This window comes from Piliocolobus tephrosceles, chromosome 11, assembly GCF_002776525.5.
Source record: "Piliocolobus tephrosceles isolate RC106 chromosome 11, ASM277652v3, whole genome shotgun sequence".
NCBI classification, from domain to species: Eukaryota; Metazoa; Chordata; class Mammalia; order Primates; family Cercopithecidae; genus Piliocolobus; species Piliocolobus tephrosceles.
The window spans coordinates 38,602,115-38,674,203 of record NC_045444.1 but is presented as its reverse complement, the minus strand read 5'-3'; positions in this window follow the sequence as shown (position 1 = coordinate 38,674,203).

Below are 72,089 nucleotides of genomic sequence, written 5' to 3'. Positions count from 1 at the left end.
GACCCCAGTGTGTGTTATTCCCCCACGTGTTCTCATTATTTAGCTCCCACTTAAAAGTGAGAACATGCAGTATATATCATATTTTTTATCTGTGTATCCATTGATGGGCATTTAGGTTAATTCTATATTTCAGCTATTGTGAACAGTGTTGCAATAAACATGGGAGTACAGATGTCTCTCTGAAATTTGATTCCTTCTTTTTTTTTTTTTTTTGGATATATAACCAGTAGTGGGATTGCTAAATCGTATGGTAGTTCTATTTTTAGTTTTTTGAGGAAACTTCATACTGTTTTGTATAGTTGCTGTACTAATTTACATTTTCATCAACAGTATATGAGGGTGAAATATTTGTAATCATAAAACCAACAGTATATGTGATGAAGTATTTGTAATTATAAAACCATAGTAAATTAGACTTAAGCACATCCTCGCCAGTATCCCTTCTTCCCTGTCTTTTCGATAAAAGTCATTCTAACTGGGTTGAGATGATATTTCATTGTGGTTTTTATTTGTATTTATCGCTTTAGCAAAGAGCCTGGCTGTAATGTGATGTTTATCATTTATTGATATGCATATGTTCAAACATCCTTGCTTCTCTGGGATGAATCCCACTTGATCATGGTGAATGATGTTTTTAATGTGTCATTCTATTAGGTTTACTTGTAGTTTGTTGAAGATTTTCACATCCATGTTCATTAGAGATATCGGCCTGTAGTTTTCTTTTGTTGTGACTTCATCTGGTTTTGGTGTCAGAGTAATGCTGGCCTCATAGAAGAAGTTTGAAAGTATTTTCTTGAGTAGAATAGACACGATTATTGTTTTCATCTGCTTGGTCTGTCATAACAAAGTTTCATAGACTGGATGACTTAAACAATAGATACTTATTTTCTCAAAGTTCTGAAAACTCGAAATCCAAGAGGAGGGTGCCAGAACAGTGGATTTCTACTTGAGCAGAATTGTTATTAATTCTTTAAATGTTTTGTAGAATTCACCAGTAAAGCCATTAGGTCCAGAGCTTCTCTTTGATAGGAGACTTTTCATTACAGTTTCAATCTCATTACACATTGTTGGTCTGTTTAGTTTTTCTGTTTCTTCATAGTTTACTCTTGGTAGATTGTTTGGGTCCAGGAATTTATACATTTCCTCTAGGTTTTCTAATTTATTGGTGTGTTGTTATTCACAATAGTCTCTGGTGATTCTTTGTATTTCTGAGCTCTCAGATGTTATGCCTCCTTTTTCATTTCTACTTTTATTTGGGTATTCTCTTTTTTTCTTAGTCTAGCTAACAGCTTGCTGATTTTATCACTGTCATAAAACCAACTTTTAATTTTGTTGATCTTCTGTATTTTTTTAGTCTTGATTTTCTTTCTTTCTGCTCTGATCTTTATTGTTTCTTTCCTCTACTAATTCAGGACTTGGTTTATTAAATTTACATGTTAGTTCTATTTGATTTATAGTGACCCAGATAAATTACTGCTATGGACTGAATTTTGTACCCCAAAATTCTTATGTTGAAGCCCTAACTCTCAATGTAACTGTATTTGGAGATCCTATAAGGAGGTAACTAAGGTCAATAAAGTCACACGGGTGGAACCCTAATATGATAGAATTAACATATCATATTGCCTGTCCTTATAAGAAGAAATACCAATGAACTTGCTATGTCCCTCCACCTCCTTCTCTTTCACAGCATGCTCCATGCACATGCTCACCAAGAAGAGGTCATGTGAGCACACAGTGAGACGACAGAAATCTACAAGGCAGAAATAGAGACCTCACCAGAAATCCACTGCTCTGACACCCTGCTCTTGGACATCAAGTTTCTAAAACCGTGAGAAAATAAACGTCTGTTGTTTAAGCCACCCAGTCTATGAAATTTTGTTACGACAGACCAGGTAGATGAAAACAACAATCATGTCAATATTAGAGTCTTTAAACCAGCATACTTGAGAACAAAAGTGGGTAGCAAATTATATGAACAATCTCTATTCATCTTAAATGGCTGACCTCATAAAGGCATAGCTTGGTTGACTGCAGAACCCAGCATGATTTGCACCAAAATGTCCTGAAGAGTTACTCTGAAGATGTCCTTAGTAATGCCAAAAATTACTTGATAAACTTTAATAGTAATTTATGATTTTAAAACATACTAGCAAGTATTAGGAATAGAATAAAGCTCCCTAAACATGATAAATAATTACACATACTGGAGAATAGTTTAGACATACACTCTTCAAATTCCAGGAAAAGGCAGGAGTATCTATTATCATTCCTACTGCTCAACAAAGTAAAGGACGCTATAAAGGAACACTCTCCTCCTCAGCTTGTGTGTCAAACTTCATCATTTGGACACTGAGCCAAATCTGCTTGTTTCTCAATCTTTCAAAGCATTTTTTTTGTGTTTTTTTTGTTTTGTTTTGTTTTTTGTTTTTTTTTTTTTTTGAGATGGAGTCTCACTCTGTCACCCAGGCTGGAGTGCAGTGGCACAATCTTGGCTCGCTGCAACCTCCTCCTCCCAGGTTCAAGCGATTCTCCTGCCTCAGCCTCCCAAGTAGCTGGGACTACAGGTGCCCACCACCACGTCCAGCTAATGTTTGTATTTTCAGTACAGACTGAAACCCCTCTTCAGTAGAGGTGTTTCATCATGTTGGCCAGGCTGGTCTCAAACTCCTAACCTTGTGGTCCACTCACCTCAGCCTCCCAAAGTGCTGGGATTACAGGCGTGAGCCACCACATGTGGCCCAAAGTCTTTCTTAAGTCACTATTATCAGCAGAGAATCTCACAATGTCCCCATAGAAACAATTCTATAAATTTCAGTTTTTATTTCTCTATGCATGAGTTCAAGTTAGATTTTTCCAAAGAGAGACAGATACCATACTATTGTCATCTAGGGGTTATCAATGCCTCTTTTTACATATGAAATAAAGGTATAGATAAGATAATCTACATAAATGTGTAATTTAAAATTACAAAAATATAAACTCAAATTGCTATAATATAAAGTCTTAATTATATTTTAAAAATGAAGTAACTTATAATAAAATATGCCTTAATATAAAAAATTTTAGACAAAACTACATTATAAGATATAATGAAGTACAGTCCACACACATACACACACACACACACCCCTCCCACAGACACCAAAATCTAAGGATGCTCAAGTTCCTTACATAAAATGGCAAAATAGTATTTACATATAACTATGCACATCCTCCCATATACTTTAAATAATCTCTATATTATTTATAATACCTAATACAATGTGAATGCTACATAAATAGTTGTTACACAGCATTGTTTTTTACTCTGTTACTTTTTATCATTGTATTGTGTTTCTTTTTTTTCCAAATATTTTCCATTGAATCCATGGATGCAGAGCTGATGAGTAGGGAGGGCCAACAATAAGCTGATATTTACCTGTATGTATAGAACTGCAGAGAATGGCACTGCCTCAAAGAAAGTCTGATATTGGTATTTGACATTAGCATTTCTTTCAATCATGTGACTTACCAAAATAATAAACAATTATTGGTAAGGTGATGCTTCAAAGTATAAACTTGCCTTGATTTATTCAGCAGGTTTATCACTGGAAAATTCAATAGATAAAACACCATGAAAAAAAACATACTGATATGTAAACAATTTTTTGCATTTAGACTCGGTTATTTATATACAGGTTTTTCTATATACCTCAATGTCTGGTCAGAAAATCAAAATTCATAGGAGTCTCGGGAAAAGTCTTCATCGTGTGGAAATATCTCATGCATTGTAGATAATACAGCACCCTCGATAGCTGCCAGTAGTATTCTCCACATACACACAATCACTGTGAGAACCTAGAAATGCCTCACAGTTTTTTTAATGCCCTCATGAATTACTAAACACTCCCTTAAGAGTCGTAGCATATCTTCTCATAAACCACTATCAACACCACCATTTCTCCATCCTCTGGACTCTTTCCATCAAACCTAACCCAAACCTCTCTGCTCTCCTATTTACAAAGCAAAAACTCCCATACAGCAATGGCATTAAATAGACATTTTTAGAAAAGGGGGAGAATATAACATTTATGTTTCTATCACTGAGTCTGATTTATCCAAACAAATGTGCTTTGTTATAATAATATAAATGTAGAACACTATTCAGTGATCAAAAGAGAAAACTGAGGGTTTTTTTTAAATCTCATTTCAGAGTCTTTGTCATCTTGGACCTTTCACACTAAGCAAAGTGCACATAGTAGGTGTGTTATCTTAGGATGTTACTGTCTTGTCAACATATACTTTCACAGGGTTTTTGTCTGTCCTGTTTTTCTGTTTTTCTAAGTAGATAAAGGTTCTATAATATAGCTTTCTTTATTAAGTTGTGAGCATTCCACTTTTTAAATTCATATTTCTCCTTTAGTTGAAGTTCATATAAAAACATCCCTCTTGTATTGCACAAAAGTAAACATCTTTATCAACTCTTCCAGTGAGTTGACATTCCGTGATATGTTTGATTCCCTTTACTATTTTAATCATTAAATTGTACTTCATGTTCATATCTTGTGAGTGTCAACAGATCACTGGTTTAATGAAGTGTAATAAATGAGTTCTTGATTATTGTTCTCATTAATCATTGCAGTTCCACAAAGAAGATCAGTGAAGTACACAGATATAATGTGGTGCCCTAGAGTACAGAGTAAAGTGTGGATGCCAAGCACAGAAAATATAATTTTTAAAACTCAGGAAAAATAAGCCCTAGAGCATCACATATTAGAATCATATTGACATTTGGAATTTTTTTAACCCAGTCTGCACCACAAGGTGTAATTTGGTTTTTAAAAATGCCTATAACAAAAAATAGTTCTTCAAGGTGTAATTTCATGATCAAAATAGATTATTGCCCCCACACAGCAGTGTTTCAAGACCTTGCAGGTGTTTTAACTGACAGCCACTGATGCTTCAAACTGTGGCCATGCACTGCACTGCTATTTCTGCAAGACATAGTGATGGCTACTTGTGTTGGTATAATGCAAGCCTAAAGTACCTCCAAAATACAAAGGAATAGCTTTTGTTAACAGTCATTTACATGTTCTACTGTCACTACTAAATAACCAGTGACAAAGAGATTTTCGTCTACCTTTCTAAAATGTATTTTATTTCAAATGTCCTTGCAGAAGAGCAAAACGCAAGTTCTTTCATTCCAAGCACTTGACAAGAACACTGGAAATATTAAGAAAATTGTACTTGGTTCTTCTGAATAGTAAATCAATTGCTTTATCTTATCTTTTTCTATAATATTCACAATGCTATTTTGGTATATATTTTAAAAGGATCATTATTAACCTTTTATATCCCTGAGAAAACCAAAGGTTAGAAAGTTATTATTTAATTATAATCAAAAGGCTAGAACATGGTTAAAAAAAAATAGGATGTAATTTCTGATATTTGGACTCCTAGTTAAATGCTCTTCACATTTCACCTTCACAGATTCTTTACTGTGAGTACAAAGGATAATATGATCCTCCTCTTGCAACTGTAATTCTCTTTTTGTGTCAAAACCTGAAACTCTGGGAGGGTAGTGTATGTGGACAGAGTCCATGGCTGAGGATACAGGGAATCATTACAGTTCTTTTTTTTGACCCCTATCTTTAAGAACTTTAGAAAATTCTTTATAAAAATACTTTGTCGTTATTTCACATAAACTCTTTAATGGCACAGCATGAAAGTCCATATAGCATACAATATATGACAGATGGACAAAGCACTCATCCTTTGTTGGTGGTCAGGTCCCAACTTGTTCCTTGTGAGTGTTTTGTGGTCCTGGGACTAGGCACATCAGTTCCATAAAACCTGTCAATGGGATTTGTCCACTGATGAATTAGGCTTCACTTACATAGACCCACTGCCCCAGCACTAATGAATAAAGTTATGTAGCGCTTAGATCTTAGATATGTCCAGTAGTAGCCCTGTTGATGTGACACAACCAATAAAGTAATGGCAGAATGGATGGCCAGATATCTCTCCTCTCTCTGCTCCTCATTCCCCACCTCTCTGACTCTCCATCTTAGCTACAGAGGCATAGAATAAAGGCCAAGATAAAGTGAATATCCCTGAAAGTGTCATTATACATGAGAAATGAAACCTGGCTAAAAAATAAATCCTAAAAGAAAAATGAATTCAATAAATTACTCATTAGTCTTTTGGTTTATTGACCTTTAATGAATTGATCTAGAAGCCCCTGCTCCCAAAACTACAGTCACATACCTTGAGAATTGGGTATGAGCTCTGGGAAAGCTCATACCCAACGTGACTTCACAGACCGAAGTCACATACCTTGAGAATTGGGTATGAGCTCTGGGAAAATTGCTAAAGCTGTGGGTAAAGATGCTGCCACTTCCTTTGGTATCTCAAGCAATAAGGACCATGTATGCATCAAGTCATCAGTGGCCATCTTGCCACCTGATGGAGGGAGATACTGAGAATGTAGCCAACACAGAGGAAAATAGAGCCAAGGTATGGACAGAAACAAAACCCTAGCTATATAGTTGAAAACACATAGCAAGCTATTCCTGAAGACTGATGTCTCTAGACATTTCAGTATTATGAGACAATATATTCTCTTTTTGGTATTAAGCCCTTTTAAGTTTCTATCACCTGTAACCAAGGGTAGACCAAAAGATTATGGCACAGCGCTGAGAATATTTTTAAATACTATGGAAATATAAGAAATTTTTATTGTTGCCAAATAAATGCAAAAACTTCCTCCAAAATGTTACATTTGATCTGATTCAAGTCCAGTGACTCCTTCAATCTTGGATATATCTTTAATTCAATTCTCACTGTCTTATAATTGATAAGTCAGTATGACCATTATACAAGATTTAAAGAAAAGTTAAAGGCAAACAACATAGATTTATTCAAACTTAACTACAAAGCCCATGGAAGAAATGAAAAGGTGTTATGAAAGTAGTGTATTTGTGACACTAAGAAACACTATTCTGACTGCCAAATGGAAAAACATTAAATCCATTATGAAAATTATTCCATTTATTGTGCCTAAGAAGTACTGTTGTGTATGTCCATGAATAGAGTTTGATTTCAGAGACTTTGTGTTAATCAGCATACAAATTTAATGATGACTACTCTTTAATAACAAAAAACACATTTACCTCAAAGAATAGGTAGTATTATTTAATAGCTCTTTCTCTGAAAATGATTGTATTCATAGTCCCCCCAAAACTGTTCTTTCACATATAACTCATCAATCAGGAACTATGCCATCATCCTGAATCGTATTTAAAGATAATTTTCACAGGAAAACTCAATATCATTAATTTCATTCCTTTGAATAATCTTTTTACATTCTAACTCTACTTCAAAAATTTTGATCCATGAGAAAGCTATTTTCAGGTTATGCTCATTTCATTTAAGATGAATGACAGTATTTATTTCAGTTTCTCATTGTGTATTCAAGTCTCTATTAAACAAGGGAAATAAAGATTCTCTTTTTGCTTAGATCAATTTTTTTGGTCCTAGCATTAAGAGGCTTATTTACATGAGCAAAAGCAATTTCTAAACATTACAAATATTGAATCTGATTTTCCTTCCTTCTCCACCATTAGAGATAGTAGGCTGGCAAAAATACCAGGGAGATGCTGCTGGCTGCGGGTTCCCATGGAGAGAAGGAGTGCAATTACAGAAGGGTGTCGGGGCAGAGTTTCCACTGGTGAACACAGCACACACACAGAGGGTGGTACATGGAGTACTTTGGCCAAAACTTCTCTAATCTGGGATGAGGCTATGGAATACTGTCTCCCCACTAAACACACTGGAATCCCAAATCTGAAAATTCAGCTAGGAAAGCAGCTCCTCAAAACCTGCTACATCTACAAGGAAACTCAGCCTAAATATTGGCCACAGGAGAGAAAACAGGTGGGAAGGCAGGGTGAAAATTTGTATCAAAGAACGAAAATGTTTTTCTCAAAACCCTGGAACATCAATTAATTGCCACTTGAAGGGCAGGACTCAGACTTCAAGAGTGAACTTGTAGCACATTTTACGAATTGCAACTGTGGCTGAGTTTTAGTAATGTTTCCCTCCTGAAATGTACTTAGCCATGTATATTTGAATCCTACCTATCTGTCCTGGCCCAATTCCAATTCCACCTCCTCCAGTGAGATTCCTCTAACTTTTCCAGCTTGAAGTCAGTGATTCTCTTCTGAAATGGGATAGTTCTTAACCTGTTTCCTCTTGCATGAATCCTCTTTTACTCACTTATATTATTGCTTTAAAGCAATGTTCATGTCTTATCTTCCCTTACAAATTATGAACTCCAAAAATGATTCTCTGCCTAATCTAATTTTTTATCTTGGCAAGGTACCTTGTACAATATAAAGCATTCAATAAATACTTGTGACATGAATGGTGTAGAGGAATGGGTGGAGAAAATGTTAAAGACCAAGAGTCAGTCAACTTTTCCTTAAAGAGCCAGAGAATAAATATTTTAGACTTTGTGAGTCAAGAGAAAAAATTGAGAATATTATATAGGCATTTATGTAGCCTTTTAATGTGTAACTATTTTAAAAAGTAAAAGCCACTATTAACTTTCAGGTTGTTTGCACAAAAACGGGCAGCAGGTGAGATTTGACAAACAGGCTGTAACTTGCCAAGCCCAGGGTTATGCCATTTTTTCAATGCACTCATTAGGAAGGCCTGTTTTCAACAGATAATTTTTAATTACTCGATTTGCCCTTGAAATAATGTGTGGCATTTAATTGGGGCACATAATAATTGTTTTTGGCTACCAAGAGCCAAACCCGATTGTTCTACTTATTTCTGAGGCCCATTTAAAACACCTTGAGCTCAAAGCTTCTCTCCATATGTTCCTTATTTTACTGTATATTACAATGCTTTGTAAGGTTGAAGGTATCAGATACCTAAGGATAAAAATTGTGTGATCTCTGAGAATCCCAAATAGTGGACAGAAAGTCATGTTCAATGATAGAGAAGTGGCAAAGGGAAAGTAGAATCAGGAAGCAGCATCTAATCAAGTTTTCACCTCCACATGTAGAGTGGTACAATTCGCAACAAGGCTAACCAGTAGAAAGAGCCAGGCTATGCACTAGAGTGCATTACCCGACAGTCAGAGAAATTCATCACTAAAAATATAACTTAAAAAGGACAACTGTAGACTCTCACTTCTGGCCATGATGGCATAACTGGTGGCAGACCTGTCCTCTAGTAACAACTAGAAAACTTGGCAAAATATATGAAGTAATGATTTGTAGGCATTGGGTGGTAGGCAAAGAAGACTATGGTTCCTGGGGGAATAGAGGCAAATGTGGTAGGCCATGCAATCACTTCAGTTTCACCAAATACACATTAAGGACTACAGTGGAGTGAGGAGGAACCCGAGAAAAAGATGAAAATATTTTGAATTGAGGAAACAAAGATCAGAATTCAGGGACGCTATGGGAGATGAAATGTGTGAGGCAGAAATCAGAAAGGAGAAATTAAAAGAACTCCAAAAATCTATAACAGAGTACTCTTGAATGTCCTCCTCAATACTAAAGGGCACATTCATGAGGTAAAAACTCCATGAGGCTTAGCAAATAACAATTACAAGGCGCTATAAGCTTAATAATTCCCAAAGCTTACATAGGGCTGGGAGGTAGTGCCAGAAAAAGCAGCAAGCCTTGAAGAGCTTTCTAGCATGGCAGCTGGCACAGCACTGGGAAATGGCTACATGGGGTATGCAGGAGACAGTATGAGATGGCCTTGCTGAGATTTCCCCAGAGCTCCCAGAGCCAAGAGGGCAGCCAGATGATTTTCTGTGTCCAAAGGTGGTGGAAGGATTTTATACATAAATACAAGAGCACGTGCTGAAGAAGTTTTAGGACCAAAGGATGGATGAGAATACGCATACCTAAGAAGATGCCCAAGGGCCAGATGATGATGCTGTGAACTAGGTCCACCACACCCCTCCACACATATCCTGGTATCTATGCTTTCAAACAGAAATCTGGGAAAGGTGAGAAACTGATTCAAGGAAACAATTAATTGAGCAAGATTTTAAGTTGTAGTCATGGGATAGTTACAGGGGGAAAGGCACTTCTTGCCAATCTGTGTTTCACTACATTATCATGATGATTACCATGACTGAGATGATGGTAGTGCCTAAACAAAACTGCTGTTACCCTGCTTAGTATTTGGCTCTTCCTGATCTCAATTTTTATATTTGACTCCACCGATTCTCACTGATGTGTTTCAGCTTTGTAAATCCCATTTCCAGCTCCCATATCTGGCTTTCCCTCCATACAAGTGCCTATGCTTGAAACCTTCCTTCTCTATCAAAATATGCCTCTCCTCTGCTCTCTGGGGATTGTGCTGTCTGCTTTGCAATTTTTTAATTCTTCCAAAGGAATCTATTCAAAAGGATATGTGCCTGCCAATACATTAATGTCGTATCTCTCATAGGTAAGGTATTAGCACAAACACTTCCTAAAGAATATGAATGACAGTCAACTGTTGCAAAAATTTAAAAAAAGATGCAGCTTATCATCCAATCCAGGACACTTTTTAGAGGGTGCTATGGCTTGAATGTGTCCCCTCCAAAATTCATGTTGTCAGTGTGATAGTATTAAAAGGTGGGCCTTTAATGGCTGATTAGGTCATGGGGGCTTCTCCTTTGTTCATGGGATTAAGGTCCCTATAAACGAGGCTTCACACCACTTTAGGCTAGCTGGCTAGCTTGCTCTTCAGCTCTTCAATCATGTGAGGATGAAGGAAAGTAGCCCTCACCAGACAACTAAACCTGCCAGCACCTTGCCTTGGACTTTCCAGCCTCCCAAGCTGTGAAAACACAATTTCTGTTCTTTATCAATTACCTAGTCTCAGGTATTTTGTAATAGCAGCACAAATGGACTAAAGCAGAGGGAAAGTGGTGTTAATAATTTCTCTGGGACAAAAGTCATAAATTGGGTCTGATCTAGATGAACCTGAGTGTATGATCACACATAAAACACTCCACTGCTACAATAAAAAAATACCAATTTTCCAAAAATATATTAAGTACACTTGTATTGTATAATGTGCCTAGTTAATGGAAAGTAATCCAAGAGGGAAAGAAACAGATAAAAGGACTGAGAGGAGAGTAAAACAGAGCTGTGTAAAAACATGAACAGTTCAAAAGGGAGATCACCAAGTCAAGAAGAGTATTGCAAAAGGCCATCTCCTGCTTATATAGCCCTCATCATTTCCCCTCTTCCATTTTCAGAAACTGACCTCTGAAATGACCTCTGCTACAAAATGATCTTTTCTATAGATGTATGCATTACTGATTCCCACCTCAGATCCAGTTTCTTACACATCCACATAGCCTCAGTTCCTTGGAATTCATTCATGACCCAAGTGAAGTTTATCTTCACTTACCTATATATTTTTAAATATCATATTATAGATATTTTGAACATACCCACTTAAATTATCCCTCCAATTTGATTATTAAAAAAAAGTCCACATCACATTATATCATTTTTTCTTTAATTACTTTAGTTTGAAGGCCTAAGGTCTCTTTTTTATAACAATAACATTATACCTTATAAAAATGGCAACCTTTAAGACTGCCTTAATGTTATCAAATATCCAAACTAGTCAAATATCCCCCATACAACGTTTTGGGTTTTCTCTTGTTATTATTGGTGTCTGTTAGTTATTAATTATTGCTTTGCTCAAATAAATTCCATTTAATACATTCCAGTGATGTGCTTAATTTTATTTTAAAACTTATAATTTATTGGTTGAGGACACGAAATCACTTGACCTGTAGATTTTCCCAATTTTTATATTTTGCTGCTTGTACCTTCATATTATAATCTAACCTGTTTCTCTGTCCTGTATATTTCTCATAAACTGACAGTTAGAATTAGAGGATTAATCAGATTGAGATTGAATTTTTTCAGAAATAGAGTTTTATAGGTTATCTTAGGTATTGTCCTAGCACCGTATCAGGAAACAAATAATGGCTGATTGTCCCTCTTTGTGATATTTAGATTCTTGACTGAATTCACATATTGCTAAGCCTAATCCATCCATTATAAAGTTTCCCAACAGTTTCTCACCTCATAATTTTATTATCTGTTGATAATGATTGCCTAGATCCATTAGTTCATCAGTAGTGGGAAAATAATAATATTTTAATTCTATCACTCTTTCTACATTTATTAGCTAGAATTATTCTATTAAAAAAGAATTTTCCCTTGGGCAGTTTGTCCAGGAAAGGTATAAAACTTTCCAGTTTTCAGAATAACTCACTGGTTCCCTAGCATCCTCCAAAAGTGACTAACTTTTTTTAGTATACATATTCACGTATTTTAACATATTTGATGTGTTTCAATTTATTGAAGTTTTTATTCTTTTTGGTGATAAAATTTTTTAGCCCATAAAAAGCCCATCATGTTATGCCCTAATACTTTTGACCCAAGCTTCACAGTTTTTGAAAAGTTCTTTGAATTCTTGTATAAGATTTTTTAGGCTTATCTCGTACGTTCTCTATTTCCAATCTGGAACCAGCTATTTCTCCAAAGATCTGTAGTTTCTTTCAGTGGGAAATAGTGTTTAGAGATTACCAGTGGCCTCAAGGAGTACTCACTGCCACTGTTTCTAAGTTTTTCAGTAGCTAGAACCACATGAAGCTGAATTTTTTTAAGTGAAAATGCATCATGAGTTTATACTGGTATTTCCAATCCAAATTTGCAATTATAGAATTTTTTACTTTATTTTTTACTTGTTTATCTTCTTTTCAATAAAAATTTGGGCTACTAATGATGATAAGTTTACTTATTTGCATTAGCTTATTATTATAATTACAAAGTAACAATGGCAATATTTTTACTAAAAATAGGATAAATTAAAACAGTCAAAGATGTATTTACAGTGACTTTGCTCTTGGTACATATACCACTACAGATGTACAGACATATTACTTAGTTTTAAAAGTATTTGAAGTAACTCCTCTTTGCTAACTAAATTATCAAGTCAATACATAGTTACATTCAATTATTTATTTGCTTTATATTTTCAGACTTTTTAAAATGTTGTTTTAATTTTATATTATAATTATAACAAAACTTTTTCAGGATTCTGGAGTCAAATCTATTTATATAATCATTCATTTGCATTACCTTTGTTTCATATTCCTTTAACTTTTATTTACATTTTTTATTTATTTGATAAATAAATTTAAAGATGACAAAAGAAGGCATCATTCATACACGTTCACACCAAAACCAATGTACTCCCCAATCCAGTATTCTCTTAGCCAGATCCCTCCAATCTCCCCATATACATGTTTTCTTCATTTTTGGGTATACATTTTTTGACATAAGCAACAGACAGTTGAGCATGTGCGCATGCATACGCACACACACACATACATACTTTTCCCATTTTAGGTAAAAGGTATTTTGAACACATTGTTCTGATCATTACTTTTGTTTATTTAGCAGTTTCCTTCAGATTCATCCCATGTTGATATAGACATATAATTCACTTTTTTTTATGGCTTCTTAATACCCCTTCTGTGTGGGCACACCACAAAATATGCTGCAATGAAGAGAATTGGGTTTGCTTTCTCTGCCATTGCTAATTTGTCTCTAATGTTCTTTTCAATGTAACAACTAACTCAACTAACTCAACCTTCCTCAGGAACCAAAACCTAATACTTAACATATCTGACATTCCTACTAAGTCTCCCAGCCCTTTGAACACTTCATTTTGTTTATATGACAACATTACTGTCACAAACACCCATTCTCCATTACAACTATTATCCTAGAACTTATTCCTCTGTAAACTTTAGAGATTATTTAATTCAACTACTTTATTTTCCAGATGAGGAGACCAGTCCCACAGGGATCATCTGATTGTAATCAAGGTCACACAGCAGGGATGGCTCATCGAAGACCAGGTGACTTACCGTGAAGTTAAGAAAGCACAAGCTTTAACCTCATTTGCCACTTCTAAGACCCAGGAAAAAACTCCTAGCAATGTGTTCATGTTATCAGATGTCCTTGTGAACTTTTTAGAAATAACTTATTTTAACTCAAATCGATTAGGACCACTGTCTCCGTTCACTCTGATTTCCCTCCATCATGTTTGGGTCAAGTGGCATCGGAGTGACAGTGGGCATCTTTGAAATCTAGCTAAGATAATATTTATTAGGCTAGGAATATACTGCTCCTAATCTGAATGGATATGAAATATGCCTTCCCTTGTCACATTTAAATGTATTCATTAAATGAGATAAACTAAAAATTAAAGGAATATGAAATTGTAAAATGATACAAATGAATGATTAAAGCAATAGAAATTATTCAGACACTAAGAAGGGCATTATTTTCAAAAATTTCAGGTTCTATCAAAAGAGGTAATTCATTAGAAAAAATATATAATCTTTAAATTAATTTAAAACAATTCAAGAGTAATTGATAAATGAATGAAGAAGAATATATCTCATGAATACATTAGAAAAATACATTTCTTGCTGACTGAACATGAAATACTGACACTGACCAAGGTAATATAAAACAATAAAACACTGTTACAAGGACATTGATGAAAAACCTGCTCTAATGAGTGTCATCAATTCAAAAAGTATTTAAAATTAGTCACTGCCCAAAATCTTTAAACACCCTAAAATGTTGCAACTCATATGGAAGAAATTTGAACATACTTCTCCAACTTGGCAATTTATTAACGTTACATGATCTTAACAATAACAAATTAAGAGGCTAAAAGAAAATTTTCTAACTCTAAAAACCAATCTTGATCTATTGTAGGAGTTCTTTTCATAACAGATTGCATGATTAACGCTTAATGAGACAAAAGGAAAAGTTTAACAACAAACTTGAGTAGCACTTGTCATTCTTGAAGGTAATCCTTATAAGAATAATAGAAGTAAGGAGAAGTACTCTGTGCTAGACACTATGGGATTTATAAGGATAAATAAGACAAGTTTCTGCTGCTGATTTAGAATGTACTATGACAAACAAAAAACATTTGTGGAAAACAAACTTACTGAAAAAACAAAAAAAAAACAAGAGCAATTCACATCCATTCAGGAAGTCAAAATTTTTTTTAATATTTAATGTAGATGCTCGTTTTTGAAGGATGAAAATGACTTCAATAGATAAGGATGAAAGATAGGGCATTCTAAGCAGAACTAGTAAGATGACAACAAAAATGGAAGCAAAAAATTACAGACTGTGCCAAGAAATCCTGTATGGCCAATCTATAAACTGTACATTAGAAAGACATATTGGAGAAAGAGTAGGTCAGGATCAGATAGGACATGAACACTTGAACTTTATTTGGCATTTCTGTGAGCAGAAAAGTACATGTTATATTTTTGATGATGCAGGGTGCAGCACAGAGAATACATTTGGGGAGAAAGACACTCGTGGCAGGGAAAGGAGTTAGAAGGCCTTTACAATATTTCTAAACAGGGATAATGAAGTTTAACCTATGGTTGCAGATCAAAGCATAAATTTATGATGCACTGTGAGGTAGAAGCCAATAGAACTTTGAGAAAGAAAAAAACCTTTTATCTGACAAATGCAAGCCCCTTTAAATTATCAGGCCCAGAAAGACATGTAATATGTAGGTAGTCACATCTCACTCCCCCTTAAGCTAAATAACAACCTCTTGAAGCCACTTGCTCTGTGGGTTCTAGACTGATGCCAAGTACACATAAAATACCATGCATCCTCCAGTTCAACAATGTATAGCCAATCACTAACCAATGTTATTTCTGCAAACCAATGAGAATTCTTGATGAACAACTTTTGTAATCACCCCTCTCCTAATTTGTCCCTTTTTCTTTTAAAACAAGCGTTTCTTCCCCAAGGCCCCTTGGAATTGTGTCCCAGGAGGAAGTCCTCAACCTTTGTGCTTCAATCAACTTTGTTTAAACTACGTTCTGACTCATTTATTTTAGGCTGACAACTTGACAATGTATTGGGTATTAGAGGTGTACTAGGAGTAAATAGTCCAGGTTTTCAAATCTAGATGCAGATTTCCAGGAGCAAAATAAAAAGTTTAAGCATTCCCTGTGTTCTTTTTCCTTTTTAAAGTAATATAATAGCAAATTGTATGTTTCTTCCTCCCACTGTCTTTTTCAAAATTCTACTATTCATGCTCTACATTATCTTGGGGAAATACAAAATATTAAGGAAAATGAAGGGCTTTCTATCACTGATTGCATCAAAAAGCTACTGAATAGAACATAATCTTATTTGTTGATTTTCATAGGAATTTTGTGCTAATTTCATCTTAAATCTCTTGAACTGAAACTTTGCTGTCTTTTCTCAATTTTTATGTCCTTGTTTTTCCATGCACATATTAAATTGCTTGATTGCAATAACTTTCATCTGATTATAACAACACAAAGTTGAATGCAACATATTAAAAACTGCAGAGTGCCCTGGTCATAACTCTACTCTAGATTTCCCCTAAATTGGATGTGCAAACACTGTTTTCAAGCAGACAGGACAACATGGGATGAAGTCATAGGCCTAGTGGACTGCCACTATTCAGATAACAATAACAATGATGTAGCTAAAGTTCACACCATACGTGATTCAATTAATCAACCAATCCATCACTATGCTAGTCCTCATAATCAGTAAGAGAGTATTTTGAAAAATAATTTTTACCTTCCAGGAACTTTCTGTCCCTTTGAGATGAGAAGAAAAACAATCTTACTGTTTCAGATAAGCATTTGATTAAACACCACAGTAAGAGGTTCAAACTTAGTTAAATAGCTAATCATTTAGAAAAGAAGTCATGTACACTGATTGGAGGAAAGGGGAAATCTTTAAATCCAAAGACATAGTTGGTTCTTGAAAGATCATTCTGCTTAGCACTAGCAGAGAAAAGAGAAAAAAGCACAAGAGCATTGGAGGGACACAAATTTGCAGCACTGGCTTGAGCCCAGTATACACACAAAACAGAACCAGTGCTGATTGGGGTGAAAAGAAGGCAACTATTAAGAAAGAGAAGGAAAAAAGATTGCCCAAACAGAAGGACTTTATCATGGAAGTCTTGTTAGACACAATTCTATGGGTGAGGAAAGTTATTGAAATTAATGACTAAGAAAGTAAGATAATCCAAGTGGAACTTTTAGGAAGATGAGCTGACAGGTGTGTTGACAATCATTTGAATACTAGAGAGACACTAGAAGCAGGAAGGCAGTTAGGAAGCTACTCTAATAAGAGGTAGGGACAGCAAAATGATTGGGATAAATATGAAATGCAAATGAAAAGAAGGGAAAACTAAGTCCCCAAAAGAGATTCTGTGACTCTATGAGCTATTAGGACTGCTACGACTATTCGAAAATAGAGAATAAAAAAATTAAGGCAAATTTTTGGCTGCAGCTAAATGCTGAATTAAAATAGGTTATTTTCCTCACTCTTGAAGTACTGTTTTATTCATTTTTTCATTTGGTTTGAGCATACCTTGTTGGTTAGCCGTACCAAACAAGAGACATTAAGGCCTAAAATACAAATGTAAACTTTCAGGGCAAAAAGAAGAAAACAATTTTCCAGGATTGGAGGAGAAGAGTGTTTCTCTTAAAGTTAATAAAACAGAATGATGGGAAAAGAAAATACAGTAAATTGAAAGCTTCTCTAAAAAAGAATGGAAAGAAAATGTATATATTATAAATATATATTTATATTTATACCTCTTATTTAATTCACTACAACTCAAGAAACTTGTTTTCAAATTAAAGACTGAAACGTTGAAAATGTACCAAGATTTACAGTTTTAACACAGGAGAGAGAGGACTGAAATTAAATTCAGATCTATCTAGTTACAGAACCTGCTATGGAATGCAGCCTTGACAACCTAAGTCTTCCATGAAGGAATTAGGCTCCTTTCCCTCTTCCAGTCTCCTTCCTGGGAACTTAGATGAATGGAAGCCTTTCCAGATATTAATAGGGGAGAGTCCTATGTTCAGGTTATTTAGAGAAGTGCTGACTAGAAACTATGCTCAGGTTATCTAAAGAAAATAAGCTTGTAATATGTTCCTCTCATTGACTATCCAAAGCAGAGATACTCTATACAACATGGTCCAAAATAATCTATCTACAGAAACTTTCTCAAGCTGCATCTTATGGAATTAGTGCTCTAATTAGGTTGGATAATATGATCTGGTACTTCCAGTGGGAAAAAAGGCTTAAAGGTAGAAAATAGGAAGGCTACTGGTATATACTCATTTAAATGTAGAAATACAAGTGATGAATATACATTCTATTGAATTTTACCATGTAGGAAACCTGATAGCAAGCTTGGTGATAGTTGTAAGAGAGATACTTTCCAGTGTTGCATGGCCTCAGATTTGTGGATAGGAAACCCACTGGGGCTTCTGATATGCAAACTCTTCCCATGACACCATAACAGGGACTTCACCAAACACAATCTCTGACTCATTATAACTTTTCCTGTTTCAGATGACTTCATTTTTGGCAAAAAGTGAAAGAGGCTAGCATTTGGAAACACACAAATCAGAAAACAAACATAAGTCAAAAGAAAACAATAGCACATAAAATTATAGAGGAGCTTTCCTCTAATTAGGTAAGATTTAAAATAAAAGAAGGACATTTAATTGTTTTTCTTTCACTTCTCTTTGCATATTTAAGTATAAAAGTAATGTATGACTCTTTTAGGAGAAATCATGCACAGATATTGTATAATTGTATCCATAGAGCTGGGACAGAAATAGAAATAGGTTGTTGTTGTTGTCATTTTTTAACTTTTTATCTTTTTGTACAGACAAAATATTGTATACCAGGTATGTGCTATTCTTTTAATTTTTAAAGAAAAAAAGAAATTAGATGTCTTTATCCAGAAAAATACATGACCCTCATCTCTATCATGAAGATAGCTATGAAATTTTACTTCTTTCTCTAACAAAACTGTGATCATTTTGTTCTGAAACTTGATGTTTTTATTTATTTTTAAAATGTTGTTATTGATACATAATAATTGTGTGGTACATATGATATTTTGATACATGCATATAATAGGTAATTATTAAACCAGGGTATTTAGGATATCTATAACCTCAAACATTTATCATTTCTTTTGAAATTTGATTTTTTTCCTTATTCTGTCTTCCTATGCCCATGTACATATGGGTATACCCCACTATTCTTAATAACTGCAAAGTATGTGACATTATATAATAACTTACTTGACTATAAAATTTTGTAACATATCAGTTGTTTTCAGCTTTCTACTGCAAGAAACGCTTCTATGAACATCAATCTGGCACCTCTGTGTATTTGTAAGATGAATTCCTATAAGAGTTGCTGAGTCAAAGGGCATGTAACTGTCTATTAAGTGGGCTGAATTCAGTGAAGTATGAGCACAATACCTTCATTCTGTCTCATGATGGTCTTCCCTCCTTACCCTTCAAGCAGATTGTGTAATTCTCCAGTCATTCTTACTTTCCAATATTAAAAAATCTGGGCTGGTCATACTCTCTTCCAATTTAAATCTTCTCTCTTTCTCCCAACTCAGACCTGATCTCGTTTCAAGATTCTCCAGAGGAGAAAAGAAACAAGGACTATTCTTTTAGTATTTATCTCCTCCTACTGACAACCTGAGATTTAGGCAGTTGAGGTTTCTTTACTGGGCTTGATTGAGGTAAGGGGAGAGAATCCACCTTAGTTTCAGTCTCTTTTCCTGATCATTCTTGCCATTTGGATGATATGGTAAGGATTTCAGAATCAGTTTGCATCCACATTTGCAATTTTTTCATAGGTGACCTAAAACCTCTCTTTAGAATAAAGAAAAATAATCACCTATTGTTACTAGTTTTAGAACATTAACTCAGACCAGAAAAATGTCCTATTTAATAATTTGTTATACACATTTTAAATTTTAACAGATATTAATAAACAGTAGTAGCTGAACAAATTTTCACTCCCACTAAAATTATATCAAACACTATTTATCCTCATCCAAATTTTGAACATTTGCCAATCTGGTAGGTGAATAATGTAACATTTAATCTTCGTTGATTTTCATGTCTAGATGAGCAACTGAACACCTTTTTCTTTTTTATTTATTGGTCATCTCTATTTATTTTTCTGTTACCTGTCTATACATATACTTTTCCATTTTCGGCTGGGTGCACTGGCTCATACCTGTAATCCCAGCACTTTGGGAGGCCAAGGTGGGTGGATTATCTGAGGTCAGGAGTTCGAGACCAGCCTAACCAACATGATGAAATACCGTCTCTACTAAAAATACAAAAATCAACTGAGCATGGTGGCGGGTGCCTGTAATCCCAGCTACTCAGGAGGCTGAAACAGGAGAATCACTTGAACCTGGGAGGCAGAGACTGCAGTGAGTCGAAATCACTCCATTGCACTTCAGTCTAGTGACAAGAGTGAAACTCCACCTCAAAAAAAAAAAAAGAATTACTTTTCTCTTTGCCTATTATTTTTCCCCCATTTGTATTTTCATTTTTTAATCTTGAGCGCTTGTCATTTCCTGTTCCTTTTGCCTGCTTAGGCTAGCTAGCTGTTTTCCCAAATAAACAACATGTGATTTATTTATCAATTATAGCTTGTTTTCTGTTTTCCAATTTATTAATTTGTACTCTCAGGTTTAATTCCTTTATCTGGTCTTCTTAGATGTATTTTAATTTTTCCTAGCTTCTTAGGTTAGGAAATCTTAAATTTTTAATATATTTATTTATTTTTGTTTAATACTGTAATAGTTTCAACTGTAAGTATTCCTCTTAATACCACCTTAACTCATGTGGGGGTATTATTTGATTTCTAGACATTCTGAAATTTTAAATTTCATCTTTCATAAGATTTACTTAAGAATGAAGTCAAAGATCATCACATTGCCGAGGTAGATATCACTGTTTAAATTGTATTCTATTTGAATGTCACTCTATGAACAAAACTTGGGCTCAATGTGAATGGTGCCCACAGAGCTGCAAAACATGGTGGCCCTGAGATGTTTCAATTTTTAGGTTCTTGGGTGCGAAAGTTCTGAATCTTGCTATTAATTACTAGCTTGAGTGCATTGCAGTCAGTAAATGTAGTCTCTAGTGTTTCTAATGTTTACTATAGTAAGGATTTCTTTAGGCCTGATATAATGGTTGATTTTATAAAAAATTGTCTTTATGTACGAAGTCTAATATGTAACTATGAGAATATCTATATTCATTTTATTATTCTGATTTTTACAGCATTACTTACTTTTAGTCTACTTGATATGTTGGGGCTGAAAGATGAGACAAAATTTTTTACTAATGTTGAATTGCCAATCATTATTACTATACAGTATGTTTTTTGGTACACAATGTTTTATAATAATTATATATCTGTTGTGGAATTTACCCTTTATCATTAAACTGAAAATTGCAGTTGCTTCCCTAACATAATTCAATCTTTCTCCAATTATATACAAGCTAATACAGATGCTACACAATTTAGGTGGAATTGCGTCATGATCCAGCACCGTGGATGATACCTGATTAATCTAAATCAGTGTTTCTCAGAATTTATGGCATCAGATCCCCTTTATGCTATTAAAAATTATCAAAAGCTCCAAAAATATTTTATGTGGGCTATATCTATCAGTGTTTACTATATTAGAAATTAAAATTTAAATTTTTTAAACATTTATTTATTTAAAAGTAACACAATAAACATATATATTACAACCAACATTTTTATTTAAAAATCTATAATTATCATACTAAAATGTAGTGAGGAGAGAAGCTTTTTTTACATTTTCACAGATTTCTTTAGTATCTATCTTAATAGAAGATACTCATATCTGCTTTTAATTTCATTTGTTGTGATATGTTAAACTATATAGAGAAAATCCAACCACATACAGATATGTAGTTTCAAAAGGGAAGGGTATTTTAATAACTTTCAGATAATTGTAGATATTCTTTTTTGATACTATACTACAGAAACAACTGGTATCTTAAATGTTGGAATACGGAATTTGAAACCATGTCAATGAATATTTTACACCCTTTAAATATTGTTACATTAAAATTTATTGGCCTATTTTGTAGTTTGAATGGATCTTTTACCAAGCATGATTTTGTAGCATTACACATTGATCATCTGAAAAATATTGATTTTCAAAATGTTACTCTTCTAAATTTTGACACATTATATAATATCCAAAAAAAATCACATTTGCTAATATTTGCATCAATATAACTGCGAAACCTTTTCAATATTGGGAAGCTGTTGAGCTGAAGGTGGTAGACGTAAGTTTTCCAAAATTTGAATTTTTTCCTGAAAGCTTGAATTTCATCTTTGGCAAAAAATATTGTCAGTAGTTTCCTTGAAGTGACAGATTCACTTCATTTGTTTTCAAGAAAATGTCTGTCAAGTACCCAAGTCTGAATAACAATCATTTGTCTGTCAGTGGTTCTCTGAAATAAAATGCTTTTACATGAAAAAAAAAAGCAGATAGTTCAGTCACATCTCACACTACCTCAAAGTGCTTTCTTTGCAATGACCACAATACTCCCAGATGCTGTATTCATGCTGCATGCTTACTTCTCATTTCATCACACAAAATATTAAAAAGACACGTATTCAAGGGTCAAGATTTAATAAAATTAATAGTTTTTACTGGTTTATCAGGGACATTCTTAGGTGAAAATGGCTTTTTTTTTTTTTTTTTTTTTTTTTTTTTTTTTTTTTTTTTTTTTTTTGGGCTGCAAGTAACTGACAGTGAATGCCATGATCCCTGGTGCAGTTTGGTGCCATTGCCTTGAATCACACTAAGGTACCAACAGCCTTTCCCCATCAGCTTTTGTATCATCATGGCCAATGTCAATATAGGAAAAAGGGAAAATAACCTCTTAGTATTACTATAAAAATAGTTGTGCATTTGTGAACCTCTTGAAAGAGTCTTGGGAACTCCTGGAGATCTACAGTTCACCCTTTGAGAATTCTCGTCTAATTTAAACAGCTGACAATCCTATCTGGTTTTCCAATGGGATTGGTTTAGGATTTGTTGGGGATGAGGCAGGGAGAAAAGTGATGGCATAGAATGAAGAGTCACATTCCCACAGTTGTTATGGGAAGTCCTCTTGTGACTATGAGGAAGCAAGTCTAAGAATAAGCCATACAAGACAGGGTGCCGAACAAGAACCTTCACAGAAAAATAAGGCCAAAGACCCCATGGTACCCACTGTTCCACTGAACTTTTTGATTACATGAACTAAATGGTCCCTTCATTTTCAGGCCAGTTTGACATTTTCTCTGTTCTAGGCATCGACGTGAACAAAACAAACAAAAAATCTCTGTTCTCACAGAAACTAGTCTAAGAATCTTTCTCTTGTTACAAGCAATTTCTTTCATTTACCTTCATTTTTTAAAACAGATATTATTTGTTCTTATTTCTGACATTTATATTTTCTGATTTTAGTGCTTGTTTTTTCCCCATTTTTTCAAAGTTGTTTATACCCTCTTTAAGAAAAGTTTAAATTATATATTATATATTTAAACTATATTTCTTAAAGTATCTACTTTAGAATATATTATGTGATTCCTTGATTTTAAAAAAGCACACTTAGATTTCCTCCTACCTCACATTTTTTTCTCCACATCCCCCATTATTTGGCTCTTTAGGTTATTATTTTTATATTGTCTACATTTATAACACTTGGATTTTTCCACAATGCCCATAATTGTTGAGCCCAAATTCTAATATAAACATATTAACTACCAGTCTGCTAATACCAGCTCCCTTACTTCTGAGATCTGTACCGTAATTCACTTTTTGACTGCCTGATTTTCATCATGTATTGTTTTCAAGGGCTAATTTGTGCTATATTTCCTTTTGCATATTTATCAATCTCTGATTGTAACTTTTATCTTTCATAGAATTAAAAAAGCATTTAGTCACACGTTTTCCTCTCAGATATATGATGTTGTTCCATGATACTTTTGTTATTGAATGCCACTATTTCTGATGTCTAAATGTTAACTTTTTTCTTTCACCCTAAGAATTCTTTCTGGAATTTTGAAATTCAGGATGCACATCCTACATCTTAAGTTGTAGATGAACATCCTTAAGATGCACATCCTACATCTTAAGTTCCAATAACCAGCAGCCATTGGTACAAGACATCTCCCTGTGGAGCTTTCTGGGAGGACCAATTAGCAGAATCAGCTCTACTGCCACCACCTTGTCAGTGTAAGAACCAGACTGGAGAGAAGCCATTGCCTTTAGGGGAATCTGGTGTTCGGGAAGAAAAGCTACTTCCTTCCCCTTGAGTAAAGAAAGAGAGATACTCTGACTACCAAAAGGTTTTTAATCACCTTGAGTGGGATGGAGACGCCCTTCTAGGAGCACGCCCTTCCAGGGGGGTGCTCACTTGTAATAGATATTGCAGTGCAAGTCCTTGACTTCTCATACAAGCAGAGCCCACGTATACATGGCACATACATAAAACTTATTTATTCCATTCCTTTATTTTTTCCAGTTGTTTTTATTACAGATATTTGCTTTTATTTGTCTATCCAGGATCTAAACTTTCTTCCTAACCAGAAGGAGCCCCCATTGTGTGAGACTTTCTAGAAAGCAAGTTCCCATGCACCCACTCTAGCATCAAAGGGGAACAGATAGTGCTGCTCCTTACCCCTGTGAGGCAGGAGAATAGAGTCTGGAGCCACGGAATCTAAGGCCAATTTTCACTGACTTCCTAGAACTGAATCAAAAAGAAAACCCCACCTCTCCAAGCCCAAGTAACAAAAGGATCAGAGGCTACTCCCTTTGCCACCACTCCCGTTTCTGCCTCACAGATGAAAAATGGAAAGTACCTCTGATTAGTCCCCTCCAACAACCCTTCAGATTCACCATGAGCCAATCCTTCATTTACATAGGGTGTAACCAAGTAACCAATGGAAACCTCTAGAGGATATTTAAACCCCAGAAAATTCTGTAACCGACTCTTGAGCTACTTGCTCAAGCCCATTCCTACTCTGTGGAGTGCACTTTTGTTTCAATAAATCTGTGCTTTCATTGCTTCATTCTTTCATTGCTTTGTTTGTACATTTTGTTGAATTCACCTGGACAACTTGTAATCAAGACCCTCCACTGGTAACATATTTTGGTGAGACGGCCAGGAGGCAAGCTCCAAGTTTTGGGTTTACTTTTCTCTCTTCCCCTTTTCCTCTTTGCTCCATACAGGGGAACCCTTTTTCCTCTCTCTCTCTTTCCCTTTCTGACTTAAGACCCTCAGTGGACAGTGCCTAAGCACAAAGACAACTGCAGGTTTCTGGCTGGGGCACTGTCCAGTGAAACTGAAAGGTTTCCATGTGGAAACACCTGACCACCACTACCCAGTTTGGGTGAGAGACCTGAGTCCTTTTCCTCTATTTTTTCAGTCTTTCAGTGGCTGTTTCCTAGTAGCTCCTTGGTAATTGAGGACAACTGACTGGGGCCATTCTCCACTATTACCTGAAGGCCAAAGAGCGAATGGAGATAGTTGCCCTGACCATAAAGAGGAAGGACTCTTTTCTATCTTTCCTGGTTATAGTTCCTGACTTTTATGTGTGATACAATTGGCAGCAACAGCTCATCCAGGACAAATTCACAGATGCTTCAGGTGACTTAAACCCACTTTTCTTATGCTAAATTCTTCTTTAGTGTTAGCCCATAAATGATAATGTCTGTTAGGTGTGCTGACCTCCCTTCTCCTAACTGGTGTATTTGACTGGCTAGGGACAAAAGAAACCCACCTAGCCCCCTATGCAAAGAAGGTTATAAAGAAAAGAGATTTTATATAAGAAAGTATCTTGCAGCTGGGCATGGTGGCTCACACCTGTAATCCCAGCACTTTGGGAGGCCAAGGCAGGTGCATCACAAGGTCAGGAGATCGACACCATCCTGGCTAACATGGTGAAACCCCACCTCTACTAATAATACAAAAAATTAGCCAGGAGTGGTGGCATGTACCTGTAGTTCCAACTACTTAGGAGGCTGAGGCAGAAGAACTGCTTGAACCCAGATGAAGTGGACACTGCAGTGAGCTGAAATCCTGCCACTGCACTCCAGCCTGGTGACAGAGTGAGACACTCTCAAGAAAGAAAAAAAAAAAAAAAACAGAAAGGATCTTGCATGGTAAATTCTTGTCCTAAAGTCAAATGACTGGTTGTTTAAAAAGAGAGTTTAGGACAAGTCAGAGAGTCCAAGCATGTTATAGATGGTCTTTGTAAGTCGTGACAAAGATTCGTGAAAGCAAAGCATGCAAGAAATGTTGTACAATTTAATGTGGATTTCTTGCCTAAGATTAGAGGGTTAAAGGATTGTTTTTAGTGAGATAGGAAAAATTCAAAAGTTTGACCAAGTTGTAGTTTATAAAAATTAATTGTAAAAGAGATTCTGTGTGTGAACACATTGGCTAAAGTCAGAAGGGAAAGCTTGACCTTATCAAATTATAAGGATGCTAAAAGTTGAGGTCTTCATCCAGTAACAAGAAGGAGAACTCAAAATGGGTCATCAGTGGTGGAGGAAATCATTCCAAAGCAATGCTGGTACCCATCTAAGTTCAGAGATGTCTGACAGACTAAGATGGGGCCCTAAAGGGGGACCCCAGTCAGGGCCCAGGGTTTTTCCAGGGGAATACCCTAGATAAACTTTGGGTCACCTAATAAGCCCTCCACTTCTCAAAGTCCTCTTCTCTTTTTTGGACCACTATAGTCAACTTCCCATCTATTCCACCTGATTCCCTGCTTGGATGGATCCTCAACCACTGGAATCAATTTGACCCTGACACTTTAAGGAGAAAACACCTGATTTTTTTATTTTAATACTGTCTGATCACATTACCAGCTAGAAAGTCAAAAACAATGGGTGGCAGCCCTAATTATGACACCATCCTGCAATTAGACCTATTTTGCAAAAGGAAGCATAAATGATCACAAATTCCATATGTACAGGCCTTTAAGACCTATACCAAAACCCAACAATCTGCAAAACTGCCATAAACTGTCCCCCAAAAGGAAAGTCCTAAGGCAGAACTAGATGTTGTAGATGACCCCCTTTTACAAAGGCCACCTGTCTCTCAGAGGGAATAGCAACCACCCCCATATAACCTCTTGCTAAGTGCTCCTGAGGCTCAAGCCCAACAGCAAACAGTGGGAACCTTGCTAAGCACCCCTCACACTCAGAGGGGAATACCCTATTCAACTCCCGCTCCAGCCCTGCTACCTTTTAAGGAAGTAGTAGGAGCCAGGGATGCAGTCTGAGTTCAGGCCTCCTCCTCTATAACTAACATACAACAATGTAAATAAAAGCTAGGAAGTTATTCCAAGAACCCCAGAAAATTTGCGGATGGGTTCTAAACTTTGATCTTAGCCTTTAATCTCTCATGGAGAAACGTTCAATTCATGCTAGCAACCTGTTGGACCCCCTTGGAAAAAGAATGAATCTTTGAGACTTCCCAGTGGGAAGTGGACAATTTATTTGACCAAAACCCTCAGGGCAATCACCCAGGCCCAGACATAGTCCCATTACTGATCCTAATTGGGACTATAACACCCCTGTAAGGATGAACAACTGGGCTAAACTTCTTGAGGCTCTCCTTGGAGGAATGAAAAAGGGAATAACTAAGGCAGTCAATTATAACAAAGTAAGAGAGGCTGCACAAGGCAAGGAGGAAAATCGAGCCATGGTTTATGGCAGGATGAAGGAAACCTTTAAAAAATATACCAATCTAGACCCTTCCTCTCCTGAAGGTAAAATAATAATGGCACAGCATTTCATTAGCCAGTCCACCCAGACATTACACGTAAGCTCCAAAAGCTAGAGATGGGGCCACAAACTAATCAAAATCAGTTTCTTGATACTGCCTTTATGGTATATAATGATTGTGACCTGGAGGAAGGAAAGGGGAACAGAGCAAAGAAAAACGGCAAGCCAAAATTATGGCAGCCATCATTGGTGCTGCCCTGAATGTCCAAAGAGGGTCCAGGGGAAACCCAAAGGGCCATAAGGATAATGCCAGCAAAGACTCTTGCTTCAAGTGCAAGAAAAATGGGCACTGGGCAAGGGACTACACTAAGCCCCTGCCAGGCCCCTGCAGTCAACAAGAAGGCATCAGTCATGACCCTTGGCACTGGAGAACTGACTGCCCTCACTCCCACAGAGGAGCTCAATCAGTCAAAACTCTAGCAGTGCAAAAGGAGGAATTAGATGAAGACTGAAGGGGCCTGGGGCCTTCCTCACCGCCCCTGTCCAGGAACATTATCATTACTATCAAGGAGCCCCAGGTAACTCTTGACATCATGGGCATGCCAAGGATTCTTTACTCCTCCTTTGACTTGTCAATTTGACAAACAAATCTTCAAACAAGTATTTCTAGTAGTACCAAGTTGCCCAGTCCCTTTGGGGAAGGGATATCTTGGTTAAAACGAGGCACTGCTACAATTTAAGCACCACCCAGTGAAATTGCTAATAGTTGATAATGGAGATAATGTCCCAGACTACATTAATAAACAGGTTAATGCACTAGCATGGTATACTGAGAAACTGGGGAAGGCTAAAACAGCAGTGCCAATCAAAATACAGCTTTAAAACCACAGCTATTTTTCCAATCAAAAACAATACCAAATTGAGCTGAAAACAAGAAAAGGCCTATTATCCATAGCTGAGGAATTACTTACCCATAGACTTTTAAAACCCTACAATTCTCCCTGCAATACTCCCATCTTACCTGTTCTGAGGCCTTTGGGGAAATACCGGCTAGTACAGGATGTCAGAATAATTAATGAGGCTGTTATCCTTGTCCATTCATTGGTGGTGGATCCATATACCCTCCCGGCTCAGGCGCCAGGAGGTGCAAAATGGTTCTCAGTCCTAGATCTGAAAGATGCTTCCTTCTCCATTCCTCTAGCCCCAGCGTCTCAATAACTTTTTGCCTTTGAATGGGAAAATCCTAATACCAGAAAAAACAACAATATACCTGGACAGTGTTCCCTCAGGGGTTTCAGGATAGCCCCCATTTCTTTGCCTAAGCCTTAGAGAGGGGTCTGAGGGATCTGCAATTGGAGAATGAGAGTACACTTCAGTATGTGGATAGCCTTCTTATATGTAGCCTGACCCAGAAGGTTTCTGACCAAAATACTATAAAAACTTTGAATTTCCTCAAAGACAGTGGATACAAAGTGTCCAAAAAGAAGGCTCAGTAGGTCCAATAATTAGGTTATATCTTAACACCCAGAGCCAGCAAATATCCCCAGAATGAGTGCAAGTCATACGCAGTTTGTGACTCTACCACATCAATCAAAAGCTTCATTCTTTTCTAGAAATGGCTGGATTTTGCAGAATATTGGTACCAAATTTGGGGCTCATATTAAAGCCCCCATATGAAGCAACAAGAGGGCCTGAAAATGAGCTAATGAAATGGAAATCAGAAAAGCCTTCGTCAAGCTAAAACAGGTTGTCACCCAGGCTCCTGCTCTTGGCATCTCAGACCTCACCAAGCCCTTCTCCTTGTATGTAGCAGAGAGGAAGGGCATAGCTGTGAGAGTACTAACGTAGAAAATAGGATCAGAACCCAGACCAACTGCCTACTTTTCAAAGAAGTTGGGCAGAGTAGCCTCAGGATGGCCGAGTTGCCTGCAAGCATTTGCAGCCACTGCTATTTTAGTAAAGGAAGCCACTAAAATCACCGTGGCTCAACCATTGGAAGTTCAAACCCCACATCAGATGAAGTCAGTCTTAGAAATAAAAGGACACATCTGGATGATGGGGGAAAGGTTAATCAAATACCAGGCCATGCTCCTAGACAATCCAGATGTAACCCTTAAAACCTGTAACACTTTGAACCCTGCTACTCACAGGTCCAATAACTGATCATGCCTGTAAGCAGGTTATTGCACACACATGTCAGTCAGCCTGATGTAAAAGATCAGCCTCTCCCAGATTCCAGAGGTGACTGATTCACAGATGGAAGTAGTTTTGTGTCAAATGGGGAGCACTAAGCTAGACATGCAGTAGTAGGTCACAACATCATTACTGAAGCCCAGCCATCACCCACTGCCACATCAGCACAACAGACTAAAATCATTGCTTTTACCTGAGCATTAATGTTGGGACAATGAAAAAAGCTTAACATCTATACAGATTCTAAATATGCATTTCTCCTGCTTCCTGACCATGTTACAATCTGGAAAGAAAGGGCACTACTTAAATAAAGCATGGTCCTGAACTTCTTCAGGTATTGGAAGAAATATACCTGCCAGAGGCCGTAGCTGTTACCCATTGTAGGGGAAATCAAAGGGACTTAATTCCCATAACATAAGGTAACAGAAAGACTGATGGACAGGCTAAAGCTGCAGCCCTCAGGGTGTAATTTCACCAGATCCTAGCAATGATCCCTTTCTATGATTCCCCAATAGAACCTGAATATATACCACAGAAAAAAACAGTTAATAAAGGAGCAAGAGGGGCAAAAACAAGGATCTTGGTGGCATATGGGACTAAAAGTATCTCTCCCTCAAACAGCCTAATGAAGAATTATAAAAATCCTTCATGACTCTTTCCATATGGGGGAGATGTCTCCCTGGCCATGGTTAACAGGCTCTTCTTTGGGCCGAACTTAGCTTTGGTAGTTAAGCAAGTCTGTCAAGCCTCCTCACTGTGTGCAATTAACAACCCAGGAAACAAAATGTCTCCTCTAATAGAACCAGTCCAGAGGAGAGGAACTTGCCCAGGGGAAGACTGGCAATTGGATTTTACCCATATTCCAGCCTATAGAAGATACAAGTTTTTGTTAGTACTAATAGTACTGGTTGGGTTGAAGCTTACCCTACCAGAAAAGGCAAATGAAGTTGTGAAGGACCTCTTAAAATAAATAATCCCCTGGCTTAGGTTACCTCAGAGCCTCCAAAGTGATAATGGCCTGTCCTTTATGTCCCAAATAACTTAAGAGGTTTCTAAGGCTTTAGGGATCAAATACTATTTACATCCAGCATGGAATCCTCCATCTTCTGGGAAAGTAGAAAGGGCTAATCAGACTCTAAAATGGGCATTAGCTATGTAAGGAAACATCAGAAACTTGGATCAACTTGCTGCCCATGGCCCTCTTTAAGGATCCATAACTCCCCTAGAGCAAAAATTAATATGAGCCCATATTAAATGTTATATGGGAGGCCATTTTTAAGAAATGATATAATTATTGATCCAGATACTACCAGTTTAGTAAAATACCTAGTTAACCTGGGACAATTTCGGCAGGCTTTACAAAAGTTTGGAACTCAAAGGCTCCCCATACTGGGAACTAACCAGCAATCCCACATGAGACCAGGGGATAAGGTACTTATTAAAATATGGAAGGAGGGATCATCTGCTCAACAATTATAACCCATGGGAGGGGTTGTAATGGAAGGGACCATTTTCAGTGGTACTGGCCATGCCTTCTGTGGTCAAAGTACTAAGATTAGATAGCTGGATACATCTTTCCAGAGTCAAGACTGCAATACCTGAAGCCTTGGACCTGAAATGTGAAGTTCCCATCAGCCACTACACCTGTGAACCTGTGAAAGACCTCAAGTGCCTGTTTAAAAGATAGCCGAAAGATAAGTAAATGCCTATCAACTTTCCTTGGTGTCTCTGCTGCATAGTTACTACAGGCTGGATAATAGTAGCCATTTTTATATTTTTGCAATTTAATTGCCTTCTTCCAAGTGGATGGAATCACATCCTTTGTAATCATTAAGCAGAGTGTTTCAATTCATTTTTATAAAAAGAATTCCTGGCAGCAAAGGTATCCACCCCCTGAAGTTCCCATTCTATACAACAAAATAACATATAAGTATTTTTTTGTTCTGTCATGGTCACCGACAGCCTGTGTATACTGGGACCATGCATACCGGGAATCAGCCTTATTTTACAACAGAGATTCACTTTACCCCTCTGACAATTGATGTACTCTGAGTATTTATTAAGAACTTTAAATTCAACACAAAAAATATTAAATACTACCAACTCAGCTCTGAAAAAGGACTGTCGGCTTTATCTCCATCATCATCCAAATATACTGCCATCCCGATCCCAGCCCAATCCTGGGCCCTTGAAAAAATAACCTGTCACCCTAACAAGAGAGGAACTCCCTTCAAGTTAATAGACCTGGATGACTTATATGACTTCAAAATTATGGAAATGAAAAGGGCTATAATGACAGGATGAGCACCTTCTCCAGTCCTATCAGAGCAACCTTTCTGGGGATACATCCCTACAGACACACATTTGGGGCCCAATATCAATGCACACAGAGCTAAAACTCCAGGCACCACTTTTTATTAAGAGAAGCCACATTTCTGGTCAGGCCCTGGGAAATTTGAAAAGTCATCAATGTAACTGCACCCTAGAGATTAACCCCTCACATAATCATGCAAGCTATGCAGTTACCCAAACTGCATCATTTAGAAAACCTGTGTGGTTTTCATGGAAACCATCCCTAGATAAAGGCACTTTAAAGGATATACAGTATAAGTACTGTCAAAGTAAGCCCACTAGCTACATTCACATTTTGCCTTGGGAAGACTGCACTAATTCTGAGACATCAGTTGCCTTTTGGTTCCCCAGTATGAAAATACCTCTGGGTGATTGTTAGTGGACCCTTAAGTGTAACTACTTCCACTGGGAAAACAGAACTGCTGGGGCAACTCAGGATACTTTCCAAAGTCCTTTCCAGCCTTTAACCAGGGCTACCTTAGCACGGACCTTAACCACTTGGGAAAGTGAAAACAAGCTAATCCACGTGTTCACCATAAGAAACAATTTTTATCTGAAAAACAAGGAGTCCTTTTCCTGTGCAGGATAAGTTTCTACTTATGTTTACCAGCCAATTAACCTGGAACCTATACACTTGTTTATTTAGCCTCCAAAACTCATACAGCTCCCAACGACCAATCCCTCATTACGCCTTTAACTGCAACTACCAGACACAAATGTGCCATCCAACTCATACTCCGTTTGGTAGGGCTAGGAATAACAGCGGGAGTAGGAACTAGATAGAGTTAGCAGACTTGCAATTTCTTTATCCTATTGCTAACATTTGTCCAAAGATTGTATGGAAAGCTTGAATGATATGGCCCAAAGTATTGTCACCATACAAAATAAAATAGACTCCTTAGCAGCAGTCACTTTGCAAAACAGAAGTGAACTAGATCTACTAGCTGCTGAAAAGGGGTGCTTATGTCTTTTTCTAGAGTAAGAATGTTGTTTTTAGGTCAACCAATTAGGATTAGTAGAGATGCCGCCCGAAAACTAGCCAGTTGGGACTTTAAGATATAACAACAACTGTCTGAGTCATGGGCTCCTGATCAAAAATGCTAAATTGGGTTCATAGCTCCTTCCTCTGGCCAGCCAATTATTAATAATTATACATGCCTTGGTCTTTGGACCACGTTTGTTAAATCTTTTAACTAAATTTATTTTCTCTCACCTAGAGACCATCAACCTTCAGATGATCACGTGACAAGGTTTCCAGCCAGTTCCAGGTGAAGGCGCCACCACAGCCATCAAGAAGCTACCCTGTCTCCACCAGACAGAGCAGGGAAAGAATTCCGTGATCCCCAGTAGATAGGGACTGCACTTCAAGTCAGCATGAAGCTGTTACAGAAGAAAAACCATCAGTCCCTCTGCCTCCCATAAAGATTTAGGGGGATCCCATCTCTCAGGGGAAATGTGGCAGTAGAATAGGGTCTGGAGGCAAGGAATCTAAGGTTGATTCATACTGACTTGCTAGAACTGAATCAGAAGAAAACCCGCACTTCACCACAACCAACTCACAAAAGGATCAGAGGCTACACCCTTTGCAACAATCCCCTTTCCACTGTGTCACAGACGAAAAATGTAAAGTACATCTGACTGGTCCCCTCCCACAACCAATCAGACTGCTCAGAGGCCAAGTCTTCATTTTCATAGGGTGTAACTTTGTAACCACTTCAGCCTCTGATTGGTTGCCTCCCACCTCTGGAGCAAGTAATACAAAAAAAGGGAATAGCTAGAATCATTTGAAGTGGCACCTGTCATCAGCACGAAGTCCAGTGCTGGTCTCCAGCAGGGCTGACTTCTTTTTAGTATTTGTTTTTTTTTGTTTTGTTTTGTTTGAGATGGAGTCTCGCTCTGTCGCCCAGGCTGGAGTGCAGTGGCTGGATCTCAGCTCACTGCAAGCTCCGCCTCCCAGAGCTGGGAATACAGGCGCCCGCCACCTCACCCGGCTAGTTTTTTGTATTTTTTAGTAGAGACGGGATTTCATCGGGTTAGCCAGGATGGTCTTGATCTCCTGACCTCGTGATCCGCCCATCTCGGCCTCCCAAAGTGCTGGGATTACAGGCAGTATTTGTTTTAATTAATTAAAGATTAGGCCAGGCACAGTGGCTCACGCCTGCAATACCAACACTTCAGGAGACCTGGGCGGGTGGATCACCTGAGGTCAGGAGTTTGAGACCAGCCTGGCCAACATGGTGAAACCCCGTCTCTACTAAAAATACAAAAAAAAAAAACAATTAGCTGGGCATGGTGGCACACACCTGTAGTCCCAGCTACTGCAGCAGGAGAATCGCTTGATCCCGTGAGGTGAAAGTTACAGTGAGCCAAGATTGCACCACGGCACTCCAGCCTAGACAAGACAGCAAGACTCCATCTCAAAAAAAAACACAAAAATTAATTCATTAAAATTTCTTAATTTTAATTGCTATTTCTTACAATCAAAACGCTAACTGTTCCACTCACAATTAGGACAAGCCAATGTTTTTTGGTTTTAGTGTATGGTTATCAGATTCAATGAAGAGTATATGTACTAAACAAAGATTAAAAATACAAACAATAAAGCTGTAAAAACCTTGTGTATCTTACCTCTTTTCTCATACACTTCTCTTGCGATCATAAAAAGAGAACACATTTCCAACTGCATCCCTAGAACATAAAGTATAATTTAAAAAGAGAGAGAGAATACGTATAATTTTTCTTATAACTAATGGATGCCTGGTACAAAGCCAAAATAGCAGAGTTCCTTCTTCTGACCAATTTAAATTAGGTGACGTGTAAATGAGGTTATGCGTTCCCAAATTAGATTTCCTGAAATTTGTTTTATTATCATTAATCTTTGGCTTAGCACATGAGTAGTTGGTTCCAGAATTCACGTAAAGAAGCTAGGTGAAAATGGCTATATGGATACACTCCTCATACTGCTAAGACTCATTCTGTCAAATCCCTTCACGAATCACTCTGCCTGCCTTCATGAGTCACTGAAATCTACTGCTATTTTATGTCTTTTTCCAGGGAAAAAAATCTTTACCAACTCCTCACAGTTCACACTCTCAAAAGTCTGTTCCATTATTGTGGGGATATTAAATGCCAAGCTCTTGTTTGAAAATACAGGCTGCTTTCAATAAGGCAATGAAACTGCAATCGATTCTCTGCCTTCAATGAGATTTAGACACTTTTTGCTTCAATAAAGCCTGTTATTAAGACACTTCCTTTTCTAAAGCATTTCCTGGCATTTTTTTAAATGAGCCCATTCTCATTTTATAAAACCATCTTGAATCCTGTTACCTTGACAACAAGACAACATATTACATACTTCATGAAGACCAAGAACTAAAGGCAAGAGAGTCTAATCTAGCCCTTCTCACCATTTAAGAACTCAAATATGGAAAATTTGTGGCATGATGATAAAACATTTCCCAACAGTTTCAAGAAGTGTTGAAATTACTGCCTCATTCACATTTTTCAGATACGTGAAAGTATTTTATGCAACAATCAATACATAGAGTGCTTATATGTTTCAGACAGTATTGTAAATCTATAAAATTAATAACTAAATTTTCCTAGCTCTCTGAGTGATATACTCTTATTATCCCCATTTTAATGATGAGGAAACTGAAGCATACAAAGTTTAACTTAATAAGTCTCAGGGCAAGCAAATGTCAGAACTTAGTTTCAATTAGTTTTGCTCCTGTCTAAGGACCAAACAGACCTCAAATTGAGTTATTTGTTGTTTGCATATAACTGAAGATTATTTGTCACTGCACTTGAAATTTAAATCAAATTTAATGTTTGGTGGCAAAAAGTCAAAAATACTTTTCCACATCACAAAGAGAACTGTCACACCAAACACTCCCACCTGTGTTACTCAGCCCCAAATACTTTGGTCTTCCTTATCCCATTAGATATCAAAGAAAGACAAATGAGAGATGAATAATAGCTAAAATTTCTGGAAAGAACCATGTTCTTGAGATGCTTTATACACATTGTCTCTCTCTTTTTGTTTTTTTTTGTTTTGTTTTGTTTTTTTTTTTTTTTTTTGGAGGCCAAGTCTCGCTCTGTCACCCAGGCTGGAGTGCAGTGGTACAGTCTTAGCTCACTGCAACATCCACCTCCCAGGTTCAAGTGATTCTTCTGCCTCAGCCTCCAGAGCAGCTGGGATTATAGGTGCAGCCACCACACCTGGCTAATTTTTGTATTTTAGTAGAGACAGGGTTTCACCATGTTGGCCAGGCTGGTCTCAAACTCCTGACCTCAAGTGCTCCGCCTGCGTCGGCCTCCCAAAGTACAGGGATTACAGACATGAGCCACCGAGCCAGCCTACACTGTCTTATTTTAATACTCCTAAAAAGAAAGGCATTTTTATCTCTGCTTAATGATTAGAAACTGAGGCTCCTAAAACCATTCAGAGGCAGAGACAGGAATCGAACATAGCCTTTCCCTGTCCTACACTGCTACAGTTCTTACCAAATGTGCTACCACTGATAACTCAAAAGCCTAAACCAAAGTAGGAACACTCACTGATCTGCATAATTACCTCCCTTTAAGTAAAAATGCCAATTCCTCTACCCTTTGGTTCAGATGCTATGCCTTCAACCTGTTGATGTTTCACTTGAACCAGGCAGCAGACTCACATTCCAGAGTCTATTCCATTTCAAAGCTTGTATTGATTTCTGTTTGTTTCCAAAAATCTTCATTTTTAACATCATTAGCATTACTTCCTCACAATAGAGTCCCCAAAGTTGAATTTGGAGTTTAAGGAAATAAACTTCTTATTTCCTGCTTTTTATGGTCTTTAAAACACATTTTAAAATTTTTTAACAAAAGAAGCCCTATCAAATTACATTGCCACCATAAACTTATAATCTCAAGAATTTTATTGTATCTTTACAAAATTCAACATTTTGCAGATTTTTTAAAACTTCACTAATTTAGCAGAAAATAAAGGAATCTAGTTATCTTTCTTTCCCTTTTGTTTTGTTTTTTTTTTTTTTTTTTTTTTTTTTTGTTTGTTTGTTTGTCTGTTTGAGTCAGGGTTTCCCTCTGGTTATTCAGGCTGGAGTATAGTGGTGTGATCTCAGTTCACTGCAACCTCGACCTCCTGGGCCCAAGTGATTCTCCCACCTCAGCCTCCCGAGTAGCTGGGATTATAGGCCCATGCCACTATGCCCAGCTAATTTTTTGTATTTTTAGTAGATATGGGATTTCATCATGTTGGCCAGGCTGGACTCAAACTCCTGACTGAAGCAATCCACCCTCCTTAGCCTCCCAGAGTTCTGGGATTACAGGCATGAGCCACAGTGCCTGGCCGATTTTTTATTCATCGATATCCATTCTCAACACCCTCAAAGAAGAAAAGAGAAACTACAATTTCAGAAAGATAAAATAAAGTAGTTCTTTAATAAGCTAGTAATTTCTAACAAAACTTCTCCCAATTTCCCATGAAAATATCTACAACACAGAGAACACAGGTGAGAAGTCACAACTGATCTCAAGTTTTCTACACACAATTGGTGGCTAATCCTGTACTGTTTACCCTCAATCACTGCCTCATTGCCAGTGCTGCTGTTTATTAGCTGTAGACCTTAAGCAAGTTACCAGCTTCTGTCTCAGCTGTCACATCTGTACAAAGGGAATAGAGTAGAACCTATTTCAGAGATCGTTATGAGAGCTAAGTTCACACATGCAGAGTTCCTAGAATAGCACCTGGCAAAGAATGTCCAAATACATATGAACTGGCATTAGCTGGCATTATTGTTGTCACTGTTTTTCCAGAGTTTCTGAAAGTGTAGAAAGTGTATCGCTGCAGACATACAAGATTAGGGGTGATATTCAAAGTTATTGTAGGGCATACTTGTAGGTGTCATTAAATGGCATGAATCACATATAATGAGAAAATTATACCTTTCTTTTACAATTCTCATTTAGTACTCTGATTACAGCAAGATTAAAGCTTCAATTTGATGCCACAAATGTCTTTATCATCTATCTGACAATTGAAAATCTCCTTCATTACCTAAGAGAGCAGGTCTCAGACCACACGGAGTAGTATTCCACTAAAATTTAATAACAAATTGATTTGTTTTAAGCAATTTGCTTTCTTAAATATTTTCTATTCCTGTCATGTTTTACTAATTTTTCTTTTAAGATAATGTAAAGCTTCTTTTATAAAATATTCTTACCCAAAAAAATGAAGGCTCTATTTAAAGAAAATATGAAATGGGCAGTACGCAGATGTGACAAAAATCAAGAAATATACTAAAAGATTTAGTTTGGGAAGACTTTAATACCGTACTGATACTCCTAACCAGACATCAGCAAACTTTTTTCTGTTAGACAGTTAATATTTTAGGCTTTGCCGAACGTGTGGTCTCTGTCCCAATGACTCAACTCAGCAATAGATAATATGTAAATGAATGAACATGGCTATGTTCCAACAGAAGCTTTATTTATAAAAGTGGGTAATGGGCTGGGCACAGTGGCTCACGCCTGTAATCCTAGCACTTTGGGAGGTGTAGGTCAGCAGATCACCTGAGGTCAGGGGTTCAAGACCAGGCTGACCAACATGGTGAAATCCCATCTCTACTAAAAATACAAAAATTAGCCAGGCATGGTGGTACATGCCTATAATCCCAGCTACTCAGGAGGCTGAGGCAGGAGAATCGCTTGAACCCAAGAGGTGGAGGTTGCAGTGAGCCGAGATTGCACCACTGTACTCCAGCCTGGGTGGCAGAGTGAGACTCTGTTTCAAAAAAAAAAAAAAAAAATGGTGCTGGCTGCTGCATTGGGCCCACAGGCCATAGTGTGCTGATAGTACTCTAAACTATGAGAGATTAGGATCCTGGAATAAATGTTTAACTATAGTCAAAGTATTCTTTCCAAGGTCTCACTACTGAAACAGAAAATATAATAAAATAGTTCATTTGAGATTGGGAGGTTTTTTGAATAATGACTCTCTATTAATCTTTTTTTTTTATTTTATTTTATTTTTTTTTGAGACGGAGTCTCCCTCTGTCGCCCGGGCTGGAGTGCAGTGGCCAGACCTCAGCTCACTGCAAGCTCTGCCTCCCGGGTTTACGCCATTCCCCTGCCTCAGCCTCCCGAGTAGCTGGGACTACAGGTGCCCGCTACCTCGCCTGGCTAATTTTTTTGTATTTTTTAGTAGAAACGGGGTTTCACCGTGTTAGCCAGGATGGTCTCGATCTCCTGACCTCGTGATCCGCCCGTCTCGGCCTCCCAAAGTGCTGGGATTACAGGCTTGAGCCACCGCGCCCAGCCTGCAACTCTATTAATCTTTTGAAAGGCTGTGTCAGGGATGTCAGATAAAAAACAGCTTCCAAATTTTAAGAAGAGAGAGAATGAATGAACAGCACCTAAACATCTTTTGCTAATTCATATGAAAAATACATGTGTAACAACAGATCTAGGCACTGTCCTAGCAATTTACATGTGTTAAAACTCATTTATTCCACATAAAAATTCTTTGAGGTTGGTAGCAGTATATTCCCATATACATATAAGGAAACTGAGGCATACACAACACCTCGGAGAGGCAAATACTGTGGGACAGTATTTGAACGTAGACAGGAGGCTCAGAGTCCAAGTTCTCACTCTGCTGATGATGCTGCCCTCAGCATCATGCACAGTGGTTGGTTGTGTTTTCCTGCAAGCTTTAGCTCAGCTTAAAATCTGCTTGACATGGCAGGAATTTTTTGCCGGTGCAACTGAGAGAAATTCAAGGTTTTGAACAAGGAAGAACATTCCTTGAGCAGGAAATGAGAGCAACTGAGAGCAATTTCACATAATGAGTTATCACAACTTTGTGAGCCTGCAGTAACTAGCTTCATGGTAAGTTCTGACATCCATAGCCTTATATAGGTAGAGCTGAGGAGAACCTGCCAAGCTGTTTTCAGTGGTTACACAAAGACAGAAGCATGGTGGAGGCTTCATTTTAAATACTTGCTAGGCAAGAAGGACACCCTATTGCAGTTAAAGTAAATATTGATTTAAAAACTTAACATAATTCTTCTCTTCCAAGTTCTTATAGTTATTTTTTTAAGCTGGCTATAAACTGATCTTAATGTTACACATCAACATGGATGGTGTTCATCTTCACAAATTTTATTTTTATAGTTATGTTTTTGTGAAAACACAATTTCAGAGTTTGTGAAATATATTTCTGATGGTTTTCATACATGTCCCATTGGACATAAGCCTGAAAGACAACAATACCTAGCAGTGATTATGGAAATCAAAAATGAAAGGTTTACAGCCTAAAACAATCAACATGAAGAAAGGCATGCCTTCTAAGTCTTTCCTACTCCAGCTATGGTAAATATTACACAGATGGTAACAATGAAAGTACAAAAACAGCTTCCAAAGCTATTGTTATGAATTATTCCAAAAAATGAAAGCATGCTTTCATTTAGAAATAAATGTAAAACTTCAGTATCTTTTTGAAATATAGAATAAAGAAAATGGTATCATTAAGCAACAAAATTGGGGTTTGAAGAAGTTTTCTTGTTGGTTTGCCTGTTTGATTTCAGCAATCATGTGAATAATGAAGAAAATAGAAGATATTTGGGGATATTAATTCATCACCCATTAATCACTGTCCAATTGTACCAGGAGCAGGGGTCAAAGAAGCATCTGGACATGTTCTAAGAGCAGCAAGAAGGATACTAACAGTCTTGGTCCTTGACATCCTTCACATTCTGCTTTCTGATGTCCCTTTTTAATTATTACTCATTTTCCTTCTCCAGCATTCCCTCTCTCCTTCTCTACACTCTCAGAACTTCCATCCTTCCACAGGAATGAATGCAATTGCCTTTCCTGGGACTTTTACAAGGGAGCAAAGGGAAGAGATATTAGGAATTTCCATGCATTGCCACATCTTTCTCCTCCTCACCTATTCACAAGGTTGACCCTGTTACTGTAGCTGCTCTCTGTTATCCTCTAAACAGATGAAACTTTAGAAAACAAGGGACAACTACTCATGAGAATTAAGGAATAACATGGCTTTTAAGATTGACTTTTTTATAATCAACTTTTTCAAAAAATAATTTAAGGAGGTTTTCAGAGACATATTCCACTTAACATTATTAAAACAAGCAGGTGAAGTTTTAGGTCAATAGATTAAATTTAAGTAGGAAAAAAAGATAAAACTGGATTGAGCTCATATACTCATGAAACACATCCCTAAAATTTCCTCTTCTTATATATAGGCCACAAATTCAGTTTTATAGAGGTCAGTTCAAAAAGGAAAAGCACAATTTGTTATATTACTCACGGTAGGCATAAAAAGAAATTATAACAGTTTCTCAGAAGAAGCTCAAGTATTCCTGGAGATCATGGATAGAAGATAATGTTCTCAATAACATCATTACAGGAAGCACAGTAAAAAGTTTTGCAATACATATTACATACTACCCTCCAAATCAAAATTTATAACAAGCTATTCTATTCTACAAAAAAGTTCATAAGGAAGGCATCAAAATATGTGGATTCAAATCAAGAAACAGGCCAAAAATGTAGAAATTACAAAGGGGCTAGTGGCTAGAAACATTCCAGTTCTCTTTTCTTTTTTGAGTCAGAGTATTAACTCTGTCGCCCAGGCTGGAGTGCAGTAGTGTCATCTCGGCTCACTGTAACTTCTGCCTCCCAGACTTCAAGTGATTCTTGTGCCTCAGCCTCCTAAGTAGCAGGGATTACAGGCATGCACCACCACACACAGCTAATTTTTTTTAAGTCTTAGAAGAAGGGGTTTCATCATGTTGGCCAGGTTGGTCTCAAACTCCTGACCTCAAGTGATCTGCCCGCCTTGGGCTCCCAAAGCCTTGGAATTACAAGAATGAGCCACTGCACCTGGCCCCCAATTCTCTTAATCTTAAAAAAGTATTTCTCATACCACCAAAAATTAGATTCACCTAGACTCAGAGGATGCATGTGTTAGCCAAGTCTCTGATATAGATCTGATATGGGTCCCAAATCTATGACCATCGACCATTTACCTATTGTCCTGCAGATTTCCAATGCATATCTTCTGCACAGGGAAGGGAAATGAACCCTTCACTCATCATTGGGGCTGAGGCCCCAGAGCCTATGTGTTCTTCTATCCAGTGAGCCAGGCTGACCACCTATGAGCCACACATGAAAGAGGTGAATACCAAAAGTCCACTGGCTTTCTAAATTGATTTCTTCTAACATATCAATATTTCATCCCTTAACAGATGTGAAAGCAGAGTGTCGCCAAGGTTCAATCTGTATCATTTTCAATCATATCATTACTCCTTTAAATTAGCCTTTGTAATTATCAGACGCTACACCACAGCACTAAAAATGAACCACTGCTATGAACGAGAACGGAGCCAATTAAACACAGCAGCAGAGTTTGCTCTGATAAAAAACAAACCCCAACTAAGAAAAGGATTCTAGCATTGGAGTCATAATGAGGTACTCAGGTTGAGAAGACAGTCTCATTATAACTTCCTGGAATTCTGCCATTTGTAACAATAGTGATAAAAATTCCCTTTCAGTATGATATATCTTAGCCAAGTGCTTAACCCAAGGAGATTGTACACTAATAAATTTTATTTGGCTATTTATATACTACTTGAAGGTAAATAATGCTCTCTCTCACACTTATATGTACATGTGACCCCCCCAGCACACACACACATATCCTGCAAGGTATGTTTTAGGATGGTAATGGAGAGTGTGAGAGCATTCTTGATGTCAAGGTTGCTCTGTAAAAATTTACAACACTTGCCAGCTCCCAGACAAGTGACTTTAACATATACTAAAGAAGTTGGTAAAAATTAATGAAAGAAAAACTATGGAAAAGCAAGCTGATATGGTCTAGCTCTGTGTCCCCAACCAAATCTTACCTTGAATTGTAATCCGAATTGCAATCTCCATGTTGGGGGAGGGAGGAGATTAGATCATGGGGCCGGTTCCCCCATGCTATTCTCGTGATAGTAAGTTCTCCCAAGATCTGACGGTTTTATAAGAGCCTTTTCCCCACTTCACTCTGCACTTCTCTCTCCTGCCACCCTGTGAAGAGATGCCTTTCACCATGATTATAAGTTTCCTGAGCCTTGTGGAACTATAAGTCAATTAAACCTCTTTTATTTATAAAGTCTCAGGTATTTCTTCATAATAGCATGAGAATGGACTAATACACAGGTTTAAAAAAAAACCCAATATGTGATGAGATGATTAAATACTGAATGTGGTGAGTACCATAGTTTAGACACAAAAATAAACATATTAAATGCATTCATCAACTTTATCTCATATTCATTCTACTTTTCAATCTACAGCATACTCTTAACAGGCCAGAACACATAAGGATTAAGGAAAGAACCCAAACATGTTTGTGATTCTGCCTATAACTCCAGTCTCTGGGACTTTCTTGCAGGAATTTGTCTCTGGGAGAGCAAGGTCTTTCTCAGCTTCTTTCAGTGTCACGCTAGTTTGACTGAGCTTAGGTGATTCCTTTTTTCACCTTCTTCAGAGTTCTGTTAATTAGTGTTGAGCATTAGCAGACCATACAGATAAGCTGACAAATGACCAAAACATGTTAATAGAATGTTGCTCAAAATTCCCTTGCTGCCTATCAGAAATAATTGGTACCTTTCTTCAAGCTTTCCTAGGAAAATGACAAATCAAGAGGAAATGCCTTTAATTTCAAAGGGTTTTATTGGCTCTGGATCACAAAGCATGGCAATTTATTTCACCTTTTTTATTATAAAAAATATAACAATACTTCTGAAGGATTACTGATTGAAGTTATAGAGTTTAATATCTGTCAAAGTACAAATCCCAGGGCGTATTAAAAAAATCTGAGGATATAAAGCTGCTAAATGCTTCAGTCTGGTTCCTTCACAGAAGTAATACTATCTAAGCAAACCAACACTTTTGATATGAAGATGCAGATATACTCCACATTGGTCAATGAAACAAATGATAATCTATCATCTTGTAGAAGTAAATGTATAGGCTACTTTCTGATTACAATCCAGATAAACAAAGGGAAAAAGTATACTTTCTGCTCATTTAAAAAGTTAGAACACGAAGCTATAACTACCTCTGTTTGTTGTCCAAGATAAAGACAAAAGAAGCTTCCATAAAGCTCAGACAAGACTGAGCAAAACACAGTATGGGGCTGACAAAATCTGGCGGATCTGTTTGTTGATAACAATGAAAACATTACTTTAGAATTGGAATCAACTAAAAACGTATTCTTAACTTTTTAACTATTCTTTCATCTCCCATTTAATGTTACGGTGCATGTTTGCCATTTCCTTATTAAATATTATATAAAGTATGATTATTACTATACTTTGTTACAGCACAGCACAGGTGTAACCTGTGTGAGGAGTGGGTCTGAGGCAACTGTGATCCACATTTAAGTGAAATCTTCCCTATTCTTTTTTAGATTGTACATGCTTCTTGGAAGCCATCAGAACTGTTTCACCATGTTAACTTTTCAACATCCAATAAGCTACATAAATACAGTAAATATGAGTTTTAAGAATCACAGCATTAGCACATAAAATGCACATGTATCGGGAGAACCCGCTCCCGATGTTTAACGTGGGTTCTTTTCTATTTCCTAACTGTCTCGGCTGGGTTGAGAAATAAAGGGAAAGAGCACAAGAGAAAGAAATTTAAAGCTGGGTGTCTGGGAGAGACATCACATGTCGGCAGGTTCCATGATGTCCCACAAGCCCTTAAACCAGCACGTTTTTATTAGCGATTATCAAAAGGGGAGGGAGTGCATGAATAGGGTGTGGGTCACAGATATCACATACTTCACAAGGTAATAAAATATCACAAAGCAAACGGAGGCAGGGTGAGATCACAGGACCACGGGATGAGGCGAAAGTAAAATTGCTAATGAAGTTCCTGGCACGCATTGTCATTGATAACATCTTATCAGGAAACAGGGTTTGAGAGCAGACAATCTGTCTGACCAAAATTTATTAGATGGGAATTTTCCTTGTCCTAATAAGCCTGGGAGTGCTACAGGAGACTGGAGCTTATTTCATCCCTTCAGCTTCGACAATAAAAGACGGGACGCCTTAAAAGGGGCCATCTATAAGCCTACCTTCAGGGTGCATTCTCTTTCTCAGGGATGTTCCTTGCTGAGAAAAAGAATTCAGCAATATTTCTCCTATTTGCTTATGAAAGAGGAGAAGTATAGCTCTGTTCTGTCCGGCTCACTGGCGGCCAGTTCAAAGTTACCTCTCTTGTTCCCTGAACATCATTGTTATCCTGCTCTTTTTTAAGGTGTTCAGATTTCATATTGTTCAAACACACATGCTCTACAAACAATTTGTGCAGTTGATACAATCACAAGGTCCTGGGGTGACATTCATCCTCCTCCGCTTACAAAGAAGATGACAGGATTAAGAGATTAAAGACAGGCATAGGAAAACACAAGGGTATTGACTGGGGAAGAGATAAGTGTTCATGAAATCTTCACAATTTATGTTCAGAGATTACAGTAAAGACAGGCATAAGAAATTATAAAAGTATTAATTTTGGGAACTAATAAATTTCCATGAAATCTTCACAATTTATGTTCTGCCGCAGCTTCAGCCGGTTCCTCCATTCAGGGTCCTTGACTTCCCACAACACACATGGAGCCTCATTTCTAAATGTCCATAATTTAATTCAAGAGGCAGGCCTGCATGGTGGCTCACACCTGTAATCCCAGCAATTTGGGAGACTGAGGCAGGTGGGTCGCTTGAGGTCAGGTGTTCAAGACCAGCCTGGCCAACATGGTGAAACCCCATCTCTACTAAAAATACAAAAAATTAGCTGGGCATGATGGCAGGCACCTGTAATTCCAGCTACTCAGGAGGCTGAGGCAGGAGAATCACTTGAACCTTGGGAGACGGAGGTTGCAGTGAGCCAAGATCGTGCCATGGCACTCCAGCCTGGACAACAAGAGTGAGTCTCATTTAAAAAAGTCTCACTTAAAAAAATAAGAGTCTCATTTAAAAAAAAAAAAAAAAGGTAGTTGTGGCTATTTGAGCATAATTATGTATCTTTTATGCACAGGAAATTATTTAAGCCATCTTAGTTTGGAAATTGAAAGTTAGCTACTATCGTATATAATGCCTCTATTGGTAAGGTTTTTGTTTTAAAGACATCTAAAATCTTGAGCATATCAGTTTCCTACTCTACCAAAGTAACACATCTGATCCTTGTTTTAAATTTCACCAAATTATGTATGTTTCTAGAGAAAGCTTATGTCATGTAGTCTATTTATTGCTTTCAAAAACCTGAATTTTTCCGTCAAGAGAGTGGGATACTTTCTTCTCTTTTTTTTTTAATTTTTTTGTTTCAGTAGATAAATGGGGACTCCAAATGAGCAGTTAATACATGTAATTTTTATTACAATATCTGATCTTGTCCATTCTTAATGAAATTTCATAAATTTGGGGTTTCTTAACTCATCTTCATATATACACAGGCAATTTCTGAACATTTGTTAGAATTCATCCAACTTTGCATGTAAACAGTTAATAAAAAGGCTCTAACATAATTTTAGCTGTGTGGTGGGGTATAAACCTTAAAGGAATCCAGTTAATAAATACTCAAGCTTATAAAAACAGATTACTTAGAAAATGATTATTCAAAGACTCACTGAAACTTTTTTCCAACATTTCTTTCAGTAGCAAATTGTCTAAGGGCTTTGAAGTCAGTGATTCAGCGAGCATGTGTTGATTTTCTACCTTGAGTCAACTATTCTAATGAGCATGGGGTTAGAAAAGATGAGAAAGTCCCAGGATCTTCTCTCCTGAAGTTCAAGTTTAGTAGTTGAACAAACCCATAAACTAATAATAATAACAGTTGATACATTTAGACTCTTATTTTGTCTCCAAAAGAACCTGAGTCACTAAATTAAAATTATTATAAAGTAACTATAACATTAGACATAAAAACAAAGCCCAGAAAACAGCAAACATAATTCAATTTATACTCAGATGTACTAGAATTAGTGATGAATAAGAGTAAAATTCCTATATAGAACCCATAGATGGGAATTGCAGAATGTCAAATTATAACTTTGAATACATTTATATAACTAGATTATACAAATAAGCAAATATCTATCAATCAATAGTTGGCAGATAAGTCATTTATGCTACTTTGTCATGTCTATTGCCAATCTGAAAGATTGCTCATTTTATAGATGGCCACACAATCACTTATTTGAAGCAGCACTTCGAGTGGAAGGGGGTTGTGGGAGCCCAGAAAGAAAGTGATAAATTTGCTTGTGCCTTATTCTTTGTTTCCTCATCTAATCTAACTTTTGGAGATTTAAATCCTTTGAGAAATATTAGACTTCTAAATGAATAGCTAAATAAAGCATCAGCCCTGTAAAAATTTGCTGAAATCATTACACTGTAGTTTTAAAACATTAGGCCCATGATTCAAACTATATGTAGGACTGAAAACCAAACTTGTTTTATGTTCCACCTATGTTACAGGCATGGAACTTTAGTGGACATGGGTTTATGTTTGGCTAGAATCAGAATCTCTTTGGGGAAAAAAAAAAGCATTGCTGCTGTCCTTGGTCCTGATACCCCTAGGTATGGGCATATAATGCAGGCCTGGCCAAAGGAATTGAGTCAGGAATGACCATATAATCCAAGTCAGTCCAATTAAGGTCATTGGCAAGGCCTTGGATGAGCTACAAGGAAAGAGATGATAGCTTTAAGAATAATGTATGTCTAGAGATGCTGGTGGCCAGCCTCACCTCTACATTGAAAGACCCTACCTATGAAAGAAGCTGGCTCAGAGAAAAGCAGAGTCAGAAGACAGAACAAAAGGTTCAGATCCCTCATGATGTTAGTTATACTTCTACATACAGCATGCTTGATGTCATATTTTCCTCTTGAATTTCTTGGTGAACTAAGTCTTGATTAACTAGTTTACATGTATATTGAGTACTCTATATCCATGGGTTTGGCATCCATGGGTTCCATCAACTGTGGATCAATAACAGTTGAAAAAAAAAGAATGGCTGTATCTGTACTGAACATGTACAGACTTTTTTTCCTGTCATTATTCCGTAACCAATACAACAGCTATGTACATAGCATTTGCATTGTATTATGCATTATAAGTAACCTAGAGACTATTTAAATTTAAAGGAAGAGTTGCACAGGTTATATGCAAACACTATACCATTTTATATGAGGGACTCGAGCATCCATGAATTTCAGTACTTGTGTGGAGTCCTAGAACCAATCCCCCATGGATACTGAAGGATGAATGTATACACTGTGTACACACACAAAGTGTGTGTGTGTGTGTGTGTGTGTGTGTGTATTTTGACTTGGTCAAAATACACTTGGTCAAAATGTGTGTGTGTGTGTGTGTGTGTGTGTATTCTGGCATCTGCAACCCAGAGTCCTGATTAACACAATGCTCAATAAATGTGAGTCCCATTCCCGTCTCTTCTTTTCCTCCTAATGTCTTCATGTCTGACTTAGAAGACTGCCAAAATAGGCACATTAGACTACATAGACTTTTTAACTGTAGACTATTAGACTATGTAATAAATGATTTTATGTGAGACAGAAAATTGTTTAAAAGGAAGAATATTATTGCATCTGAACATAATTTTCTTAAATACTAATTTTATATCTGATTTGTCATTTAGAGATAGAAAAATTACTGTGCATCCCAGTTTCTCTCTGACTAAAAGATAAAGTGTTGTGAATTTAAAAAAAAGAACTCATTGTGGTACAAGAAGACAGATGCATACAAGCTTCACAAGCCTAATTCTGGAAACTCCCTAGAACATTCAAGAGAGCATACACTATAGCAGGGGTCCCCAACCTCCAGGTCATGGACTGGTACTGGTCTGCGACCTGTTAGGAACCAGGTTGCACAGCAGGAGGTGATGAACTGCAGGGGAGTGAGCATTACTGCCTGAGCTCCATCTGCCTCCTGTCAAATCAGCAGTGACATTAGATTCTCATAGGAGTACAAACCCTATTGTGAACTGTGCATGTGAGGGATCCAGGTTGCACACTCCTTATGAGAATCTAACTAATGCCTGATGATCTGAGGTGGAACAGTTTCATCCTGAAACCATCCCCGACCAACCAGTCTGTGGAAAAATTGTCTTCCACAAAACCGGTCCCTGGTGCCAGAAAGGGTGGGAGCCACTGCAGTTCAGTATATGTCAGTATTTAATGAAAGCTCTTACTTTACTGAAAGACCTAATTCCAAGAAGATTTATCCATTTTTTTAATCCTTTTGTAGTTCGAAAAGTAAATGTGTGATATCTCACCCTATTCTTCAGAAAAATAAATAAATAAAAATCTTAACGCCGTTTCCTTGCTAAACCTCATAGTGGATTAGCTAGACCATGTACAAAATAAGAGATGTCAGAGGGAAGAAAACAGGAATGGTCTTAGTTCTCACAGAATATTCTAAGGAGATAACACAAAATTGTTTGTTTTTCTATTGATGTTTCTCCAGTGAAAAGCAATGGGTAAAAATTAGGGACCAGGCTATGTTGCTGAAAGCCTGCACCCTCACGTCATCAACACTTTACAGGAAATTAAACAAAAGAAAAAGCACCTCTTTTTTTCCCAGGTGGGCTTTGAGGAGTACTATGTAAGACAAAGAAAATTATTCAAACCCCAAATTATTTTTCAAACCCCTCTCCTTTCCATGATGTCCCTCCTAAAACAGAATTGTGTGCTTTTCCAAGAGCATGCAACATATATTTGTTTGTATCTAATTAAGTCATTTATCTTCATTTAGTTTTATACTTCTTCTAGGTGCAGTCAACGTATCTTATAAACTTACAGTGAAAGCAGAAGAATGCCTACGCAGTCCTAGGATTTGGCACAGGCAATCTAAGCTTTAAATGATGGTACTGGTATCCCAATTACAGTCAAGATGTGCTTCCAAACACCCTTGGACAAGTAAGCAGATACACGTAATGTCACCTCCTTTCTTAGCTAATTCTTATCCTTTATTTATGTCACTTACTCAATATGTTTTCTACTTTTTCTTCTTTTTTAATTGCTATATAAACCACCAACATCAGAAAAGACCATGCACAGTCAATCTGCTGCCCAAGTGAAATAGCTGTTTAATATTTCAGTGTTTCCAGAAATGATGTGCCACTGGTTTGGCTCTGCCTGTAATCTTGTTTTCAATTTCTATCTGCCTTGGGCATCTTCCTCCTGCCGCATATCCATATGAGACTAACTGCACCAAATGTAATGCTGGATGCTAGAAATGCCCTGATACCAAAACATGTGATACAAGGACGATCTGCTTTTTCCCTTATAATTAAATGCTAAAATTGTAGGTATACTGTCTGCCACTAGGCCCCATCACAAATCCATCCAACAGATGCTACCACACATGACCCAAGTTAAGTACAAAGGAATGATGTAAATATGCCCCTTTAAAAAATTTCACCGAGGACTGAGACCCCTTGGGGTTGGTTATCTTGTGAAGGAAAGCAGGTGTTAAGGTAAAATGAAGGGCATAGCAATATCCAAGTTAACCAGCACTTTGTGGCCTCTGTACAAAGCCAAGTTACACACTTGCCTTATGCTTTAAAACACCTGTCATCTCCTATTGTGAGCTATCCAGGCTCTGAGTTGGTGACAAATTAGGATTAAACCCACCAACAACTATTCACCTCATGCCCATCAGCCTGTGCTCTGAAAAGCCCTCAGACCCCTTCAGACTCTTCAGCAGCAGCCATCATTTCCTTTCATAACTGCTACCTTCCAGCAAACAGCATTCAGAAAGACAGCCCATCTGAGAAAACATGCTTTCATCTCTGCACTCCCTTACTGCTAACAAGCTTCCCTATAATAATCATATAAAACCTAACTATGCATGTTGGGAAAAAAAGGCTTTTTTGTTAAAACCAAACCAAGTAGTGCAGATGAGGTCTGCAGCATAAATTAGAGCCATTAGGATACTGTGGATAAATTACTGGTGATTCTGGTTACAAAGTGTAATAGTTTGGCTTAAGAAGATTAAGCACAACAAGAAATCTTGAATTTTATAACTTTACTCCCAAATTCAGTCCAAGGTCAGGCTTTTGGTCTTAATTTTACTGATTTATCTTTAATGTTATCATCTAACCTCTCCAAAATTATATTTTTTCCTAGACTTGATCCATATACCAAATAATCATCATTTAATACTGTATTATTCTCCAGACATTCTGTGTTTAGGCTTGGTATGAGATACTGAAAAATGATCAGAAGATATTGGGCAGCTGCTAACAATTTTTTAATATGTATGCATTCCCTCCAAAAGAAAGCCTCAAATTTTCAAGTGTGAATTCACATTTTCAGGCAATTTATGTGGCCTTTAATATCGAGAGTAACAATGTAATTATATAATAATCAGCCAGACCCACCTCTCCTCATAAATTTTGTCTGAATCCATTTTGGGTTGCTATAAAGGAATATCTATGGATTTACAAGGAAAAAAGGTATCTTGGGTTCTGCAGGCTGTACAAGGAGTGTAGCACTGGCATCTGCTTCGGCGAGGGCCTCGAGAAGCTTCCAATCACCGCGAAGGCGAAGTGGGAGCAGGCCATCACGTGGCGAGAGAGGGAGTGAGGAAGGGAAGGTGTAACAGACTTTTTTAAACAACCAGCTGTCACCTGAATCAATAAAGCAATAACTCACTCATTAATGCAAGGAGGTCACCAAGCCATTCATAAAGGATCCTCCTCCATGATCCAAATACCTCCCACCAGGCCCCACCTCCAACATTGGGATCACATTTCAACACAAGATTTGCAGGGAACAAATATCCAAACTATATCAAAAGTATATCTGATTTCTCTAAAAATGTTCTGTCATCTGCTGTGGGTTCCCATATGGTTCCCCACTTTCTGTCCCCTACTAAATAATCCTAAAGAAAGAAAATAAAAGAAAGAAGCAAGGCATAACTGTCTTCTACATTTTGGTGCTGTATGGCATTTCCATTTCTCTTTAGTTCCCATTCCCTGCCTTTCTTCAGCCTTTAGCATTTACGTTAATGCCCATCTGGTTTATGGACCTCACAATATGTATTTCCTCTTGGCTTTTATGGCCTCCTTCCCAAATCAGCCACAAACACCTCTGAACATCCTCATCATAAAGCCCATCATAAAGCCTATAAAGGCCCATGAGACTGTTTAAGTTCCATGAGAGCAGAAACTACATCTTACTCATTTTTGTACCGCCCACAGCATCTGGCAAAATGACCATCACATAATACACCACTGAGTTTCAAAAAATATTTTTGACTTGAATGTAATATATCTGAGATCCTTACCTTAGCATTATCTCCTCCCTGATCACAATCTGGCCATTTGTCTTTTTCTCCCCTCCAATCACATCTGCACTTCATTCTTATAAATACTTTTTTTCTTCATCTTTTTCTTTTTTTGGAGACAGAGTCTCACTTTGTTGCCCAGGATAGAGTGCAGTGGCATAATCTCAGCTCACTGCAACCTCTGCTTCCTGGGTTCAAGTGATTCTCGTGCCTCAGCCTCCTGAGTAGCTGGGATTATAGGCATGCACCACCACACCCAGCTATTATATTTTTAGCAGAGACATGATTTCACCATGTTGGCCAGGCCAGTCTTGAGCTCCTGACTTCAAGTGACGCACCTACCTCAACCTTCCAAAGTGCTGGGATTACAGGCATGAGTCACTGCACCCAACCTGTATAAAGACCTTTAATCACCAAGTCTTTTACATTTCTTCCAGTCCATCATGATCCCATCTCCACTGGCAATATAACCCCAACACAGCCCTGGACTGGTATCAAGTCACTTCCCTGCCAGCTCCATCACCACCATCAAAAGCTTCACTCTGTGGCCTACTGGAGAACTCATCACCAAATTAGTTTCCCTTATAGACATACCCTTCCAATCTACTTTCTGTTGCTAGGCTTATTAGGATGTATACAGAAAGGTATAGAAATGGCCCAGTGTAGTCTCATATTGGAGAACATCCATCAGACCTACTTGCTATTCACTGTCCATCTCTCATCAACTCTTAGCTTACTCCTAGGGATTTTCCAGGAAGTTTCATTTTTAAGTCCCTAGCTCTTCACACTTTAAGCATGTCAGATTTGTTAATGTTCTACTTCAAGAGGCTGATGTCACATGTAAACTATATAAAATGGATGTTATACATCAATGAAACACATTCCATGCTGTTACAAAGAGAATCAAGTTTTAAATTTCTCAATGTTTATTAATGTGACAATCCAGTGAAACTTATTTTTGGTAAGAAGGGTTTAATTATGTAATAAATCCATAATTTGGTATGTGAATGTATTCCCAACAAATAATTGATTTGAGAAGTTGAACAAAGTTGTTACTTTCACTAAAAAAAAAAAAAGTGTTGACATATACTGTTATCTATCAAGAGGTGAGACCACCATTCAAACTCTGAAACAAAAATAAAAGCTGCAAAATTAATTTATTGTTCTCCTTAGGAAAGGAGAGCATTACTTATTGGGAAAAGTCTCACAGAATTAAGCAAACTGCTGATATTACATAGAATTTTAATAAAGGAGGATTGGGGAGCAGGGACATTATGTTAGTTACAGAGGCAATCTGTAACTACATCAATCTTAGAAGGTGACTCATGTTGGATAAAGAAACATGCTTGTACTAGTTACAAAAGCAGAAGTTGGTTGACATCACCCTCAGATGCAAGCTCACTGGAATTAACCTATACTGATTGTATAGGTCTCCAGAAGTATTATTCGTAATTGTCAGAATCTACTTAATTTTAATCTCACCCTCCACCCTGCAGTGTTCAGATTTGGATCATGTTTTAAAATACTGTATCTCGAGTGTTATCTGTGAGGCAATAGATCTTGGTCTCTCTGCTTATCAGGATGTGAAACAAAGCAGAGCTCTTGATGATCCTTCTAGCACAATGATGATTCTTTTATATTTCAAATAGTTAATTCAAGAGACGTCCATAAACCCTTATTTCCATAGTCTTCTATAAGCACAGGAAGGAAGAACAATGGGTTGTATAAGACTGTATTTAAAAAACACAGGTGATCAAAAACAAACAGAATTTAATATCTATATATTACCAACTGGAAATGTAACAGAGTTTTCCAAAAAAGCAATGTTATTCACAAACTGTGTGACTGAGTAAATTTCTTAGCTTCTCTGAACTTACAGTCTGCACTTTAAAAATGGTGACCTCTTTCATTGTGTATTTCTATTATTAAATGTGATCATTCAGTTTGGTCATTTGTCTCCAACACTTGGTACATGACAAGTATTAATAAATATGAGTGAAGGCATAATCATACTGGATGTGAAAACCAGGGATGGCTTCCTCAAGATGGTGAATTGAAGGTACCTCTCAAAGTAAACTGCAAAGAGCAGAACCGAGTTCATTCTAGGTGAAGACATGACCAGGAAAATGGAAATGGAAATTTTCTAGAAAAGCATTTAATTTTATTTATGTGAAAAGTATACTAATTCTGCATAAGACCATATTAACTTTTGTTTTAATAATAACATGGAAACTGAATTGAAAGAGACCTTGAAAGGACAACCTATCTATTACATTGGCTTCAGATGGGCAGGATCATTTCTAAGCTACTTACATGTTACTTACTTGAGATGACAAAGAGAAGAAAAATTATGGCAATTTTCAAAATATAAAACCCTTTACTTGGTGGCCAACCCTGTCTTTTACTTTAAGGCTGAAATAACACCTTCTCCAAGTGCCTGCTGACTGAATTTACTCTACAAGGGCACCAGTGCATTTATAGACCTGCTTCCTTTCTCTAGAGCTGTCAGTTATCATTAATGTTCCTGACAGTCTGCTTCATCTGTGGCACTTGCTCAGGGAGAAGGTGTTAATCTTGAGTGTTCCATTTATAGGTAGAGAACAATATTCAACATGAAAACTTCAATCAAGCAAATGCCTAAGACAAAGTCTCCTTCTACAAATAACTTTTGTCTATTTTAGCTGATGGAGATGCCAAGTGTTTATTAGAGTGCATACATTGTAAGAAAGGGCAGGAGTCGATCATGAAAAAAATTATTAAAGAATCAGTAAATATTTTTTCAAATAGCCTTCAATTACATGAATCATTAGGACTTCCATACACTTAGTAGTTTTAAAATTTTGTTTTCAAAAGAATTCATACATCAAAAATGAATATGGAAATCCTGCTTATAGCAATAGAATAGTTTTAATAGACCAACACTCGCCCCAAAAGTAACTACAAAAGCTGTAAAAAATAGTCTTTAAGGTTTGCCTGAAGAATTCTGGGGACATTCGGGAATGGAGGGGCCAAGATCTCTGAGAGGAGGGAAATTCTTTGAGGTGAGCCCAATATTCTGCAGACAGTTTGCCCCTTGGGGCATTTGCTGAGTCTTAAGCAAGAAGGCAGAGGTTGAAGGCAGAGGCTAAAAAGTTTTGCAGAACGCAAATGCTAAGAATCAAAGGGGCCAATTGAGCTTTTTCATAGAGACAAGAAGAAAAATATTGTACTTTGGGCCTGCTAAGGCAGCCAGAAGATCTAGGTTTGCCAAGACCACGGACAGAGAAAAAGCACAGAGAAGTAAGCCCAAACTCCTGAGTTTTCCTCTCATTGCACTGACCAATTCTTAGATTACACAAGGATAAGAAGCTGAGCAAAAAGCTGCAGGAAATCTCAGTAGAGGTTTTCCACAGTCTCATAGTGCTGATGATTAGAGTTCAGGCTAATGACTGGAATGCTAAAATTAGAGTTCGGGACCTGCCAAATCCTGAAGGCCCTGGTAACTATCCTAGGTTCTCCTGAGGGTTCTTTTGAAGACATTCTGAGATGGGAAAAAACCTGAATCTAGACTTCAAAAGTCACAAACATAGCCTAGAGTAACCTTAATCCTACCTAGATTAAGGAGCCTGCCCCTCCCCTAGGTGCCTGACAGCAGATAAGGTGAATCCTCTCTGGAGGAAGATAACATCCTGCAGAGCTTCTATAATTTTTCATGTATTATGTCAGCACTCAATTATAAAGAATTTCTAGGCATACAAAGAAACAGAACCAGGAGAAAGGCAGAAAGAAAAACACATTCATAGGTGACCCAATTATTATCTGTATAAATTATGTATAAATGATGTTTAAGAAAATAGATGACAAGTTGGAGAATTTTGCCTGAGAATTAAAGTCTATAAAAATAATCAAATTTCAACTGTAGGACTGAAAAGTACAATAACCCACTTTAAGAAGGCAATTATTATTTCAACACAAAATGAATGCAGGTAGAGGAATAGTGAACAAGAAAATAAGTTATTATAAAGTACTCAAACCCAAGCACAGGAAGAAAAATGACAGAAAATACAAAAAGAGTTTAAGAGACATGGACATAAGGAAAAAATCATACATTCATAAAAGTGGTGATCTGGGACAAAGGGGACAAGAGAATTAGGCCAAAGCAACCTTTGAAGAAGTATGGTTGAAAATGTTTTAAGACTTGTATAAAAAAAAAAAAAACTACAGATTTGTAAAGTTCTAAGAAGCCAAAAGAGATTAAATTTTTAAAAAGCATATCTGAGCATATTATGGCCAAAACTCCTGAAAAGGGATAATGATAAAGGAAAAAATATTGAAAATCATCTAAAGGAGATAATTATATTAGCTTCAAAAGACAAAACATTAAGTTCTTCACAGAAGTGATACAAGCTAGAAAACAATAGAAAAACTACAGAAAGATTTCTTTTTAATCCACCCTAGAATTATATATCCAGAGAAAATAACATTCCAAGACAAAGATACAATACCTAAATTTCAGCAAATGGCAATGAAGTAAAAGTTCAAGAGAATTATAATTACAATTTATTCTAAAACAGTTTAAAAGAAAAACAAACGCATTTATCTATGCATCAGAGAGGATAAATATGAGTAAAAATTGGTGAAATGTTAATATTTAGAAAATTTGAATAAAGGACATACAAAAACTTCTTATATTACTATTGCAACTTTTCTTTTAGTCTGAAATTATTTCAAAACCAAAAAGGTTTTTTGGTTTTGTTTAAGTTTCATTTTAGGTTTGGGGGTACCTGTGAAGGTTTGTTACATAGGTAAACACATGTCATGGGGGTTTGTTGTATATATATACACACACATATATTATTATATATACCTATATGTTATTATATATAATTATATATGTGTAATTATATATATATAATTTCACCACCCAGGTATTAGACCTAGTACCCAGCAGTTGTCTTTTCTGTTCCTCTCCCTCCTTCCACTCTCCCTCCTCAAGTAGACCACAGTGTCTGTTGTTTCCTTCTTTGTGTTCAGACGTATTCATCATTTAGCTCCCAACTTACAAGTGAAAATGTGTAGTATTTGGTTTTCTCTTCCTGCATTAGTCTGCTAGGGATGACAGCCTCCAACTCTATCCATGTTCCTGCAAAAAACATGATCTCATTATTTTTTTATGGCTGCATAATATTCTATTAGGGTATATGAACCACATTTTCATTATCCATTCTGTCCTTGATGGGCATTTAGGCTGATTTCACATCTCTGCTATTGTGAATAGTGCTGCAGTGAACATTCATGTGTGTGTGTCTTTATAGTAGAATGTTTTATATTCCTCTGCATATATACTCAGTAGTGGGATCACCAGGTCCAATGGTAGTTCTGCTTTTAGCTATTTGAGGAATTGTTATACTGCTTTTCACAATGGTTGAACTAATTTACACTCCATCAACAGTGTACAAGTGTTCCCTTTTCTCCGCAATCTCACCAGCATCTGTTGTTTTTTGACTTTTTAGTAATAGCCATTCTGACTGGTATGATATGGCATCTCATTGTGGTTTTGATTTGCATATCTCTAATGATTCATTATATTGAGTATATTTTCATATGCTTGTTGGTTGCATGCATGTCTTTTCGCAAAAAAAATGTGTTCATGTCCTTTGCCCACTTTTTAATGGGGTTGTTTTTCTCTTGTAAATTTAAGTTCCTTGTAGATGCTGGATATTAGACCTTTGTCAAATGCATAGGTTGTAAATATTTTCTCCCATTCTATACGCTGCCTGCTTACACTGTTGATAGTTTCTTCTGCTGTGCAGAACCTCTAAAGTTTAACTAGATTCCTCTTGTCAATTTGTGCTTTTGTTGAGATTGCTTTTAATGTCTTTGTCATAAAATATTTTCCCATTCCTATATCCAGGATGGTAGTGCCTAGGTTGTCTTTCAGGCGTTTGTATAGTTTTGGATTTTACATTTAAGCCTTTAATCCATCTTGAATTGATTTCTGTGTATGGTGTAAGGAAGGGATCCAACAGGTTGCAGTGAGCCAAGATCATGCCATTGCACTCCAACCTGGTTGACAGAGTGAGACCCCATCTCAAAAACAAAAACCAAAACACACACACACACAAAAAAAAAAAAAAAAAAAAAAAAAAAAAAAAAAAAAAACAGAGAGAAAAGGGAACATAGAACAGGTAAAGCAAGTGAAAACCAAATAGCAAAATGGTAGGTTTAAACATATTAAACATATTACTATGTTATTACAGTATGTATGAATTAAATACTATGTACTTTTCATATCAAATTAAAAGTCAAAGATAGAAGGAACATAATAAAAGGTATATATGACAGATCCACAGCTAGTAACACACTGAATGGGGAAAAACTGAAAGCATTTCCTCTAAGATCTGGAACACAACAAGGATGTTGTATTAGTCTATTTTCATACCGCTATGAAGAAATACCCAAGACTGGATAATTTTTAAAGAAAAAGAAGTTTAATGGACTCACAGTTCCACATGGCTGGAGAGACTTCACAATCACGGCAGAGGGTGAAGGAGGGCCAAAGTCACATCTTAAATGATGGCAGGCAAGAGTACATGTGCAGGGAAACTACCCTTTATAAAACCATCATATCTTGTGAGACTTATTCACTATCACGAGAATAGCACACGAAAAATCCACTCCCATGATTCAATTACCTCCCACCAGGTAACTCCTACGACCATGGGGGGATTATGGAAGCTACAATTCAAGATGAGATTTGGGTGGGGACACAGCCAAACCATATCTGATGCCCACTGTCACCACAGTTATTCAACATAACACTGAAGGTCTTAGCTAGAGCAATCAGACAAGAGAAAGAAATAGAGGGCATACAAATTGAAAGAAAGAAGTCAAATTATGCTTGTTTGCAGATGATATGATCTTATATTTGGAAAAACCTAAAGACTGCACAAGAAAACTACTAGAACTGATAAACAAATTCAGTAAAGTTGCAGAATACAAAATTAACAGACAAAAATCAGTAGCACTCCTATGTGCCAATAGTGAACAACAGGAAAAATAAAAAATTATCCCATTTATAATAGCCACACAAAAAAATTGTATACCTAAGGAATTAACCAAAGAAGTAAAAGATATCTACCATGAAAACTATAAAACACTGATGAAAGAAATTAAAGATGACACAAAAAATGGAAAAATAATCCATGTTTGTGGATTACAAGAATCAATATTGCTAAAATGTTCATACTACTCAAAGCAATCTACAGATTCAATGCAATCCTCATCAAAATACCAATGACATTCTTCACAGAAATAGAAAAAAAATCCTAAAATGTATAACCACAAAAGAAAAAACAGAATAGCCAAAGCTATCCTAGTCAAAAAGAAAAAAACTGGGGGAATTACATGACCAAACTTCAAATTATACAGTAGAGCTATAGTCACCAAAACAGCATGGCACTGGCATAAAAACACATAGACAAATGTAATGAAACAGAGAACCCAGAAACAAATCCACACATCTACAGTGAACTCATTTTTGACAATGGTGCCAAGAACAAATACTGAGGAAAAGAAGATCTTTTCTATAAACAGTGCTGGGAAAACTGAATACTCATATGCAGAAGAATAAAACTAGACCCATATACAAAAAATCAAATCAAACTGGATTAGATCTAAATCTAAGATCTCAAAGTATGAAACGACTACAATAAAGCATTATGGAAAATCTCCAGGACATAGATATGGGCAACAATGTCTTCAACACTGTAGGAAAAAAAAAATCTAATAATCCAATCAAAACTGGGCAAAAGATATGAATGGACATTTCTCAAAAGAATATATGCAAATGGAAAATAGGCATATGAAAAGGTGCTCAACATCAATGGTTATCAGAGAAATGTAATTCAAAACTACAATGAAATATCTCACCACAGTTGAAATGGGGCTTATATCCAAAAGACAGACAATAGCAAATGCTAGCAAGGATGTGGAGAAAAGAAAACCCTTGTACCCTGTTGGTGGGAATTTAAATCAATACAACCACCATGGAAAACACTTTGGAGGTTTCTCAAAAAGCTAAAAATTGAGCTGTCATATGACCCAGCAATCCTACATCTATGTATATGCCCAGAAGAAAGGATATCAGTTTATCAAAGAAATATCTGCACTCCTATGTTTGTTGCAGCACTGTTTACAATAGCTAAGATTTGGAAGCAACGTAAGTGTGCATCAACAGATGAGTTGATAAAGAAAATGTGGTACATATGCACAATGGACTACTATTCAGCCATAAAAAATAATGAAATCCAGTCATTTGCAACGACATGGATGGAACTGGAGATCATTAGGTTGAGTGAAACAAGTCAGGCACAGACAGATAAAGATAGCATATTCTCACTTGTTTATGGGATCTAAAATTCAAAATAATTAAACTCATGGACATAGTTACCAGAGGCTTGGAAGGGTAGTGGGAGGGTTGGGGGTAGTGGAGCAGTGGAGATGATTAATGGGTACCAAAAAATAGAAAGGATGAATAGACCTACAATTTGATAGCACAACAGATTAACTATAGTCAGTAATAACTGTACATTTAAAATAACTTAAAGAGTGTAATTCAATTGTTTATAACTCAAAGAATTAAATGCTTGAGAGGACGAATACCCCATTCTCCATGATGTGCTTCTTTCACATTACATGCATGTATCAAAACATCCCATGTACCCCATAAGTATATGCACTACTATTTACCCACAAAAATTAGATATAAAAAATTAAAATGTATATCTTGCTTATAAGAATCACAACTTAAATATAAAAACACATAAGTAAAATGATGGAAAAATTATATAATGTGCAAAACCTAATCTTTATAAAACCTGTTACAGTCATACTATCATAAAAATATACTTTAAGGCAAGATACCAGATGTCAACAAGAAGGATTCCCATAATGGTAAGAGGTAAAGAATGATTTTCATAATGGTAAGAACAGAAGTACAACAATTTTACACTTGTATCTTCCTTATAGTACAGATTTGAAATATTTAAAGTAATATTTAAAAGAACTAAAGAGAGAAATGGATGTATCCATAATCATAGTGGGAAAATTTAAGACAGCTATCTCATGAGTAGATAGAATATGCAATAAAAATCTTAATGATACAAATAAATTATTTACCCTATTTTCATGAATACTTGAGCCAAAACAACAGAATAAACATTTTTCACAAGCACAGAAATACTTACCAAAATTTACCATAAGATGGGCCACAAAGCAAATCTCAACTAACATCAAAAAATTTGAATCATTGAGGTAAATTAACCTAGAGATTGGTACCAAAAAAGATAATTTTAAAATCCCCAATACTTGGAAACTAACCAACTTAGGAGTCAAAGAAATAACTACAATGGAAATTAGAAAATATTTTAAATTATAACTAAAATATAATATAATCAATATTATGGAGTTAAACTAAAACTATAATTATAGGAGGCATTTTAACCTAAAAATGAATATTTTAAACAAAAATACTGACTGAAAAGCAATTATCTGAATGTCTATCTCAAGGAGTTAGAACACAACAGCAAATTAAATTCAAAGAAAAGTAGACGGGAAAAGTTATAAAGAGTAGAAACAGATGAAGTAAAAAATATGCACCACAGAGAAAATTAACAAATCCAAAATTTAATTTTTAAGAAAACTAATAAAATAAAATTATAACCCCTAACAAGTAAAGTAAAAAAAAAAAAAAAAAAAGCACAAATTACCAATATCCCATAAAGGAGGATATCACTACAGATATTATGAACATTAAAAAGAAAAATTAGAAAATACTATAAATATTTGCCAGTAAATTTGAAAATGCATATAAAAGTAATAAATTTCTAGATAACTACAACTTACAAAAGTAACACAAAAGAAATAGAAAATTAGAATATTGCTATACTAGAAAAGAAATGGAATCTGTAATCGAAAGTTTACCACAACAAAAAAATCTCCAGACCTAGATGGCTTTACCAGTGAATTCCTCCAAACACTTAAAAAGATACAATATGAATTCTACATAACTTCTTCTAGATAATAGGAAATAAAGAACATTTCCCAATTCATTTTATAAAGCCAGCATTTCTGAAACCTGACAAATGCAATTCAGGAAGAAAATGTATAGGCCAATTTCTCTCATGAAAATAGCCAAAAATAATTCTAAACAAAATATTACAAAATAAGAACTAGTAGTATATAAAAGAAAAAACATCGTGACCAATTGAGATTTATTCAAAGAATACAAGGTTAGTTCAACAATCCCAAATCAATCAGTATAATTTATCACTTCAATGAAGTAAAGGAGAAAAATCATATAATCATACACATACAAAGGTAAAAGTATTTGATAAAGTTCAACATCTACTTACAATTTTTTGAAAAGCTCTTGGCAAACTAGAAATAGATAGAAACTTATCTAATCAAATAAAAGATATTTATAAGATCTACTGGGAACATAATATGTAATGCTGAAATTTGAAAGATTTCCTTCCCACCCCCACCCCAGAGATTAGGAATAAGACAAGAATAGATGCTATTATCATTTTCATTCAACATTATAAATCTTGAAATTGAAAACAACTAGAACATATATGTGTGCACATATACACACATATATTTATTATTTTAATATAATATGTTACAAATATTGAAAAAATAAATTTTTCATTTGAATAGATGATATAACTGTATACATAGAAAATTCAACAGAATGTTCAGATATCTATCAGAATTAATAAGGGAATTTAGCAATGAATCTGTATAAGATCAATATGTAAAAAAATAAATCTACCTCTATATGCTAACAATAAACTATGAAAATTTTTTTAAATACCATTTTGTAAAGCACCTAAAACACAGGAATAAATTCAACAATATATATGCAAACCCTAAACACAAAAACATTATGAGGATAAATTAAAGATCTATATAAGTAAAGAAAAATACTGTGTTCATAGATTTGAAGACTCAATGCTGTTAAATTGTTGGTTCTCTCAAAATTGATACTTAGACTAAATGTTGTGTCAATCAAAATTCCAGAATGCTTTAAGGAGGAAGCAAGAAACAAGCTGATTTTTAAAATTTATACAGAAATGGAAAAAAACAACTAAAGTATTTTCTTCAAGAATATTGAAGAAAAACAGAGCTGGAGAACTAACACTATCATTATTAAGACTACAGCTAGAAACTTCCAGGAATTAAGATACAATATTTGGAACATACATAGGCCAAGAGAACAGAAAAGAGTCCAAAAAAAACACCCACACATGTACAGCCACTTCTGGGTTGTTTTTTTGTTTTGTTTTGTTTTGTTTTTGTTTTTGTTGTGAAATGGGGTCTCTGTTGCCCATGCTGCAGTGCAGTGGTGCAGTCATAGTTCACTGCAGCCCAGAATTCCTGGGCTCAAGAGATCCTGCTGTCTCAGTCTCCTGAGTAGCTAGGACTACACATGCACACCACCTCACCTGGCTAATTTTTTTACTTTTTGTAGAAATGTGATCTCGCTATGCTGCCCAGGCTGACCTTGAACACCTTGCCTCAAGTGATCCTCCTGCCTTGGCCTCTCGAGTAACTGAGATATCACATGGGAGCCACTGTGCCCAAGTAAGGCCACTTTTTACAAGGAGACACTGTGGTATAGAAATAAGTGTTTTCTTAAATAATGGTGCTCTGTTTATTAGATACCTGTCTAGTGGTTAAATAATTGTTGATTCCATCTCACTTCATACACAAATATCCATTCTGGATAGACCATAGATCTAAATTTAAAACATCAAAGAATAAAACTTATACAAAACAAATTTTTTAAAATCCTTGTGAACCTGTGATAAACAAAGATTTCTTAAGTAAGACGTAAAAAGCACTAATCATAAATTAAAAGATAAATAAATTAGACTACACAAAAATAGTAAAATTCTCTACATCCAAAGATACCATTACAAGAGTAAAATAATCAAGCAACAAAATGTGGTAAGAAATTTGCAATTGTGTATCTATCAGACAACTCAAATCCAGAATTTAGAAGAACTTCTACAAATCAGTAACAACCTACTACAACAACCTATTAGAACAGTTGACTCTGACCAAAAAAAAAAAAGGGGGGGGGGTCTGCAAATGGCTAGTAAATGCATGGAAATTTTCTCAACTTCATTTGCCTTCAGGGAAATGCAACTGACAGTAGTATTCAGGAAAATGTAAGTTAAAACCACAGTGTCATTTTACTATACACCAGAATAGCTAACGGTAAATGACAAGTGTTGGCAAGAATGAGAAGCAACCAGAACACACATATGCTGCTGATGAGGAAGTCAATTGGTACAACAATTTTGAAAAACCATTCAGTGATAATCTACAAAAATTAAACATAGGCATTCCTTATGGCCTAGCAATTCCACCTTTAGTTACATGTGCATAGATATTCAACAAAAGACATACAAGAATGCCTTATGTGAACATCCGTGAATGTTCATAGCAGCACTCTTCATAATAGCCAAAAATTGGAAACACAAATATCCATAATAAATAAAAAAGATGGATTAATCGTGTTATATTCATACAATGGAATATTAAACAGCAATGGAAATAAATAAATTACTGCCACAACAACAACATGGGAGAGTTTTACACACATACTATTAAGTGAAAGAAGCCAGCCAAAAGGGTGTCCATATTGTATAATTCCATTTACATAAAGTTAAGAATCAATAAAACTTAGAGACAGTGATAGAAGTCATGATATTGTTACCATTGAGAAAGATAATGAGTGACTAGGAGAGAACAGGAGAAGGGTCTCTGAGGAGCTGGTAATTTTCTTTTCTTTATCTGGGTTACAGTTACACAGTGTATTCACTCCATGAAAAAATAGCAAGCTTAGGACTTACATACTTTTCTATATGTGTGTTGTATTCAAAGATACAGTTTAAAAAAACAAAAGATAAATATGTCCCCCTGAAGTCGGACAGTAAAGAAAGATAGACTCCTATTGCCCAGGGACAGGAAAAACAGGCCTACAATGCAATTTAATATTCACAAAAAGAACACCACCGTTTTTGGCTGCAAAGAAAAAGTATTATGTTACAATCAAGGGGAAGAGAGTGCCTCTCTAAAGATTAATGGTGGTACACAAAAAGATTGCATTTAGATTAGGACATCAAAATGGCACAAAATGGAGTGCAAAGTTTTTTTTCTTTTTAACGTTCAGAGGAAATAAGTTTTTGATAAAGGAAATAAAAGTACCAAAGTAATTTTTCTGTTGGGAGAAAATCATGTCAACGGAAGAAATAAATTTACCACAGATAAGAAAAGCATGGATTTATAACCATGAACAATCCTCCTTTTTTCTGTTTTCTCTCCAGTTCTACCAACCCCTAACAATTACATCAGCATGTTGCCTCCATTTCCCCAAAACACCCAGCCTTTGAGAAGCTGAAAAACAAAAGTCTTCAATAAGCACAAGATTTGTTTGGTCACAATTTCTCAAAATGGCCCCTTTTTTTTTTTTTTTTTTTTTTGAGACACTGTCTTGCTCTGTCATCCAGGCTGGAGTGCAGTGGCGCGATCTTGGCTCACTGCAACCTCCACATCCTGGGTTCAAGCAATTCTCTGCCTCAGTCTCCTGAGTATCTGGGATTACAGGCACCCACCACTGTACCTGGCTAATTTTTGTATTTCTAGTAGAGTCGGGGTTTCACCATCTTGGCCAGGCTGGTCTTGAACTCCTGACCTTGTGATCCACTCTCCTCGGCCTCCCAAAGTGCTGGGATTACAGGCATGAGCCACCACGCCCGGCCCCAAAATGGCCCTTCTTACCAAGACCATACTCATCAAGCAATTTTTTAGAAAACTGGTTAGAGAACAAGTAAAGAGTTTACATTCTTTTATCTTACAACATGACCTTATCTTCACATCGTGGAGGCAAATGTGTCTATACTCTTACACACTTACCTTTCATTGGCCACAGTATCTGTGTGCCTATGATTATGTTCATATCTCCTATCCTATCCTGAAAAACAAAAAGAAAAAAGAAAAACAATCAAGTAAATAGAGTGGATTCCCTTGGAAATCCCCATCTCTTCTTCACTCTGAACACTTTACAATAATAGTTTAAAATTTTTAAATGTCTTTATAAGACACAGTTGTAATAAAAAATGTACAAATATCTTTGTGGTTCTGATATGGAAAACAATTCATAATAATACAAAGTGGGTTGTAGCTCTAAGCATCCTATGCTCCAAGATAAAAAACAAGCGTTGGTCACTGGAAAGTCAGTTGCTGCAAGAGAGTAAGGACAAAAGCACCGCATGCACATAGGAGCCTACACTCAGGTTCAATGTTGAAAAATATGAGCTGGAACAAACCTATCTCTCTCCGTGAACAGAGGCTAAAATAAAAGACTATTGGGTTTGGATAACAAGAAAGAACAAAGGCTTCCTACACTGGATGTGCAATATCCCCAAGTCAATATAAGACATCATTCTGAACTGGGAACTCTGAGAATCCAAAGCAAAGCAGCTGCCAAATCACCAAGGATTACATCAGGAGAGAGAAGAAAATCTCCCACTTACGATGATCTTGCAAGTCAAAATCTAAAGTCTTACAAAGACAGCTAACCCATTAAATGAAAGTCCACAAACTCAACAAAAAGAAGAGTTGATTTCTAAGGCGATGCAAACAATAAAGAAATGTGAAAGGTTTTTAAAATAAGAATTTTAATATCCCCAACCTGATAAAAGAAGGAAAATTTCTTATTTATCAAAACAGGGGATTATGGAACAAATATAGGTACATTTGAAACAAAACAGGTTGGTATGTTAAAGAGTCAACTATAAATGTTAGAAATTACATATATATTTCTAGCATTTATGTATATATATTATATATCTAGCATTCACTTATATTATATATATAATTTCTAGCATTTAATTATATATATAATATATCAAGGAAAGGATTCAGATGACAAGATAAACTTTAGGCTGCATCCTGTTAAAGAATTACTTATTGAACCACTACTCAGTAATTCATTCTTAAATCTTGGTTCTCCCCAATGTTTCTTCCTTGGACTCCTGGCCTTCTCACTTTACATGCTCTTCTTATCAATCATTTCTTCTTCAAAAGTCATTAAGGTTCTGCTGATGAGTTCCCAATATTTTATCTCTAGAAAAAGACCTCTACCCTAATATGTATTATATATAACATATATAATTACATATGTTATATATAATCATATATATAATTACATATGTTATATATAATCATATATTAATATATAATTACATGTATATAATATATATTACATATAATATATGAACATATATTACATATGTACATATATGTAATCTATAATATATAAATGTATATATAAAATATATTATATATAAATGTATCAGATATATAATGTATAAATATATAATATATAATATTATGTAATATATATTATGTAATATATAATATATAAATGTATCAGATAACATAACCGGTGTCTCATGGACACATATATCTAGATGAACTTAGGTATCTCAAATTCAACACATTCCAAACTGCTCATTAACTTATTTCTCCCACTATAATCTATTTTGCTGTATTTTCCCTATCTCAGCAATTGACTCATTGCCACTATTGTTTACTTATCCAAGTCAAGAGCCTGAGAGTCATCCTTGACTCCCTTCTCTCTACCACCACCTAAGACTATCTCTGAGCTGTCCTCATTGCTCCATCTTAATGTAAGCCCTCCCATCTTTCACTGGACCCCTTCCATTTCAGTAGCTCTTTAAGGGCCCCTTGCCTTGAGTTCATGATTCTTTTACCCACATCCTCTAGACAGTTGCTAGAGAAGAAATCTCTAAAAAAGTAAAAATATAACATTGATTGTGCTATTTTCCTTCATAAAATTATTCAGTGTCTCTCCATTAAAACAAATCAAAAGTAAAGACATGGTCAAATGAGGAAAGGTATCCTAAGAGTAAGAAAAGGTATGGCTCAACTTTGATCCTTAAGGGCACCTGAAAGAAACAAATCTTTTTTCTTTCTTTTGGAGCTGCACAGTTTCTGGCACATCGTTAAATGTTGAATGAATGATTGTGTGAATGAATAAATGACTGAATATAGAATAAGCTTAAAATTCAGACAGCTTTGCATTTTGTGGTCCTGTCTATATAAGCTCTACTCCCCGCTTCTCTAGTATTTGAGAAAGACAATTTGAAGTTGACATGACTACAAAAAATATGTATCAAATACAACAAAACTATAGAGCTTGTGTTTGGCTGAAGTTTGTTAAGAATTATGAGATTAGGAACTCAGGTTCCAGAGAACAATAGACCTAGGTTTACATTCCAGCTTCACCATTTAATAGCTGCATGACTTTGAACAAGAGGGTTACACTCTCTTGGTTTTGATTTCTTCATCTGTAAAACTGGAGACAGTGATAGTACCTACCTTTTTATTGGATAAAATGAAATGATGCATATAAATCATTTAGCAGGTCCAGGTTCCCAATAGGTACTCAATAAATGTTAGCTTCTGCTATTTTTGTTATTCAGTATTTGCTCAGTATCTCTTTGAAAGTTCTCTCTCAGAACACTGGAATTCACTGGCTGGTACTGGGCAAGGTAGCTCTGTCACAGAAGTGCCTTCAGGCAAACTGGGAAGGCTTTAGAATTGCTCTGAGAATGGCTATCTTTCAGTTCATTTGTTAACTGTTTTTGTAATTACTATTAATTGTAATTAGTAGTAACTTCCAGTGCTTTATAGTTTATTAACTCCTTGTACCCATTTAACCCACAGAAAACAATATGCCATCAAACTTCACTGAAAATGACTTTTCTTTTAAGGATGACATTGATTCATAGAGACAACTTTAAAAAGTGAGGCATCTGATTAACTGGTCCATCTAATCTTCCTTCTGTGTTGACTGTCTTTCCACACTTGGATTAGTTTTTAATTAAATAAAAAGTTAAATTGTATAAAGACAAAAACCCCATTAGCAAATGTAAATGTTTAGTGAGATGTGTACTCTTTCTTCACTCGCTGCCTGATCTATGAGTCCAGAGTGTATGCTCATCAACTAGATCAGAAAGACCAGTAAGACTGCTTTTCAGTATCAACTTTCGGTATTCAAATCACACAAAACCCAGCATTTGCTTTCCCTAATTTACTTGGTTTCCATGACTTGCTGGTGAAATCATATGGAGCCTAGAGTTTGCTTTTCCTAATTTACTTCAAATTATATACTTCAGGCTATTAACCCAACGGAACATTACACAGTAATTCAAAAACAAAGCAATAAACAACAATATACAATAAATTCTAGCAATTAAGTTAAAAAGTAAAAATATTACATACCATATATATCCTTTTTATAAAGCTAAAACAACTGTAATTAAAATACACAATTTTTAGGGTTAGTTATGCCTATAAACATAATAAAAACTACACAAAAGGGACAGATAGGGAGTGATAAACATAGGATCAAGGCCACCAATTAGCATTTGTGCGAAGAGGCTGGAAAATAGAATAGGGAGTAAAGGCTATATGGTTAAATAAAGGTCGTTTACAAGGACTTGCCTTTAGACCTGATTTTAGGGTAGTAAATTCATGACTGCTTCTTACATTATTAAAAATAATTATATAGACCAGGTGCAGTGGCTCATGGCCATAATCCCAGCACTCTGGGAGGCCAACGGAGGAGGATCACTTGAGCCCAGGAGTTCAGACCAGCTTGGGTAACACAGTGAGATTCTATCTCTATCGCATACCAATAAATCAATAAATAGGCCGGGCATGGTGGCTCATGCCTGTAATCCCAGCACTTTGGGAGGCCGAGGCGGGTGGATCACGAGGTCAGGAGATCGAGACCATCCTGGCTAACAAGGTGAAACCCCGTCTCTACTAAAAAAATACAAAAAACTAGCCGGGCGAGGTGGCGGGCGCCTGTAGTCCCAGCTACTCGGGAGACTGAGGCAGAAGAATGGCGTAAACCTGGGAGGCGGAGCTTGCAGTGATCCGAGATCCAGCCACTGCACTCCAGCCTGGGCGACAGAGACTCCGTCTCAAAAAAAAAAAAAAAAAAAAAAAGAATAGCACATACCTGGTATACAATATTTGGTCTGTACAAAAAGATAAAAAGTTAAAAAATGACAACGACAACAACCTATTTCTATTTCTGTCCCAGTTCTATGGATACAATTATACACCGGGCTTGGTGGCGGGCACCTGTAGTCCCAGCTACTCGGGAGGCCGAGGCAGGAGAATGGTGTAAACCCGGGAGGCGGAGCTTGCAGTGAGCTGAGATCGTGCCACTGTACTCTGGGCGACAGAGCGAGACTCCGCCTCAAAAAAAAAAAAGTTTAAAAAATAAAAGATAATTGTATCAATCTGTGTGTCAGCTAGGATCTATAGAGGAATACAGAAACCATACTAATTATTTTAACAGAGATAACATAGGGAATGGGTTACATAAGTCTTTGATGAATTCAAAAGCAAAAAAAGGAACATGAAGGTAGCATATATATGGTAACAAGAATCGGCTACCACTCTTAGGGCTAGAAAAATGAAAAAGGTTGGGATTATCAGAAACTGGAAACTCAGACAAGGCACCTCATGGTGTCTGAAAGGGGCAACCTACCCATCCTACCCATTTTGCGCTGGTGCCTCTGGCAGGGAACAGTAAAACTAGTCCTGAAAGTGCCAGAAGAAGCTGGAAACTGGAACCAACTGACACTGTTAGGGTGAGAAGCCATGGATGAAGCAGTGCTGACAGAACAGCAAGCAGAACAGGGAAGAGCCAAGAGCCCCTCCCTTTGCCCTCTTCCTGCCTTCTGGTCTCTCTGTGTGTGCTGCCTCCTACTGGCGAAACATACCAGGAGCAGCTGGCCAAGGAGGCACGTGAGGAGCAAAATCCCAGCTCCAGACACACAGGATTAGGCAAGGGTGGGTTAGGCACTGAGAAACAGTAGCTTATTAACTGGCACAAGCAGGTAGGCTAGGTTATGCCGTCCAAAAATCCAAAATCTCAAACACAACAAAAGTGCATTTTCTGCCCATACTACATGTCCAGTGCAGATCAGCAGGAGGACTCTGTTCATCATAGCCACTCAAGGACCCAGGCTAGAAAATGTTTCCATCATCACCATAGCAGGGGGAAGGGTGTATGGCGGAACATACATTTGCTTCAATGCTTCTGCTCAGAAATGATACACATCACTTCTGCTTACATTTTATCAGCCCAAGCAAGTCATATGACCATGCCAAATTTCAGACTGTATGGGGAAATGCAGTCCAGCCATGTGCCTAGAGGGCAAAGGGACAGAAATATTTTATGAATAGCCACACTAAGAAAAGAAATAAAAACGGTCCATGCATGAACCAATATTGAGAATGTATCATAAACAAAGAACTATAAT